Source organism: Polypterus senegalus, chromosome 11, assembly GCF_016835505.1.
Source record: "Polypterus senegalus isolate Bchr_013 chromosome 11, ASM1683550v1, whole genome shotgun sequence".
NCBI lineage: Eukaryota > Metazoa > Chordata > Cladistia > Polypteriformes > Polypteridae > Polypterus > Polypterus senegalus.
In genome coordinates this window covers 100,084,387-100,156,475 of record NC_053164.1, presented here as the reverse complement: position 1 = coordinate 100,156,475, position 72,089 = coordinate 100,084,387, and the positions used below count along the sequence as shown (strand labels likewise).

Below are 72,089 nucleotides of genomic sequence, written 5' to 3'. Positions count from 1 at the left end.
GTGCAAGACAGGGACTTATAGCATGACCATGATCTTTTAGGTTTTGCTTCTGTGGCGCCTCACTGCAGCGCTGTGAGCCTGCTGTTGCCCTGCTCCAGCAACAGGCAAACAATCTTCCACAGACAGTCGCACTTCGGGACACACTTCAGCGTGTCGTTTCCGTTGGGTGTGGGGTTGCGGGGATCCCAAAAGAGTCCAGAAACCTCACAATGTGAAGGAGAAGAAAAGGATGATTCAGCTTCTGATTGATAACTGTGCTGCCCACAACATGCTTCCACATTTAGATAATGTTCCCGTTGAATTCCTCTCTTCCAATTGCACAGCAGTGCTTCAGCCATTGGATTTGGGCATCATTCGCACCCTGAAAGTGTATGATCACAAGGAAATGCTGAGAAAAATTCTCGTCAGCATAACTTGTAGACAAGAGGAGATTAAAATTAACGCTATTGAAATGATTGCAAATGCCTGGATATACAATAAGTTAACGAAAGCACTATAGTGACAAATGCAGAATCTCATTACTACAAAATTTTCATTACAAGGAAGCATTTTTTAGGTCCCTGGCAGTTCGTTGTAATGGAATTTTACCTGTATATACAGTCAAGTTTGGGAACCCCTCTCATCCTGCATAATAATTTACTCTACTTTCAACAAAAAAGATAACAGTGGTATGTCTTTCATTTCCTAGGAACATCTGAGTACTGGGGTGTTTTCCGAACAAAGATTTTTAGTGAAGCAGTATTTAGTTGTATGAAATTAAATCAAATGTGAAAAACTATCTGTGCAAAAATGTGGGTACCCTTGTAATTTTGCTGATTTGTATTGATTATGTGCAACACCAAAGTGGTTGGATTAGCTCGTTAAATCTTGAACTTCATAGACAGGTGTGTCCAATAATGAGAAAAGGTATTTAAGGACGTAAATTGTAAGTTGTGCTTCCTCAAAGCAACTCTCAAAAGATCTGAAAACAGATTTAGGGGAAGGCTACAAAAAATCAGTTTCATCTGTAAGGGATGTAATCAGGAAATAGAAGGTCACAGGCACAGTTGCTGTTAAACCCAGGTCTGGCAGGCCAAGAAAAATACAGGAGCGGCATATGCGCAGGGTTGTGAGAATGGTTACAGACAACCCACAGATCACCTCCAAAGACCTGCAAGAACAGCTTGCTGCTGATGGCGTATCTGTACATCGTTCTACAATTCAGCGCAGTATGACAGGGTGATGAGAAAGAAGCCCATTCTGCACTCACGGCACAAACTTGTATACAAATGCTCATTTGATTCATTTTGGAACAAAGTGCTTTGGACTGATGAGACAAAAATTGAGTTATTTGGTCATAACAAAAAGCGCTTTGCATGGTGGAAGAAGAACACTGCATTCCAAGAAAAACACCTGCTACCTACCGTCAAATTTGCTGGTGGTTCCATCATGCTGTGGGGCTGTGTGTCTAGTTCAGGGACTGGGGCCCTCGTTAAAGTTGAGGGTCGGATGAATTCAACCCAATATCAACAAATTCTTCAGGATAATGTTCAAGCATCAGTCATAAACAAGACAATGACCCAAAACACAGTTCGAAATCTACAAAGGCATTCATGCAGAGGCAGAAGTACAATGTTCTGGAATTGCCGTCACAGCCCCCTGACTTTAAATATCATCGAAAATCTTTGGGATGATTTGAAGTAGGCTGTCCATGTTCAGCAGCTGTCAAAATTTAACTGAACTGGAGAGATTTTGTAAGAAGAATGGTCAAAAATACCTCAATCCAAAATTCAGACACTCATCAAAGGCTATAGGAGGTGTATAGAGGCTGTTATATTTGCAAAAGGAGGCTCAACTAAGTATTGATGTAATATCTCTGTTGGGGTGCTCAAATGTATGCACCTGTCTAATTTTGTTATGTTGCATATTGCATATTTTCTGTTAATCCAATAAACTTACTGTCACTGCTGAAATACTACTGTCTCCATAAGGCATGTCAAATATTAAAAGGATGTTGCTACTTTGAAAGCTCAGCCAATGATAAACAAAAATCCAAAGAATTAATAGGGGTTTCCAAACTTTTTCATATGACTATATATTAAAGTCGATGCATTTGAATGCAATGACCTTGTTGGTGTAATGGTCAGACGTCTCAATAATTTTGTCCATATAATATATATATTGTCAGGGATGCCAGGGGCCATGACCCGGCCGGGACGCCAGGAGGGACCGGAAGAGGGTCAGAGCCCTGCCTGGACCACGTGGTTTGCCTTCCGGTTGCTTTGGGGCCACGGGTCGAGGGCATGGAAGCCCTTCCCTGTAGGGGCCCGTGGTCACCGCCAGGAGGCCCAATGCCTTGGGACTTGTTTCCCCAGCACTCCCGCCACACCAGGAAGTGCTGGGGGGAAGATTTATGACGGCGCCCGGAGAGCAGCCGGAGGACAGCCGGCACTTCCGCCACACTTGGGCGCCAGACGATTGCCGGGAACACCTGGGGCTCATCCGGTCCTCCATAAAAGGGCCGTCTCCATTCATTCGGGGCTAGAGTCGGGTGGAAGAAGGACGAGGCAAGAGGAGTTGTGGAGGCGGCCCGAGAAGAAGGCATTGTGGCCAGGACTGAGTGACTGTTTTGGGGTTTGTGCACGTGACTGGGTCTGTGTGACCAAGGAACTGGGGTCTTTGTGACCTAATTGTTGTAAATTATTTGTATAATAAACGTGTGGTGGTTTGATAACAACATGTCCGCCTGTCTGTGCCCGGGTGCCGTTCACATCTGGCGTAGCCGGCAGGATGCTCCGCCTGTTCCAAGGCGGGGACCTGTTATCAACAAATTTGTTGTGGACGAGCCGGGCGCAGCAGGGGACCCCACCCACGCATCGGGGCTGCGTGCACACAGCCCCGCTGGGTAAAGGAACCCCACGGACCGCCAGGGGTCCGCAGGAGGGCCGTTATTCCCTGAAGCGGGCGGGCGGCGCGTATTGGAGGAGTGCAGCGGCTCCCACGATCGCGCCATTGCTGGAGGCGCCCGGGACGGCATGGCGCCCAGAGAGGCCACGCCGAGGACGCTTCCTCGGTTAGACGGGACCTGGGAAGTGAGTTCCCTGCCTATCGGCAGCGCCCTTGGGGCCGGGCGTGTGTTTTGTTTTCCAGGCAGGGACCTCCGGATCCGCTCCAGTGGCGGGCGATGCTGGTTTGCGGGCTCCGTAGGGCGGCGGCAGCCGCGAGGGCTGCGGAGGAAGAGACGCTGCAGCTCGAAAGGTGCTGGCAACAACAAGGCTGCCGGCAAGCACGTCGCCGCCGCAGAAGGGGAGCCAAGATGGCCGCGGCCCAGAAGTCCCTCCCCCTGACAGGCACGCGATTGGATGGTGTGTCTTGTGTGCCCGCCGATGACTGCAGAGAGGCGGGACCAAGGAATGTCCATCACGGGCAGGGGGGAGACCCGATTGGGCCGGAGGAAAAGGCCCACAGGAAGTGGCCGGCGTCGGAGGCTGACAGACAGGTAGGCTCCGCGTCGGTTAACTTCCTGTCTTTGCCGGCTACTCTGGCGGAGCTGGGGGTGTCTCTTCAGCCCGCCGAGCAGCGTGTGTTACAGATGCTATGTGCCCTCCGGCTGAGGTGCTGGAACTGGAGAGGAAGGCGCTCGCGGCGCTGAGAACGGTTCAATCAACAACGGGACGGCGCGACGCTGGGATCTCCAGCCGAGAGGTACGGCGGAGACGGTGAGTACAGCCGACTCCGTACAGCATGCGGGAGGGTCTGTTGAAAAGGCTGTGATGATAACGATCAGTTCGAGTAAGCAGCCCTCCGACAGGGGGTGCGGCGCCGCTGGCTGTATGCGCGGCGAGGGGGGAGTCCGTGAGGACGCTGAATGGACACGGGCTGCTAAGTGCCCGGGTCCTAGCGCCCGCCCCGAGTCGGCTGCGGTCTTGCGCCGCACTATAGGGACGCAGACGGGACAGAGGCGCCTTTTATTCCATAAGGAGTCTCAAACCGTCATGGCGTCCCAGAGTGAACGGAGGAATAAGAGGCTGGGTGCCGATTCCTCTGATATGTTGCGGACGCAGACGGGAAAGGGGCTCGTGTTGGTTAATACGGAGTCGCATATCGTCAAGGCGTCCGAAGTGAGGGAGGATTAAGCGGCTGGGTGCCGCTCCTCCAATACAGTGAGACGCTGCTGCTGGGTGCACGCAGCAGCTGGCCGCCTCTGAGGGAGCAGAGGGAATCCCTGAGGCCGGGCGGTGAGAGAGCAGGCGGTGCCGACAGTTCCACTATCGAGAGGGACACGGAAGCCGCGGAGAGGGTGCCGATCAGGCAAGTGCCGGTTGGAGGGGAATGCTGCCCGCGTGGCACGAGCTGGGTGCTTTGGCAGCGTTCTGCCCCTGTATTCTCTTTGTAGGGACGGACCCCGGCGAAGTTGAAGGAAACCTTCGTGGCGGAACAGCCCTCTGATGTCGGGCCGCCTGCAGAATGATCTCTCTGCCGTGCGCAGGTGCGCCACAGCTGGAGGAGCCAACGGGGAACCAGTGGCTCGGAACAAAGGGGCGGAGGTCCCGGAGGGGTGCCTACCGAGGAGGCCCCGGGGTGCCGGTAAAAGGGGGGAGCACAACCTGTGCGAGGCGCAGGGATGCACCATGGGTTGGTGCTCGGATTGTGTCTCCGCCCCTGTCCCTGCTAGGAGTGCGGGCCGGACCCCGGCTATCCTCGAGTGGGGCCCGCTTGGGCTCTGCTGCCCTCAGCGGACGGGTCGCCTTACCCACGAGTGGTCTTCGCTGGCTGTGGGCACTGTCAGGGATGCCAGGGGCCATGACCCGCCGGGACGCCAGGAGGGACCGGAAGAGGGTCAGAGCCCTGCCTGACCACGTGGGGTTTGCCTTCCGGTTGCTTTGGGGCCACGGGTCGAGGGCATGGAAGCCCTTCCCTGTAGGGGCCCGTGGTCACCGCCAGGAGGCCCCAATGCCTTGGGACTTGTTTCCCCAGCCCTCCCGCCACACCAGGAAGTGCTGGGGGGAAGATTTATGACGGCGCCCGGAGAGCAGCCGGGAGGACAGCCGGCACTTCCGCCACACTTGGGCGTGGCCAGACGATTGCCGGGAACACCTGGGGCTCATCCGGTCCTCCATAAAGGGGCCGTCTCCATTCATTCGGGGCTAGAGTCGGGTGGAAGAAGGACGAGGCAAGAGGAGTTGTGTAGGCGGCCCGAGAAGAAGGCATTGTGGCCAGGACTGAGTGACTGTTTTGGGGTTTGTGCACGTGACTGGGTCTGTGTGACCAAGGAACTGGGGTCTTTGTGACCTAATTGTTGTAAATAATTTGTATAATAAACGTGTGGTGGTTTGATAACAACATGTCCGCCTGTCTGTGCCCGGGTGCCGCTCACAATATATATATATATATATATATATATATATATATATATATAAAATCCTAATCCTAAAAGTTCTACAAGTTTATATCACGTTTTATGTCACCTTAATTGTCACGCTTTAATTCAGGCTAATTTTAAAACCTACATATATATGTTTGTTATCATTCTTTTCAGAATTTATCGAACTTTAATGTGATGTCGCTAGAACAAAGCCCACGATCCAATCACTTCTCATTCGTATGAATGCTATTGTCAGATACAGACAGTTCCTGCGTTCTCAGCTTCATGCGGGGTCGGAAATAAAAGACAGAGTAGAAGACAAAGCAGAATATCCTAAAAAGGTTCAAAAAAGTTGGCACGATACACACACAGAGCAGGTTAGAAATTATGAAAGTCCTAAAATTCGAAAGACTCAAAAAACTGATAATAAAGATCGCATTAGCGCTAACACATGGAAATTATTGCTTGGTGAAATAACAGAACAATGAAAAGAGATTGAATATATGGACATAAGTGATATGACAGAAGTACAGTATGTAGATATTGTTTGGCTTTAAACTTTAAGTCGGAGACTTGTAGATTGTCTAATTCATGTTTCCATCAGGGAATAATAGTGTTTCTTCCCAACGAAGAGGCATGTCTGCGAAAATTAAAAGATTTGTCGTTCGGTGATGGTGACATACATATGCGCGAGCAGCAGAGTTGCGAAGTGGCTGGAACAAAGCGCAGCTTGGGGGTTGGCGAGCGAGCAGAGGACAAAGCCCCGTAGTATATATACAGTAATATATATATATACAGTGGTGTGAAAAACTATTTGCCCCCTTCCTGATTTCTTATTCTTTTGCATGTTTGTCACACAAAATGTTTCTGATCATCAAACACATTTAACCATTAGTCAAATATAACACAAGTAAACACAAAATGCAGTTTTAAATGATGGTTTTATTATTTAGGAGAAAATAAAATCCAAACCTACATGGCCCTGTGTGAAAAAGTAATTGCCCCCTGAACCTAATAACTGGTTGGGCCACCCTTAGCAGCAATAACTGCAATCAAGCGCTTATGATAACTTGCAATGAGTCTTTACAGCCTGGAGGAATTTTGGCCCACTCATCTTTGCAGAATTGTTGTAATTCAGCTTTATTTGAGGGTTTTCTAGCATGAACCGCCTTTTTAAGGTCATGCCATAGCATCTCAATTGGATTCAGGTCAGGACTTTGACTAGGCCACTCCAAAGTCTTCATTTTGTTTTTCTTCAGCCATTCAGAGGTGGATTTGCTGGTGTGTTTTGGGTCATTGTCCTGTTGCAGCACCCAAGATCGCTTCAGCTTGAGTTGACGAACAGATGGCCGGACATTCTCCTTCAGGATTTTTTGGTAGACAGTAGAATTCATGGTTCCATCTATCACAGCAAGCCTTCCAGGTCCTGAAGCAGCAAAACAACCCCAGACCATCACACTACCACCACCATATTTTACTGTTGGTATGATGTTCTTTTCTGAAATGCTGTTTTCCTTTTACGCCAGATGTAACGGGACATTTGCCTTCCAAAAAGTTCAACTTTTGTCTCATCAGTCCACATGGTATTTTCCCAGAAGTCTTGGCAATCATTAAGATGTTTCTTAGCAAAATTGAGACAAGCCCTAATGTTCTTTTTGCTTAACAGTGGTTTGAGTCTTGGAAATCTGCCATGCAGGCCGTTTTTGCCCAGTCTCTTTCTTATGGTGGAGTCGTGAACACTGACCTTAATTGAGGCAAGTGAGGCCTGCAGTTCTTAGACGCTGTCCTGGGGTCTTTGTGACCTCTCGGATGAGTCGCTCTGCGCCTTGGGGTAATTTTGGTCGGCCGCCACTCTTGGGAAGGTTCACCACTGTTCCATGTTTTGCCATTTGTGGATAATAGCTCTCACTGTGGTTCGCTGGAGTCCCAAAGCTTTAGAAATGGCTTTATAACCTTTACCAGACTGATAGATCTCAATTACTTCTGTTCTCCTTTGTTCCTGAATTTCTTTGGCTCTTGGCATGATGTCTAGCTTTTGAGGTGCTTTTGGTCTACTTCTCTGTGTCAGGCAGCTCCTATTTAAGTGATTTCTTGATTGAAACAGGTGTGGCAGTAATCAGGCCTGGGGGTGGCTACGGAAATTGAACTCAGGTGTGATACACCACAGTTAGGTTATTTTTTAACAAGGGGCAATTACTTTTTCACACAGGGCCATGTAGGTTTGGATTTTTTCTCCCTAAATAATAAAACCATCATTTAAAACTGCATTTTGTGTTTACTTGTGTTATATTTGACTAATGGTTAAATGTGTTTGATGATCAGAAACATTTTGTGTGAGAAACATGCAAAAGAATAAGAAATCAGGAAGGGGGCAAATAGTTTTTCACACCACTGTATATATATATATATTGTGGAGGACTGCCGGCTTTGTGTTCCGGCCCTCAACCCCAGGCCGCCTGGAGGAGCTCTCCCGACAGCAGGATCGTGCCCCCAGTTCCAGCGGGCTTCATGAACTATGTAGTGTTTATACACAGCCCTGCTGGATAACTTGGGGCCACCGAGTCGCTGTAGGGGCTCGTGGGCTCTTGTGCCCTATAACCCGGGAGTACGTCACGGTCACGTGATAGGAAGGAACGATGTGCTCCCGGGTTGAAGAAAAGGACTGTTTACCCTGACCCAGAAGGAATAAGGGACTGTGGTCTGATTGGACAGGAACACCTCCGGGTCAGGGGCTATAAAAGGACGATGGGCCAGTCCAGACACTGAGCTGAGCTGGGAGGTAGAAGGGCGAAGTGTCTGGGCGAGGAGGAAAGAGGATTATTGTGTTTATTTAATTTGAGTAGTGTGGAGGATGCTTTGTGCACGTTATCATTTAATAAAGAAGTCTTGACTTTATCCGTGTCTAGCGTGGTACCTGAGGGTTCAAGGGAGCACTAGTGCTCCCTACTGCCACAATATGTATATGTGTATACACTCACCTAAAGGATTATTAGGAACACCTGTTCAATTTCTCATTAATGCAATTATCTAATCAACCAATCACATGGCTTCAATGCATTTAGGGGTGTGGTCCTGGTCAAGACAATCTCCTGAACTCCAAACTGAATGTCAGAATGGGAAGAAAGGTGATTTAAGCAATTTTGAGCGTGGCATGGTTGTTGGTGCCAGACAGGCCGGTCTGAGTATTTCACAATCTGCTCAGTTACTGGGATTTTCACGCACAACCATTTCTAGGGTTTACAAAGAATGGTGTGAAAAGGGAAAAACATCCAGTATGCGGCAGTCCTGTGGGTGAAATGCCTTGTTGATGCTAGAGGTCAGAGGAGAATGGGCCGACTGATTCAAGCTGATAGAAGAGCAACTTTGACTGAAATAACCACTCATTACAACCGAGGTATGCAGCAAAGCATTTGTGAAGCTGGATACCTTGGGGACCACCGGGAGTCGCTGTAGGGGGGCTCGTGGGCTCTTGTGTGCCCTATAACCCGGGAGTACGTCACGGTCATGTGACAGGAAGGAACGACGTGCTCCCGGGTTGAAGAAAAGGACTGTTTACCCTGACCCGAAAGTAATAAAGAACTGTGGACTAATTGGGCAGGAACACCTCCGGGTCAGGGGCTATAAAAGGACTACGGGCCAGTCCAGACACTGAGCTGAGCTTGGAGGTAGGAGGGCGAAGTGTCTGGGCGAGGAGTAGAGAAAATTGTAGTATTGTATTGGTTTAATTTATGAATAATGCTTTGTGCACGTTATTCTTATAAAATATAAAGTCTTGGACTTGTATCCGGTGTTTGGAGTGGTACCTGAGGGTTCAAGGGAGCACCAGCGCCCCCAACTGCCACTATATATATATATATATATATATATATATATATATATATATATATATATATATATATATATATATATATATATATATATATATATATATATATATATATATATATATGAAAGACAAAAGAAGGCAGAAAAAGAGTAGGGGAATTTACCCCATGTATTATACATACTATATTACTAGGCAAACAAAATAATAGCACCAGAGAACTGTCTCATTCAGCGTCCAAATAGGCACAAAAAAAGAAGGGAAGGTGTTAGGCTTTATAATCACGGGGGAGTAAGAGATGGGTCAGAAGTGAGGTCAATAGGAGGGAGCGCAGGAACTTGGAGTTTTAGGCAGTTTTCTGTTCAGGTGATCTGCAGAAGAGGAAGAAGATAGATTAGTGCACTTCGTCAATTCCCTTCCTTGTTTTCTGCCCTCGATTAAGCCCTTAACCTGCCTCCCAAGCACACGTGCTTTAAAAATAATGTAATGGATAGTTTTTATTAATCAGTAAACATCCTAGAAAATGCAGTAAACAGAATAATTAAACTTAAATCAACATTTGGTATGGAGACCATTTGCTTCAGAACCAGCAGCAATTCTTAGGCACATTTACATGTAGTTTCTGAAGGTACCATCACAGTGGGTTGTTTTAGGTTTCTTGGAGAACTTAAAACTATTCTGCTGCAGATCCGGGTTCTGTGAGTACCATTTCATCTGTTGCAGGATTCCCTATTACTTTCACTACAGATTGCTTTGTAATACTTTAGCCTTATGTTTGAGGTCATTGTTGTGCTGCAGAATGAATTTGGGACTGATCAAATGCCTCCCTAAAGGTACTGCATGATGGATAAGAGTCATTTTGTGCCTCTCAGCATTGGTCCTCAATTTTCATCAAATCATCAACTCCTTACGTGGTAATGCAGCCCCAAACCTGCTGGGAACTGCTGCTTGCTGCTATTCATCCATGTACTGTTTTCCAGTCCTTCAGTGGATAAACTGCTGTCCGTTAGATCCAAAAATTAAAAGTTTTGAATCATAAGTGCAAAGCACATACTGTAGCTTTTTTATTTTTATGCCTGGGTCATTTGATTTTATTTTGATCTCAGAGGAATGGCTTTTTGGCCCTAACTGGTCCATAAAAACTACTTTTAATAAGACTATTTCACACTGTATATGGGTATACCAATGTTCTTGTGGTTTCTGCTAGTTGTGAGCTAATGGTGGTGCTGGAGATCTGATTTCGAAAGGAAGTAAGCTTGATGCAGTTATTGTTTGCTTCATTGAGATTCAATGGTTTACCACATATGTCCTGCCTTCAGCCATGCCAATTTGTTTGTGCCACTGCAGAAGAGCTTGCACAAGCACACCTAGAAGCCCCAGTCTGACCACAAAATGTCTGCTTGGGGATACTTTGATGATTACCACCCTGTGTTCTGTCGCTATGCTCACTCTTGCCAATGTGTAAAATTTAAAAGTAAACCGCCATATCTACTGAAACCTCATCTGTTCAATGTGGTTCTTTCTTGGCCAATTTTAATTATCTCACAGCTGTTTCTGTTTCATTTAATCACTTTGATTCAACCTACATATTATGTCATTGATCATTAGAACCTGTTTGTTATATTTGATTAGTCAAGCATTAGGCCATATACCTATAAAGATCTAATGTCTTTAACTGGTAAGTAGTCTAGTACTATGTTAACTTATTTCATAAAGAGAATTCAAATAACTTATTGTATTGCTTCACTTTTTACAAAAGGAATGTTTGGAATGTAAAAATGCACTTTTTTCTACTGTCACATAAATTCAGAAGACATAAAATAATTGTCCAAGACAAATATTTTTGCATACTATATATAATGTTTATGTCTTTTGCACAATACTGTACACTTTCTATACTTCTGTCAGAATTAACAGAAAATGTCAGAAGTTTCTTGCTACTGCAGCACAAGGGAGCAATCTAAAAATATTAAAAATGTACGGCTATTGATTAAAGCACTGTTATTTAATGGGCTTCATAAATTGTAGGCAGAGAAAGGCTGACCTGAGTTTCAACTTCCTTCAATGTAATGATGAACAAGAGGACAAAAAGGAATTTGATCAGAAAGCTTGTAAGTGAACTTTTAGTACGCAATGGAAGTGTGAATAACTTTATTAAAGTCTCATGGTGTTCAAAAGTCCCCTCCTTGAACCGTCACTTTATCGTGGTGGAGGGGTTTGCGTGTCCCAATGATCCTAGGAGCTATGTTGTCCGGGGCTTTATGCCCCTGGTAGGGCCACCCAAGGCAAACTGGTCCTAGGTGAGGGATGAGATGAAGAACGGTTCAACAAACCTCTGATGAAGAATAAAAACCTTGGACGACGTTTTCCTTTGCCCGGACTCGGGTCACCGGGACCCCCCTCTGGAGCCAGGCTTGGAGGTGGGGTGCGATGGCGAGCGCCTGGTGGCCGTGCCTGCACCCATGGGGCTCGGTCGGGCACAGCCCGAAGAGGTAACGTGGGTCCTCCTCCCCATGGGCTCACCACCTATGGGAGGGGCCAAGGAGGTTGGGTGCAGTGTGAGTTGGGTGGTGGCGGGCGGGACCTTGGCGGTCTGATCCTCGGCTACAGAAACTGGCTCTTGGGACGTGGAATGTCACCTCTCTGAAGGGGAAGGAGCCTGAGCTAGTGCGCGAGGTCAAGAGGTTCCAGCTAGATATAGTCGGACTCACCTCGACGCACAGCTTGGACTCTGGAACCAATCTCCTTGAGAGTGGCTGGACTCTCTACCAGTCTGGAGTTGCCCCCAGTGAGAGGCGGCGAGCAGGTGTGGGCATACTTATTTCCCCCTGACTCGGAGCCTGTGCATTGGGGTTTACCCCGGTGGACGAGACGGTGGCCTCCCTCCGCCTTCGGGTGGGGGGAAGGGTCCTGACTGTTGTTTGTGCGTATGCACCGAACAGCAGTTTGGAGTATCCACCCTTTTTGGAGTCTCTGGAGGGGGTGCTAGAGGACATACCTTCTGGGGATTCCCTCGTTTTGCTGGGAGACTTCAATGCGGTGTTTTGTTATTGGACTTCTGTGCTCGTCACGGATTGTCCATAACGAACACCATGTTCAAGCATAAGGGTGTTCATATGTGCACCAGGACACCCTAGGCCTCAGGTCGATGATCGACTTTGTGGTCGTGTCGTCGGACTTGCGGCCATATGTCTTGGACACTCGGGTGAAGTGAGGGGCGGAGCTGTCAACTGATCACCACCTGGTGGTGAGTTGGCTTCGATGGTGGGGGAAGATGCCGGTCAGACCTGGTAGGCCCAAACGTGTTGTGAGGGTCTGCTGGGAACGGCTGGCAGAGTCCCCAGTCAGAAGTAGCTTCAACTCCCACCTCCGGCAGAACTTCAACCACGTCCCGAGGGAGGTGGGGGACATTGAGTCCGAATGGGCCATGTTCCGTGCCTCTATTGTTGAGGCAGCTGACTGGAGCTGTGGCCGCAAGGTGGTCTGTGCCTGTCGTGGCGGCAATCCTCGAACCCGTTGGTGGACACCGGCGGTGAGGGATGCCGTCAAGCTGAAGAAGGAGTCCTATAGGACTTTTTTGTCCTGTGGGTCTCTGGAGGCAGCTGATAGGTACCGGCAGGCCAAGCGGAACGCGGCTTTGGTTGTTGCTGAGGCAAAAACTCGGGCGTGGGAGGAGTTTGGAGAGGCCATGGAGAACGACTTTTGGACGGCTTCGAGGAGATTCTGGTCCACCGTCTGGCGTCTCAGGAGGGGGAAGCAGTGCAGTGTCAACACCGTATATGGTGGGGATGGTGCGCTGCTGACCTCGACTGACGCTAGGGTCGGTGGGAGCAGTACTTCGAAGACCTCCTCAATCCCACTAACATGCCTTCCAATGAGGAAGCAGAGCCTGGGGACTCTAAGGTGGGCTCTCCCATCTCTTGGTGGCAGGGCCCCGGGGGTGGATGAGATACGCCCGGAGTTCCTTAAGGCTCTGGATGTTGTAGGACTGTCTTGGTTGACACGTCACTGCAGCATCGCATGGTCATCGGGGACAGTGCCTCTGGATTGGCAGACCGGGTGGTGGTCCCCCTCTTTAAAAAGGGGGACCGGAGGGTGTGTTCCAACTATAGAGGGATCACACTCCTCAGCCTCCCTGGAAAAGTCTATTCGGGGGTTCTGGAGAGGAGGGTCCGTCGGATAGTCGATTCAGGAGGAACAGTGTGGTTTTTGTCCTGGTCGCGGAACAGTGGACCAGTTCTTCACCCTTAGCAGAGTCCTGGATGGTGCATGGGAGTTTGCCCGACCAGTCTACATGTGTTTTGTGGACTTGGAAAAGGCGTTCGACCATGTCCCTCGGGGAATCCTGTGGGGGGTGCCCCGGGAGTATGGGGTACCGGACCTCCTGATAAGAGCTGTTCGGTCTCTGTACAACCGGTGTCAGAGCCTGGTCCGCAGTAAGTCGAGCCCGTTTCCAGTGAGAGTTGGACTCCGCCAGGGCTTCCCTTTGTCACCGATTCTGTTCATAACTTTTATGGATAGAATTTCTAGGTGCAGCCAGGGTGTTGAAGGGGTCCTGTTTGGTGGACTCAGGATTGGGTCACTGCTTTTTGCAGATGATGTTGTCCTGTTTGCTTCATCAGGCTGTGATCGTCAGCTCTTTCTGGATCGGTTCGCAGCTGAGTGTGAAGCGGCTGGGATGAGAATCAGCACCTCCAAATCCGAGAGCATGGTCCTCAGCCGGAAAAGGGTGGAGTGCCCTCTCAGGGTTGGGGGAGAGATCCTGCCCCAAGTGGAGGAGTTCAAGTATCTCGGGGTCTTGTTCACGAGTGAGGGAAGAATGGAGTGTGAGATCGACAGGCGGATCGGTGCGGCATCCGCAGTGATGCGGGCTCTGCATCGGTCTGTCGTGGTGAAAAAGGAGCTGAGCCGTAAGGCAAAGCTCTCAATTTACCAGTCGATCTATGCTCCTACCCTCACCTATGGTCATGAGCTATGGGTAGTGACTGAAAGAACGAGATCGCGAATACAAGTGGCTGAAATGAGTTTCCTCCACAGGGTGTCTGGGCTTTCCCTTAAAGATAGGGTGAGAAGCTCAGTCATCCGGGAGGGGCTCAGAGTAGAGCCGCTACTCCTCCGCATCGAGAGGAGTCAGATGAGGTGGCTCGGGCATCTGATCAGGATGCCTCCTGGATGCCTCCCTGGTGAGGTGTTCCGGGCACATCCAACCGGGAGGAGGCCCCGGGGAAGACCCAGGACACGCTGGAGGGACTATGTCTCCGGCTGGCCTGGGAACGCCTTTGGGATTCTCCCAGAAGAGCTGGAAGAAGTGGCCGGGAGAGGGAAGTCTGGGCCTCTCTGCTTAAGCTGCTGCCCCCGCGACCCGACCTCGGATAAGCGGAAGAGGATGGATAGATGGATGGATGGTGTTCAAAAGTGTGCAAACATTGGGTTCCATATAGACTTGATTACATTACTTTGCTGAAAGAGACACGTGAGAGAGAGATGAAAGCTTTTTGTCATGACCATCACTGTGGTTAACACATAAAACCATCATTTTGAATCAGACCAAAAACAAATCAATGGAACTGCATTGTTCAACTTATCCCTAAAAAATGGAATTTCTGTTACCACTTCACCAGACAATGTTTTTTAGAATGTGGACATCTGTCTCGAATTGATGACCACCCAGATGTTTTTTAGTGGCTCAAAAAAGTGGAAATCACACTGTGCCAAATCTGGTGAATAAGGAGGATGTGGCAATACCTCAAACTTCAGTTTCTCCAGACATGCCTTACTGTTCTTAGCAGTGTGTGGACGGGCATTTTCTTGCAGCAAAAGGACTCCTTGAGACAGCAGTCCCCGCCACTTAGTTCGAATAGCAGGTTTCACATTGGTCTCCAGCAAGTCACAATAACTTGGACTAGTTACTGTAGTACCCCTCGGCATGTAGCATTCAACAATAACTCAGGTGCAAGAGAGGTTGTGAGGATAAGACAAAACCTTTCAGGCAGGTTGAGCAAGTGCATTGAGAAGGGTTGAGACTACATTAAGAAATGACATTATCAGTTGTGTTAAGGTTCGGCCCATTTTCTAATAAATCCCATTATTTAATTTTAGCTTGACTCCCCTTCATGTGTGTGTGTATATATATTGACCCAGCCTGGATGCCTGGAAGGACTAGGAGGCAGTCAATATGTCCCCTGGGCCATGAGGGGGCAACTGCCATGCATAAGCAGGGGATAAAGGGGAAGGAGCAAGGAGGCACAAACCCGTGGGGGCCCGTGGCCTGAGGGCACCCAAAGTCTCATAAAGCCCAGGACCTCTGCACTTCCACCACACCTGGGAAGGTGGGGGAAGGTCCTTCCAGCGACACCCGGAGTGCTTCCAGGTGCTTATGCGGCACTTCCGCCACACCGGAAGTGCAGCCGGAAGAACGTCATCAAGCACCTGGACCACATCCGGGTGAGAATTTTGTGTTGTGAGAACTTTATTACTTTAATAAACGTGTGTTTTTGTAAAGTGCTAATGTTTGTCTAATGGTGTTCGGATCCGCTATCACAATGGCATCCCGGATGGGACACTCCGCCTGTTCCAAGGCAGGGACCCATCATAAAAATAATTTTGTGAGTGGTCCGGCACCTCAGACCAATGCACACACAAGCTTTATGGAAGCAGCCCGCACACGCACCACGGATGGACTGTGACTCTCCTAGGGAACCACCGACGGTTCGCGGATATGCCATCTCCACCTGATGCGGAAAGAAAAGACCCGATGCAGCAGGAGTACAGCAGACTCCCACACCAAGGCCACGCCAAGGAAGTCCCCTCGGACAGACAAGATCTGGGAGGTGTTCCCTGCCCAATAGCAGTTGGCCCTGGGGGGCCGGACCTTGTTTGTATGTCGTAGGCATGGAGTTGCCGGATCCATGTCGGTGTCGGATGCGTGCTGATCCTTGGGGCTTTGTCAGCATGGCGGCCGCACAAAGAGCTGGGGAGGAAGGCTCACCACCGCATCAGGGATCGAAAGAAGATGGCAGAGAACCACAAGTCCCTACCTGAGGTGGGCAAGGGATTGGATGGTGTGTGTCGTGTTCCTGTCAAACATCCCAAGGAGGGGGGCACGAAGGCCACAGAGCGGGTGCCGAGGTTTTGGCTGCCGGGGTGACAGCCTAAGGGGAGAGCATTGGCCCTTTGGCTTGAAGGAGGATGCCAGGCAGTGGCATCAGGGCAAAGTCTCTGCCCCGTCTCTGCCCCGTCTCCGCTGGCGACGGGGCAGTATCACAGGAGGCTGGGGGCCAGACTCAGCCGGGATGCCTGGAAGAACTGGGAGCCAGTCAATATGTCCCCCGGGCCGCAAGGGGGCAACATGGATAAGCAGGGGACCACGGGGATGGAGAAAGGAGGCACAAACCCGTGGGGACCCGAGGCTACCGCCAGGGGGTGCCCCAAGTCTTATAAAGCCAGGGAGCTCTGCACTTCTGCCACACCTGGGACGGGGGGGGGAAGGTCCTTCCAGCGACACCTGGAGTGCTTCCGGGTGCTCATGCGGCACTTCCGCCACACCAGGAAGTGCCGCCGGAAGAACGTCATCAAGCACCTGCAGCACATCCGGGTGAAAATAAAAGGGGCCGCCATCCTACAGTCAGGAAGCTAGAGTCGGGAGCTGGAGCAGGACGAAGCTCCAGTGACAGGAGAGAGAAAGGCGACCCAAAGAAGACATTGGGAGAGGCCCGTGTTGGGAGTGATTGGTGCGGGAACACTGTGTGTTGTGAGGACTTTATTACTTTAATAAACATGTGTTTTTGTAAAGTGCTGCTGTTTGTCTGATGCTGTTCGGACCCACTCTCACAATATATATATGTACATATACAAATAGCTTGGACATGGAGTGTTTGGTGATATGTTCAAAATTACATTTTAAAGCTTTAAAATGTGACCCCCTAACCACTAACCCACACTGCTGACCTTTGTCCCCTGAGCAGGCAGTACCATTCAAACTGGGCATTTCTGACCAGAATGGTGGAACAAGGTTTGTATTGAGAGTGTAGCAAAGTGTAAAATGTTATCTATAATTTTATTTATTTTTTTGTTATGAACTTCCCCAAAAGTGTTGATCCCTGTAAATAGTTTATAGAATACCAACAATATAATCTGTTGTAGCATGAGCGTTAATTAGCGTCACACCTCACAACCTGCATGCACCACGTTTTTGGCTCTAACGCCAGAAGCACGGTGGACGCTGTAGGGGTAGGTTGTGGTTTCTTTTTCTTTCCCAATATTTTTTTTCTTTTTTTTTCTTTTACTTTGTGTTAATAATTTATAATCAATTTCATTTATTATTTAATAGGCAGAGGGAAGAAGACGTGTATGTGACACTCTGTCTATTTGTTTCCTTTTGTTTTGCAAAGGTATGCTATATAAATATATACATATATATTTTCTTTCCATTTGTTAAGAATATATAATTATAAAATTAGGATTTTTTTTTGTATAAAGCTATTTGTATTGTAAATAGTTTTCTTTGGAAAATTGGAGTAATTTTTTTGTAAATAATTTTTTTATGTAATGTGTTTGTATAAATAACGCGAGAAGCACGGTGGACGCTGTAGGAGCAGAGGGAAGAAGACGTGTATGTGACGCTCTATTTCTTTCCTTTTGTTTTGCAAAGATTTACTGGAAAAGGAAAATAAAACCTTGTGTTCTAACCCAACGTGCCTACGTGACAATCATTTACACAACGCAGGAAAAAGCAGAGTAGAGTTGGTTACAAGAGCACCCATACAACTATTGTAAAGGGATCTAAAAGCTACAGTCCTCATGGTAATTGTTTAGCAATAACATGGCTAGGGAAGGATGAAGGTTGCTAAAGAATAATGTACAAGAAGTAAGAATTCAAAGTAAAGTGTGCAAATTGGTGAAAAATTGATTTAAACACTAAAACAAATTGGACCTAACCTATAAAAACCTTCCAAATTATACAGATTGTAAAAAATATGGTCCCTCTGGGTTCAGGGTTGGGGCCAATACTTTTTCATTTTTACAAACAAGTTAAGTCTGCAGATGACCCTACACAATGTGTATCATGTAGATGCCTGAAGAATGAGTACAATTACACAAGCTGGTTATGAACCGTTTACAAGACAGATGTGATGCTATTTTTCAAAGGTGAAATTAATAGTCATTGGCAAGCCATGTTGATTTGAAAGGCCATAAACATTTCTTATGTTCTTGTATATTTCTCCCAAATGTTATGTAGTATGAAGTTAAGCAAAATGACACTTTTTATTGGCTAAATAGAAAGATTACAATATGCAGGCTTTCATGGCAACTCAGGATTCTTCTTCAGGCAATATATAATACAGAAACTGGAGTTCCATTTGCTTATGTAGACACTAGTACAGAAACAACATTGGAAAACCTTTAAGTGAGACATCTTAGATATAAAAAAATTAATAGACCACTCCAGACTAAGATTCATTTAGCAAGAGGGGAGAACAATGTATAGTCAAGATCTTTTGATAACTGTCCAACAAAGTCTTTTGAAGTTTCTGATGAGTTTTTCAAAACAATGTGGATCTGTAATCAGGTTGTCTGGGACAGTCAGAGGGATGCAAACAAATCTCATATCTGGCCATAAAACTTTATTTAAACCATGTTGTATTATGTTAAATTTTAGCCTGAGTTTAACTTCCCATTCTTTTCTCTCTTTCTGGGTTCTGAGGTTGTCTATAAGCATTGTGACTTTAAAGTTCCTCTCAAAGTGTCCATGGCTGTTGAACTGAGCTTCTACAGGAACATCTCTGTTGTCATGCTTGATGTGGAACCAGGGTAGGTTCATTCTTTGGCAGAGTGTTTGACCAGTTCCTTCCACATAAGCCGCTTTTCCACTGCATAGTACGGCACGACACGGTTCAGTGCAGCTCACCTTGGTTCGGCTCAGTTCAGCTCGGTTTGCGTTTCGACTGCAGTTTAGTACCGCTTTAGAGTGGGCGGGATCATTCACGTGTCGTTATAGTTCGCGCCTCTACTGCTCGCTCTTCATTTTTTAACTTGTCCCTACAGTGTTTGTAAGTCCTATGGTAGCCGTGTGCGGCCAAGAGCTGAGCGACCTCCTGGAAAAGTTTTTCATTCCGCGTCGCCCCATCCAGCTCTCGCTGGATCCGCTCCTCGGCTACCAATGAGAGGAACGTCTGTACTTCCTCAACAGACCACGGAACAGCCATTTTTGGTTAAAACCAGTTCGAACCTTCGCGGGTCTGTTGTGTCTCGTGTCGCAAGTTCAGTGACGCAGTAATGAGGATTTTCTCCGGCCAATCAGTGACCAGCAGAGTTTACACGTCACATTTTGGTAACGGTTCGGCACGCTTGGAACCTCGGCTGAGGTGGTACTAAAAAAAGGACCAGGTACCAGGTACTGTTCCCAGTGGAAAGCCCCGCAAAAGTGAGCTGTACTGAACCGTGTCGTGCCGTACTATGCAGTGGAAAAGCGGCTATAGAGTGCAGTGTCGGGTCATTTCATTAGGTAGACTGCATTAGATGATCTGCAGGAAGATGATCCCTTTATGCGATGTTCTAGTTGGCGGTGCAGTATAACTACACAATCTGTATCATAAATGTAAGGACATGTTTTACATCTTTTCTGTAGGCAAGGAGATGTGCCATTTTCTTTTGGTTCACTTAGGGAACTTCGAACAATTAGTTGCTGCAGGTTTGTTGGCTGTCTGTATGCCAGGAGGGGTGGTTCTGGAAATACATTTTTAAATGTTTTGTCATTGTTTAACATTGGCTGAAGTTCTTTTATAATTTTTCAAAGTGCTTCAAGATGTAGGTTATAGGTGACAACAAGGGCAATGCAGTTCTTGTTGGCTTTGTTTGTATACTCCAAAAGGTGGTCTCTGGGTATGACAGCAACTCTACTTATTTGAGTGTCTGTTGTTTTGGGGGCATAACCTTGACTGATGACATTTTGTCTAAGCTCCTGTAGTTGTTTATCATGTCTGAGTAAATACGGTTGTAACATATTGCTTGGCTGAAAATAATGGAGTTCTTTATATGCATGGGTTGGAAGCTATCACTTCTCAGGTAAGTCTGTCTGTCCATCTGTTTGTGAAAAACAGAGGTTTTAAGGGTGTTATCTTTCAGTTGAACAGTAGTGTCAAGGAAGCTGACTTTTGTTTTTGAGAAATTAAGCTTCAGCTTTATTTTGGTGTGGAAAGAATTATATTCATTATGAATATGGAGGAGGTCCTTCTCACTAGCAGTCCAGATTATGAAGATTTCATCTATGTAACGGAGATACAACATTGGATTTAAGACGCATGTTGACATAAAATCTTCCTCCAATTTTGCAGTAAATAGGTTTGCATAGTGAGGTGCAAAATGACAGCCCACTACAGTCCCCATTGTTGCAAGTAGAAGTCTTGTCCAAATGAGAATAAAATGAGTGAATTTTATCATTTGTATAACTGATTCTGTGGGTAAATCATGTTGTCTGAGGTATGGTTCACATGCCAATATGCTGTCATCATGGGGAATGTTTGTGTATCCATCCATTGTGGCCAGTAAGGTTCCCTCAGGTAAGGGGCCTATAGCAGACATTTTTTTAACAAATCAGTGGTGTCCTAGATATATCTGGTTGTATTGCGAGCGAAGGGTTTACGGATGTGTTCCACCCAACCTGAAACATTTCCTGTAAGGGAACCAATTCCTGAGATTATAGGTGTTCCTGAGTTCCCTTCTTTGTGGATCTTGGGAGGCATGTAGAAGTAACCCATTTTGGGGTTCTAAGGAAGTAAACTGCTTACATGATCCCTGATGTCAAGAGGAATGCTACTTACTATCTTTTTAGATAGTAAGGGGTCTGTAGGGTCTTCCCGTAGTTTGTAATAATGCATAGTTCTGGACAATTGTCTTTGTATCTCCTGTGTTCATGATAACTTATGCACCCCCTTTGTCTGCTGGTTTAATAATGACTCCTGTATTTGTGAATGTATGGCTCTTCGCTCATCAATAGTAATGTTTTCTGTGCGATTTTGCTGCCTGTTTATGATCCCTGTTTTGACTGTCTTGTGGAAAGCAGCAGCTTGTACAATTATTATAATTATTAGATATTTAAAATTTCATTTATTCATGCCATTCATTAAAGTACAGTATTTATTTTTGTGTTTTTTGTAAGTTGTATGTAGTCCCTGTTTAGAGTTTGCAGATGTGAATGTTTAGTTTATGCAAAGTAGTGCTTGAAGCGGATGTACATATTTATCTATATCCTACATGTTACATTGATGAATTAGCATCTAGAGCAAGGAGCATGGAGCAGTAGTTCTGAGCATTGTAAAACATTTTCTGTGGGTTCTTCATTAGAAATTTAAAAGCCATTATAATAATAATTCTTTGCATTTATATAGCACTTTTCTCACTACTCAAAGCGCTCAGCAATTGCAGGTTAAGGGCTTTGCTCAAGGGCCCAACAGAACAGAGTCCCTTTTGGCATTTACGTGATTCGAACCGGAAACCTTCCGATTGCCAGTGCAGATCCCTAGCCGCAGAGCCACCACTCCGCCTATCTAAGACTATCTAAGACTGATGCTGGGATTTTGCTTGATTTAAACTCCACAATTGTAGAGCTTCGTGGTGGCACTCTTAGTTCCCCTTGGAGTCTGTAGACCTTCAACCAAAGACCTGGTAAGATGTTTGAGTGGGAGTTGGGAATGTCGTGAAGTCGCTTTACTGCGGGGAGGGGGGAGTCAGGGGATGTTAGTCCCTCTTGTAGTTTTCAGCCGCACAAGTGGGGACTAGAGATTAATAGAGAGGAACAGATAATCAAGATGAGAGCCAGTGCACATCAAAGTGCACCAGTATACAACAGCAATAAAATAGTGGTTGTCAACCATTGTGCTTTGTGTCTACCTTTAGCTTTGCCAAAGTTTCTCTTTCCATTTCACAACATGATCACTTTTCTTTTTCCTGTCCCAAATACTGGCCCATCTACAGTGGTCCATATAAACTATTGGTTAGTGGGGCTATTTGCCTGGCCTGACAGTGACTTCTGCTGTGTGCTTCATTTACATAATGGCCCCTGTACGTTCATAGCATGTATGTTAGCATAATATTAATAAATTCTGCTAAGTAAACATTTAAAAAACATGTTTCACTTCATTTCTTTTTGTTTAAAGTCACCAAATTGCAATCAAATCAGTCAAAGTGTATTTGAAACTTTGAGGTATTCTTTTTTTATTTTAACCCTAAATATTGACATATTGAATTGTCTTTTCTTGGTGGATACCTACTCATCTAGATGTACTATCCTGCCAAATTTCAGCTTTTACCTAAACATGAAATGGTGTTTTTGTTGATGAGTGAGTGAGTAAGTGAGTCAGTCAGTCAGTCACCATTTTATTACATACTAGCTGTTCCCCACGGCTCTGAACACATAGTAGTGAAACAGGACATACTTTAAAAATCAATAAACAAAAAGGTATCGCTAGCTAAGCAGAGGTAAGTTTTGCTCCAAAACACATAGGTAGACTGACTCCCTACTCCTGACATCACGTTTCCCCTACCTCTCAGCCCACAGCCTCTGTCTCGTATTAATGTGAATATATCGCTGCTGCAAGCAAACTATGATTCTTAGCGTGATGAGAGGAATCACAAAATCAACTGGAATGTTGAAGCAAATTCTAGAAAAAATCTCAGTCTGAATCCGTTAAGTAGTTCTCTGTTTGCTAGCTAAGCAGATGTAAGATACACTCAGAGACTGGTGCGTGAATGAGGAGGGCCCCAACCCCTCCCCTTGGTCCGCTGCGTCTCTCTTGGATTTGCGCAAATAAGTTGGTACCACAAGCGAACTACGATACTTAGTGTAATGAGAGGGGTCACAAAATCAACCGGAATGTTGAAGCAAATCATAGAAAGAACCCAATCTAAATCCATTAAGTAGTTCTCTCGTGAAAAGTGGACAGACATACAGACGCTGGATTTTATATATATAGAGATACATATTCTATATATAGAGAGAGAAATTTCTAAACACACAGAAAATTGCAGGTAGAATAAGTTTTCTTTGTAAAAGTAGTATCTTGAGGATCTTCAGATCTAGACTTGATATTATTTTAAATACAAGAAATGAAATAAAAACATGCTGTGATGGTCCATATGTGTCAACGGTTCTTATTTTCTTCTTATTGCTGGAGACGTACATAATACAAGTGCCAGTATAACATCTGCACCATATTTTGTAATTCTGATACATTTCATTCTAAATTAAGAGACATTGTTTACCATAAACTATTGAAAAAATTAAAAAAAATGTATATATCCAACCTAAATTAGGTTTTTTAGAAAGAATGGGAAAGCACAGAATGAGCTACTGAATTGATCCCAAGGGCTGAGCAACACAGCGAAAATTGCCATTAGACAGTGAGGTAGCGTTTTGATATGCAGTTCCTGAATGAATGTATCTTTCTGAACGTATAATTTTTGGGGAACTGAATGTACTGAATCATTCAGAACAAAGTATCGCAATTATTAATTAAATATATTGGTCAAAACAAGCAAAAAGTGTTTAAACTATGAGAAGTCCTAAGTATAAAATCTTCCACCACAAGAAGTAACTTGAAAGCTTATGTTGTTCACTGAGGTAGTGAATAAAATGGTATGCCATATATCTGTGACAGATGTAGTAACTCAGTGATCAAATTTGACCCAGGAAGTCATGGCTCAGTAATTCATTCAATGAATTATGACTGACTCACTCCCTGACTTGCCAAAGCAAAGATTTGCTGATTCACTCACCAGTTAGCCAATATATGTTTTGGTCATAATGATGAAATTTAAAATTTTCAGGTCATATCAAATAAAGCTCATATACCCATAGATAGATAGATAGATACTTTGTTTTTGCATTCACCACCTCACCTCTGGATTAAATATTAAGTATTGGGCATTTTCAAATGTTATTGTTTTACTGTAATTAAACAGAAACAGTCTAACAATGAAAATATTGTGTCAGAATTAAACAGTGAGAAAATTACAGCAGCAGCTTCATGCAATTTTTCATCAAATGAAATAATGACCCTGTAAAAATCAATGGCCACAAACAGATGATGTAACTCAATATTGGTAACTATATATTGTGTAGTAGTTAGTGCTTGAATTTTTTTTTTATCTTTGAAATGTAACATGTTTTGTAATGCGCAATTGGGTCAAGTAGTCTGTATCAATGATTACATAGCTCACCACAAGTTATCTGTCATCATTTGTGGAGTTCCAATAATGTCTGAATTAAACTCAGTTGTTGGTACTCTTTTATAACTAATTCATTTTCATTTAAAATTTAAAATTAGTAACAGTTCAATCTAATGGAATCAGCTCAGAAAACACATTTAGAATTAATTTAGTTTCCACCTGTTTTGAAAACCAAAGTAACATTAAGGTCCACTTCAGATCTTCCTAAATTAATCTGACCACGTCTGGGTAGCACTAGATAATTGGATTACACTTAGAAGTAATCAGAAACAGAGAGTGAACACATTCAACAGAAGTGCAAGTGCAAATGCATTTTCTATCTGAATATCACAACCACATAAGCAGCAACTGGTGTAAATTTTGCCTGGGGAAGGAGATTTTTATCCCGACTTGACCTGGACTCTAGATTTGCATTTTAATGTTGGGTAAATATAATCTAGTTAAATTAGATCCAGATTAGGGCTGATTTGAAGGCCAATGATTTCATCCATCGACGAATGGCTGGGCATATTGTTGATCTAAATAAACATCATCGATTGACTCCAAACATTTGCACATTTTTTCTGAAAAAGAGCAAGACTGCAGCCGTTACTTTTTTTAATCTCGCGCGCCCGGCAAGAAAGCTGTCAGGCACTCATATATTTGCAGCTTCACTCTTTTGGAGTTTGTTTAGCAGGCGTCAAATCGTTTGTGAAGTTGAGGGTAGGCATCCTGATTACTACAATTAGCTCTCGCTGCGGGACGCGAGTAACGAACAGGGGCCTCATGTATAACGCCGTGCGTAGAACTCGCACTATAACATGGCGTAAGCACAAAAGCCGGAATGTGCTTACGCACAGAAAAATCCAGATGCAGGAATCTGTGCGTACTCCAACTTCCACGTTCTTCCGCTACATAAATCCCGATCAGCGTGAAAACTAAAGCTCGTGCACGCGCATTTTGTAACGCCCCAAATCCTCCCAGAATTACGCCTCTTTGAATATGCAAATCAATATAAATCGCCCTTAAGCGCAGCCTTCTGTGAAAAGACAATGGGAAAAGCACGGGGGGAAATATAAGAATTTCAACGAATACCAAGTAGAGGCAAATGAAAAACATACTATTTGTTCAAATAAACCGTGGTATAATCAACAAAATGAAGTTGATCGAGTGACATAGCGTGTTGGAGAAACTTGAAAGCTCATATTCACAAAATCGCACAGTGCCGGAAAAAAAAAAGTCATATATCAAAGTCGCCGTGAAAAGCCGAGTTGTAGCCCACTGTCTGAGTGTCATATGAAAGCTTATTAGGGTACAGAGAAAAAAGGCACACGGTGGGGAAAAAGCACGAAATGTCAACTTCAATCTCGACATTTCCATTTTAATCACGTAGTTTATTTTGTCATTTAGTAGAACATCATAAACTTCATCTTAAAATCGTTTAATTAACCAGTTTCTCAAATCACATCGTAATTAAAGTAGCACGATAAATGCTTTGTTTTGTATTTGATCTTCTACTCGTATGTGATCTATGTGTGTGAATCACTACTTGCTTCTTAAACTGGCTCTCTTCCTCCAACTGGACACAGAATCCATGACATTCGTGACAGCTCTCTGAATAACTAAAATACTGAGATGTATACGTGATATCATTTTCATGATGATAGGAGCTAAAGCACGTTATTAAACATGTGTTTCATGAGCCTCGTGCTCATGACAAGCATTTATCTTTTGTCGAAATTTGTCGCTGCGTTTTTAGCTGTGTTGTTATTTTCTTTCTGTTTTATATTCAATATATATTGGCGTGGCCGCCCCAAGAGTCCTTGCTTTTCTTTCCCCAAGTAACTGATCGCCATACAATCAGCTCTGCAATAGACGTTAAGCCATCTGTAAGCTTAGCGCCGATTCTTCAAAACGTTTAAAGAACATTGAAATATCTTCGTAGTACATGTTTAATTATTCTACCCTTCACGACACTCCCAGTGAAGAATATAGATTATTTAAATGAAGTTAAAGTTTTATGTGTATAATTTAACAAACATATTTTGCTGCATTTCACCTTAAAAATGATATCGTCATCATATGTAAATACGCGCTTTATAAAGTGGCTCAGGTTGTGAGATATTATAACTGTAGTGCAAGTTTACAGTGGGGTGATTGTACTTATAAGTCCTAACAGTTCTACAAGGTGCAATTGATTGAGTACATTTAAAGTTCTTGGGATTAAACTGTTTCTGAACCGCGAGGTCCGTACAGGAAAGGCTTTGAAACGTTTTGCCGTGGCTGAGACAGCGTGTGCTTAATGCCGTATACCGATAATTCTCTTTCCGATCAGCTGCTGCTGTGATTCACACTCAGATACAGTGATATAAATACTCCGAGTCGTGCAGTGAGAGTAATATGGAAAAAGATGATCCGCTGTGGCAACTCCTAACCGGAGGAGCTGAAAGAAGACGAAAAAGAAGAAGAAGGAGAAGTGAGAACAGTTATGGTATTTGGAATACTATGGCTGTTCCCTGGACCATTATATTGTTACGAGTTAATTACAATCAGATGTATTACACTAATAAACAATATGCGGTTAGTTTCTGTGTATTTATAAAGCCGCGTCATGAAAATAATGAGTAATCACTAAGAACAGTACCATTGCTTTAATGCTGGGTGCCGCCAGTTTGCAAAACCGAGCGGAGAACTTGCGTACGACAAGGCATGAGGTATCGTGGAAAAGTGCGTGGCTTTACGCCAAGTGTAGGTTTTATACATCGCGAATTGAACGTGGAAAAGTTCTTACGCAACATTTCTGTGCGTACGCACCGTTTATACATGAGGCCCCAGGACTGAAAAAAGCAAAAATGTGCAAGTGATTATAGTGAGACGGCGTACTTTTGGGGCCGAATGAAACCCCAGAGCAGCAGTCGGGGCCTTCTCCATGGCCATAGTAAAGTTCAACTTCTTTCCTTTTTTACTGTAACATCGCTTAAATACACCATTATTATTTTCTTTTTTATTGCACCCTTAAAGATAAATAAATATTTTAATTATTGTTATTATTTCTACAATCCATGTTGTCAATCTTTCTTTTTTTTTGGAGATCACTACAATTGGAATGTAATTGTACTGTCTACACGAGATAATAAATCTGAAATAAACCGATTGACACCGTATCAAAGTGTTGTACCCTGCGAGGAAAGAAATCATGCCAGACAACGTTTTCTTAATGCTAGCAAAAACTACTGACTGCTTATTGAACGTCATCAGTCAGTCAGTCATTGCCCAACCCGCTATATCCTAACACAATGTCACGGGGGTCTGCTGGAGCCAATCCCAGTCAGCACAGGACGCACGGCAGAAACAAATCCCGGGCAGGGCTCCAGCCCACAGCAGGAAACACACACCCACACACCAAGCACACACTAGGGACAATTTAGGATCGCCATTGCACCCAACCTGCATGTCTTTGGACTGTGGGGGGAAACCGGAGCACCCGTGTTTTAACTATACACAACTGTCGCCTATTCTCTCATCACCCCGTCTCTTCCCACACTACAGTGCATGTGAATTGTGTCAATAGATGAACAGCACTTCCAGCCGTTGCAAATGCAGTGCCTAACATTTTTTAAAACCAGTACCGTTGTACTCCTATGTGCCTATCGTGTATCGGGAGCTGGCAGTACCAATCATCACGCTATGCGTCATGTCTTTTGCATGCATAAGCTACACGTACAATTTTTTCTATAATAAAAAGGCGATTTGCTGTTTTGTTCAGAAGATGGTAGAAGGAGAAGAACTGTATTATGAGACAATCCTCTTTTGAGTTTGAGTGAGTAAAAGTAATTAGTAGTTCCCTGGATCATCCTAAAAACACTTTTCTGTTAGAAAGACATTTATTCAAATCCATTTAATGGTGTGGCAAATCAAATGTGAAAATTTCGTGCCAATACGCCGTCGTGCTTGTAGCACTTTTAAATGAACTTGGTGCAAGTCACTTTGAATCATTATACTGACGTTACCGAATACTGTTACGTCTACAGGTCTGCGAGAAAGTAATGGTGCATCCTGAGTTATAACACACACCCCACTAACCCCGTCGACCATCAAACCCACTATGGTATATCGTCGATGTTTTAGAACGGCGATATTAACGTTTAAGATATCGCACAGCCGTAATTAACATCCAAATTGCAATCCTAATGCCAGGTGTAAAAATGCAGTACAACTATTTTGAAATCTGAAACTCAGTTCACATTATCACAACATATGTTATTTGCATTTTAATATATCTGCTACTCATTCTCAAATAAATCTTGTGTTTTTTTTTTAAATAACTATTTCAAGAAAGTAACATAGCATACAATCAAGCAGATAAAATTTGCAGGACTTGAACAACAAATAACTTCAAAATCAATTCAGAAAAAACAACAGAATTTGAAAGACAAAAAGAGAACAGGAAAAAATAAAATCTAACAAAGAATTCAACCCCTTTACCCGAGGTAAAGACAGGAGTGTCAAGAGCATAGGGAAGCCATCCTCTTCCCACATATGAATGTTTATTCTAAATCTTTTAATTAATTCTTGTCACCAATCTTCTAAGCAAGAATTTAGATTTGTTTTGGATTTCAAATAATATAGAACATCAGTTACCCACTGACTTATATAAGGTGGATTGGGATTCTTCCAGTTAAGCAAGATAAATCTATATGCTAGTAGTGTGGAATAGGCAATTATAATCAATCAATCTGTTCTTTTCCACTTTAAATCATTCTGGGATTTTGCTATTAATGGGTTGCGAGTGATTGTGGTACCAGGACTGTCTGATAAGTACAGTATTCAAAGATTTTTGTCCAAAATTATGTTAATTTGGAGCACTCCCAGAACATGTGGCCCAGTGAGGATGGAGCTAGATTGCAGTGTTCGCAGGTTAGATCTTGCCCTGGACAGATTTTATTTAGATAAGTGTGATCGATGAAAGATTTTTTAAAAATTATTATTGAGCTAGAATGTATTCAACATATGGATGACTTCCACTATTTTTCTGAGATGTTAATTATTAAATGGTCCTTTTCCCATCAGACCATAGGATTGTTGAAGGGAAGATTCTTTGAGTTTTTTCTATATATTTTTGAGAAGATGTGAACCTCCAAGACTGATCTATATTTCCTCAAGAATTGAAATGTGTGGGAGGTGTGGAAAATTGTTTTAAGAAAATGTATAATTTAAAAATAGTGTGAAAATTGTGTTCCTGGGAAGTTAAAGTGTAATTGTTCATAAAATACAAATACATAATCTATATACAGTTCTCTAAGTATCTAAAACCCAAACATTCCTAAAATATTCCTAAACATTAAATGAAGGTTTGAGAGGGTTGAAAAAGGTGATCATCATGTAAAGGAGCAACAGATAAAAGCCTCTCTGCATGAAGCACATCAGGCATTAGTTCCTTATTCTGAGTGAGTAGTGGACTACTGGATTATTTGTATTTTGAGGAACATTAGTATTAACTGGGGCACAAAGCAGGGCATATAATGATGTACAGCAAGATTTAATTTCCATTGCTGATCAGGCTGGTGTAAATTTATTAATTTGAGTCAATTTCCAGGCCTTTATTGTGTGTTTATTTGCCACTAAGTAATAAAAATGAAAAGTAGTACCATGCCATCTTCTGCTTTAGGTCTTTGTAGAATCACCTTTTGAATATGTGAACATCTCAGATTTAAGATAAATGAGGTGTGGTTTATGGCCAGCCAGTTATCCTGGCCAATACCCCCAGACCGCCAGGTGGAGCCCTCCCTGCAGTGTGGAGGTGCCCCGAATACCAGCAGGGAGTTATGGACAATGGAGTTCTCATCCTCAGCCCTGTTGGATACCACAGGGGTCACTAGATGGAGCTGCAGGGAGGAACAAAGACTATTTGCCCTACGCCCCGGAAGTACGTTCGAGTCACATGGACAAGAGGAATGACGTGTTTCCGGGGTGAAGAAAAGTGAACTTTTTATCTGACCCAGAAGTGATAAGGAATCATGGACTGAAGGATGGGAAACACTTCCGGGTCAGGGAATATAAAAGGACTGTGGGAACTCCCAGATGGCAAGCTGAACTGGGTGGAAGGGTGGCAACGTGTCTGGGAGTGGAGGATTGATTTATTATTGTAGAGCATTGATTATAATTTATGAGTATTGTGAAGAGGAAGGTGCTTTGTGCACTGTGCAGTATAAATAAAGTCAATTATTGGACTTTTACCTTGTGTCTGGCATATAGTCTGAGGGTTCAAGGGAGCAATAGCGCCCTCTAACTGTCACAGAGGTTATAATTGAATCCAGTTTCTTAAAAAAATATTTATGTATATAGGGATGCTCTAAAATAAAAAAGCACTGGAAGGATGTTCACCTTGACAGTACTGATTCTTTCTTCTAATGTGAAATGGAGGGTAGACCATTTGTTAACATCTTGTTTGATTTTTTCAAAACTGTTAGCAAAATTGTGTTGAAAAGGATCTTTATATTGTAATGTTTACCCCTAGATATTTAAACTGTTTTGACAGAATGAACAGCCAGATGCCCAGTCTAGTATGGTGTGCTTGAACGTTCACCAGAAAAGGCACAAGTTTATTTAAATTAATTTTGAGTCCAGATATCTTTTGAAATTCTGCTAATGCATCAAGGACTAATGGTAAAGATGTTTGTGGGTCTGAAAGATACCATATCATTTGTGTACAGTAATATTTTCAGTTGAGGTCTTTCTCTGATAATCCCCTTTATTTCTGATGTGTTTCAAAAATGAATGGCTAATGGCAATGTTGTTAGAGGGTATCCTTGTCAAATACCATGTTCTAGTTTGAAATAGTTTGAGTTCATGTTGTTAATAATGAGGCTACTGGACTGGTATAAAGAAGTTTTATCCTTGCAGATTAATTTCTGTCAAATGCTTTTTCTCTATCCAAAAATAATAAGATCTCTGGTGCGTTACATTTTTGTGGTTGAGTATATTACATTAAATAGCTGGTGAAGGTTTCAAGCCAGTTGTCTGCCTTTAATAAATCCAATTTGGTCTTGTGATATTACAGAAGGAAACACTTTCTCTGCCCTTCTAGGTGAAACTTTGGAGAGTATTTTAACATCATTATTTAGAAGTGAAATAGGGTCTGTACAATGCATATTGTAGTAAGTCTTTATTTTTTTGAAAAAATGGTAATTAATGCTTAAAGAAAAGTTTGAAGTAAATTTTTGTTGTCTCTAGCTTCAATAAACATTGCTTATAATAGTGGATCAAAGTGTCATAGCCCACCGTCTGCGTGTCATATGGATGCTTATTAGGGTATAGAGAAAAGAAAAACAAATATTGATACTGTGGGAAAAAAATCTTGAAATGTCAACTTTAATCTCGAAATTTTCACTTTAAACACGTTAATTACATTTTGTAATTAAAGTAGCACATCATAAACTTCATCTTAAAATTGTTTAATTTACTACTTCCTCAAATCCCATCGTAACTATAGTAGCATTTTAAATGCTTTGTTTTGCATATGTTCTTCTGTGTGCTCTATGTGTATGAATCATACGTGCTTCTTAAATAGGCTTTCTCTTAAGCAGACAGGACACAGAATTCATTACATTTATATTGACATATGATATTACAGCTCTCTGAATAATTTAAATAGTGAGATGTATACTTAATATTATTTTCATAATGATAGGAAGTAAAGCATGTGTTAAACATGGGGACACAGTGGTACAGTGATAGTGAAAAGCTGGCGCCCAGGCCAGAGATTGTTCCAGCCTCCCGCAAAATGCTTGCTGCACCGTGCGCGACCTTCGGTGAAATGATCTATTGCAGTAGTACTGTCTCTCTCAAACGTACTAACCCCCAATTCCTGCCCTTCCTTTTCTTTCTCCAAGTAACTAATCGCCACACAATCAGCTCTGTAATAGATGTCAAGCATCTGTAAGCGTTGAACGCCGATTCTTCAAATCTTTTATGGAACATTGAAATATTTCTTAGTACATGTTTAATTATTCCATCCATCTATCCATCCGGGGTTGCACCAGCTCCAGCAAGAATACAGTGTGAGGCAGGAACAATCCCAGAAATCTGAAAATGCATTTTTGATGTCTTAAAATAGACATGCATTTAAAAATATCACTGTGCAACACTGTTGGGTGTTTCTTATAGATTTTTGGGTGCTGATCATGAATATCACATCAAAACCGTTTCAGAGAATTTTGAAATCAGTTTTGTCTTGATTTTTTCTTATATTTGTATCCAAACATTTTTGCTCCTGTAAGTGACTTATCAACAACGGTTTGTGCAGCCTGGGCATGTCCAGGCATGGAATCAGGTCAAGTTGGAAGCTGTTCTGTGGAAGCTGACATCCTGGGCAGGTCTGAATGAGCTTGACGCTGTCTCAGCATTCTATAAAGGTGGCTTGCATACATCGATTCTGCTCATTTGGTTTATTTAGATAGTCAGTGTGTATGTATAGTATCAGTATAGTATAGGATCTGTAGCAATATAACAGTAAGTAAGCTTGATGCTATAGACGTTTTGGTGTTGGGTGATATGTCTCGTCCATGTCATAACAGCCGTGATACATTCTGCTATATCTGTAGTGAATATACACTTGCTCCACAGAGACGTTGGATGACTGCTCTTGTGAAGAAAGCTTATCATCTGTATTTCGGCTGCAAAATTGGCGATCAAGACAAGGAATGGGCGCCTCACATTTGCTGTACAACATGTGCTGTCAGTCTGACAGCCTGGCTCAGAGGCACTCGAAAGACGATGCCGTTTGCAGTTCCGATGATATGGCGAGAACAGACCACGTGATAGACTGTTACTTCTGTTTGACTAATGGGTCTCTGCCAAAAACAAGAAGTCAATTGAATATCCTAATCTGCCTTCAGCAATGAGACTCGTGCCACATGACGACAGTCTTCCAATTCCGAAACAAACAGAGGACTGGAACTTAGACGAACCAGATGAAGAAACTGCAATGCAGGGTACTGACAGTGTCATTGGCCCGGATTTTGAACCGTGCTCATCAGGCGATCCACATTTGATAACACAGTCCGAATTGAACAATTTGGTCAGAGCCGAGCAGCTGGCTTCGAGACTGCAGGAATGGTGTTTGCTGCCACCAGGTACGAAAATTTCTGTGTTTCAAAGCCGACATCATGATATAACCACATTTTTTGCACAAGTCAACAGTTTCTGTTTCTGTTGTGACATTGAAGGATTGTTCTCTGCCTTGGGTTGTGATCACAACCCGGAAAGGTGGTGTCTCTTCATTGATTCGTCAATGTTAAGCCTGAAAGCTGTTCTGTTAAACAATGGCAGCGTTTATTCTTCAGTACCTGTTGGCTATGCAGCGCACATGAAAGAAACGTATGAGAATATGGAACTGTTGCTGAAGCAGTCCAGTATAGCAGGTACAACTAGAATATCTGTGGAGATCTTAAAGTCATTGCTCTGTTACTAGGACTGCAGCTCGGCTATACAAAGTACTGTTGTTTCATTTGTGAATGGGACAGCTGTGCCAAAGAGTCACACTATTCTCAACAGAACTGGCCACTACGTAAAAAGTTAGTTCCAGGACAGAAAAATGGGGCACATGAATCCCTTGTCGACCCGGCAAAGATATTTTTGCCTCCTCTTTACATAAAACTGGGACTCATGAAGAATTTTGTGAAAGCACTGAACAAGGAAGGCAAAGGTTTTCATTATTTAAGACATATTTTCCAAAGAATAACTGACGCCAAGATTAAAGAGGGTATTTATGTTGGCCCCCAGATCAGACAAGTTATGAGTGACGAGCGGTTTGAAGATCTGTTAGTTGGGCTGGAAATAATTGCCTGGAAAGCCTTCAAAGATGTTGCTGACAATTTTCTGGGCAATTACAGAGCCCCAAACTACATTCAGCTGGTAAACAAACTTCTCAAAGTATACAAGTCACTCAAGATTCATTTCCTCCACTCACACTTGAACTTCTTCCCCGCAAATCTTGGTGCTGTCAGTGACGAACACGGTAAAAGGTTTCACCAGGACATTGCTACGATGGAGAAACGATACCAGGGCAACTGGAATCCGTCAATGCTTGCGGATTACTGTTGGACACTGCAACGTGATGCACCAGACATTGAATACAAAAGAAAATCGGGAGCAAAAAACTTAATTCTGTTGAATTTAATAGCTTATGTGAAACATAAACGTGACTAAATACGTTATTGTCAGTAAAAATATAAATGTCTATTTCTCAGAGTTTCTATGTGATGCAGTTAAACCAAAACTATATTTGTGTGTACCTGTCACAATCAGCAAAAACTTTTCAGGAAGCACTTTTCAAAAAAGCTGTTGTGCAGTGTATGGTTAAGATGCATTTTAAGATATCTGTACATGGTCATTCACCTTGCTATAGGCACATCCACTTAAAAACCCAACTATTCAGTAAAGGCTTGCACATTATTATAAAATACACAATAATAATAAAAGTATAGCCATCTGGGAAGTGTATCTTTGCTTGGAATCCAGCAATTGAACAACACATATGTAGCTAAGAACAAGTGAGAAGTGAATTGATTTTCTGTTTGGCTAGTGCAACTACATATGTTATTTCAAGTTCAGCATTTACCTGAATCAGACATGTAAATGTAGATTCCAGATACCTTGCTAGTATAGCATAAAAATGAGGAATTACTTTTTACAAAATAGTAACTGAACATGTTTGCAGAAAGCTACTGGAACCAGATAGAAATGAGTTGTGGAAATATGTTCTGCATAAAATCAGATGTAGCATAATGCTGCTTCACGTCACAATGATGCAGTATCCTTTTGCAAATTGATCTGTGTTTATAAATTTATACATATCACTAAACGGTAAAATAATTATTTATGTTTATATTTTAATAACTTCAATGAGGAACACTATTGCAAACTGAGCAATTACACAGAGCTTTCTGAATTAAGAAGCTTCAGAACCACGCGATTGAACATCTGAAGGATGTTCAAACATCACAGTGTAAAGAAAGTGCGACATAAAAAGCAAACAAAGCTTCAAGGATGAAGGTCATAGCCACTGCATAGCCTAACAGCTCCACTAGAAGTAAATTGCTCTTCTGAGAATTAGACTGAAAGTGAGTAAAGTACCCCTTTAAGTATATACAGTAATCCCTCCTCGATCGCGGGGGTTGCGTTCCAGAATCCCCCGCGATAGATGAAAATCCGCAAAGTAGAAACCATATGTTTGTATGGTTATTTTTATATATTTTAAGCCCTTATAAACTCTCCCACACTGTTAACATTATTAGAGCCCTCTAGACATGAAATAACACCCTTTAGTCAAAAGTTTAAACTGTGCTCCATGACAAGACAGAGATGGCAGTTCTTTCTCACAATTAAAAGAATGCAAACATATCTTCTCTTCAAACAAGCGCCGTCAGGAGCAGAGAATGTCAGAGAGATAGAGAGAGAAAAGCAAACAATCAAAAAATCAATACATGCTTTTGGGTTTTAAGTATGCCGAAGCACCGCGATAAAGCGGCATTTTGTAGAGGAGCGTCCGTATCATCTAAGCAAACAGCCCCTCTGCTCACACCCCCTCCGTCAGGCGCAGAGAATGTCAGAGAGGGTGAGACAGAGAGAAAAGCAAACAATCAAGCACCACGCAGGAAGCATCTCTTATATCATTGAGGAGTTTTAGTTAATATGTAATACGTGCTCTGATTGGGTAGCTTCTAAGCCATCCGCCAATAGCGTCCCTTGTATGAAATCAACTGGGCAAACAAAGTGAGGAAGCGTGTAGCATAAATTAAAAGACCCATTGTCCGCAGAAATCCGCGAACCAGCGAAAAATCCATGATATATACACTCACCTAAAGGATTATTAGGAACACCATACTAATACGGTGTTTGACCCCCTTTCGCCTTCAAACCTGCCTTAATTCTACGTGGCATTGATTCAACAAGGTGCTGAAAGCATTCTTTAGAAATGTTGGCCCATATTGATAGGATAGCATCTTGCAGTTGATGGAGATTTGTGGGATGCACATCCAGGGCACGAAGCTCCCGTTCCACCACATCCCAAAGATGCTCTATTGGATTGAGATCTGGTGACTGTAGGGGCCATTTTAGTACAGTGAACTCATTGTCATGTTCAAGAAACCAATTTGAAATGATTCGAGCTTTGTGACATGGTGCATTATCCTGCTGGAAGTAGCCATCAGAGGATGGGTACATGGCGGTCATGAAGGGATGGACATGGTCAGAAACAATGCTCAGGTAGCCCGTGGCATTTAAACGATGCCCAATTGGCACTAAGGGGCCTAAAGTGTGCCAAGAAAACATCCCCCACACCATTACACCACCACCACCAGCCTGCACAGTGGTAACAAGGCATGATGGATCCATGTTCTCATTCTGTTTACGCCAAATACTGACTCATCAGACCAGGCAACATTTTTCCAGTCTTCAACTGTCCAATTTTGGTGAGCTCGTGCAAATTGTAGCCTCTTTTTCCTATTTGTAGTGGAGATGAGTGGTACCCGGTGGGGTCTTCTGCTGTTGTAGCCCATCCGCCTCAAGGTTGTGCGTGTTGTGGCTTCACAAATGCTTTGCTACATACCTCGGTTGTAACGAGTGGTAATTTCAGTCAAAGTTGCTCTTCTATCAGCTTGAATCAATCGGCCCATTCTCCTCTGACCTCTAGCATCAACAAGGCATTTTCGCTCACAGGACTGCCGCATACTGGATGTTTTTCCCTTTGCACACCATTCTTTGTAAACCCTAGAAATGGTTGTGCGTGAAAATCCCAGTAACTGAGCAGATTGTGAAATACTCAGACCGGCCCGTCTGGCACCAACAACCATGCCACGCTCAAAATTGCTTAAATCACCGTTCTTTCCCATTCTGACATTCAGTTTGGAGTTCAGGAGATTGTCTTGACCAGGACCACACCCCTAAATGTATTGAAGCAACTGCCATGTGATTGGTTGATTAGATAATTGCATTAATGAGAAATTGAACAGGTGTTCCTAATAATCCTTTAGGTGAGTGTATTTAGATATGCTTACATTTAAAATCCGGGATAGAGTGAAGCCGCGAAAGTCGAAGCGCGATATAGCAAGGGATTACTGTAATCTAATCATACAGTGCCCTCCATAAAGTTTGGGACAAAGACACATTTTCTCCATGATTTACCTCTCTGCTCCACCATTTAAAATTACAAATCAAACAATTCAGATGTTTGTAAAGTGTACATTGCAGATTTTAATTTAACGGTCTTTGCATACATGTAGAAACAACAATTCTTCTACACAGTCCCCCCATTTCAGGGCACCATAATGTCTGGGACATAGCAATGGCAGATATATTAAAGCAGTCATATTTACTACTTCATTGCATATCCCTTGCAAGCTATGGCTGCTTGAAGTCTGTGATTCATAGACATTACCAGGTACTGAGTATCTTCTCTGGTGATGCTTTGCCAAGCCTCTAATGTTTTTGGGGGTTGTCCCTTATGCTCATTTGCATTTAAATCAGGCGACTGGCTTGGCAATTCAAGAATTTTCCATTTTTTAACTTGGAAAAACTCCTGTGTTGCCTTAGCAGTATGTTTGGGTTCATTATCTTGTTGTACAATACAGCTCTGTCCTATGAGTTTGTAGGTATTTACTGTAACTTGAGCAGATAAGATGTTTCTGTACGCCTCAGAATTCACTGTGCAACTGCCATCAACGGTTACATCATCACTGCAGATAAGTGTGCCAGTACCTGTGGTAGCCGTACTTGCCCCAGCCATAGCACCCCCACCACTGTGTTTAACAGATGAGGTTTGATGCTTTGGATCATAGGCAGTTCCTTTTTGTCGTCAAACTTTGCTATTGCCATCATTATATACAATTTCATCTTTGCCTCGTCTGCCCACAAGAACTTTTTGTAGAATTCTGCAGGCTCTTTTAAGTACTTTTTCATAAACTGTAATCTGGCCATCCTGTTTTTGTGGCTAACTAGTGGTTTGCATCTTGCACTGTGGCCTCTGTATTTCTGTTCATGAAGTCTTCTGCAGATAGTAGTCTCTGATACATTCACATATGTCCTTAAGACTGTTTCTAATCTGTCACACAGGCATTAGGGACTCTTACTTTACCATAGTGAGGATTCTTCTGTCATCAACAGTGGAGGTCTAGCTTGGCTTATCAGTTCCTTTGCAATTACTGAGCTCTCTGGAGTTTTTCTAATTTTCTATATTCCAGACGGTTGATTTAGGTAATCCTAAGGTTTTATCAATTATCTGTAATGGTTTTATTCCTGTTTTTCAGCCTCATGATGACTTCTTTTTGACTTTCATTGGCACTTTTCTTATTGTCATGTCAAACAATGGCACCTACAGACTCTAAAGGTAGAATCAGGCCGAAGTATCTTATGTCAGCACTAATGAAACCTGTGATGCCAACTGTCCTAAACATTATAGTGCCCTGAAATGGGGAAGTTCCAGGTAGAAAAGTGTTGTGACCGACATCAATGCAAATACACTTTAATGAAATTCTGCAATGTGCACTTTAACCATGTCTGAATTATTTAATTTGTAATTTTAAACTGTGGAGCAGAGGGGTAAATCAGGGGATAAATGTGCCTTTGTTCCAAACAGTATGAAGGAGACTGTGTATCATGTTACTTACATACTTTTTTTTTTTAATGTGTTCTATTAGTAGGATAAAAATGGTGCTCTATATGCAGTGTAGCAATTAAAAGCTTGTGAATTTTTGCTAAATTACAGATGTAGGTGCTTTGCTTTTGAAACCATTTGTAAGTTAGCGCATACCTTTATATTGGGGTAACTGAATAAAGGACTCTAACCAAATGCACAGTGAGGACTACATTTAATCAGGCACCCCAGACTCTAAACGTTAGAAAACAAGACAGACAGGAAGCCAGCTCTCACATTGATGGTTTGAAGGAGTATTAAAATCGATGAACAAATAATAACAATTGAATACGAAGGCTTATTAGGGATTAATTTGCTGGCATGAAATAACCTCTTCTTAAGAGTGTTACTTTTGGGAATAGTATGATGCAGCATACCAACAGGTTTTCAGTCAAGTGAATCTGAAATCAACAGATTAACAGATCTAATCAATACAATTAGTGATTGACCAAAAGGGTTTCCTCTGTTGAAAACGTAAAAATGCCAAGACTAACCATCCTGCAATCGGTGTGAAAATGTATTCTGCTTTATGCAGTTGATGTATAAAGTATTAGCACAACGGATCATGCATCGATTTATTATTCCTCCCTTTAAGGACACATCTTGACTGTTGTAATATCAACTTAAAATGGAATCACACCTTTTATTTTTTTCAGTAGATCTACAGTATATTAAGAGTGTATACAATTTGTTATATAATGAGCTCTAAGAATCTGATGTATAAAAATGATCAATGAAAAATAACCTTTTTTTTTTTAACAGGTTTATTTAATTTTTTTAAGCTTACAATTTTTAAAAATTAAGTCTGCAGAACACATATCATGTTGTACAGTTCCCAGGAAACAAAGTATCTAGGACACTGCCAGTTTCATGGATATAGTAAAGAATTCCGTATTATATCAGTTGTTTAACCCTCAAATGAAGTACTGCGGAGTATATTATTTTTCCAACTGGAGAAAACTGATTTATGATCAAATGTAAAAATAAACCAACTGCCATAGCCTGGTTAAACCAGTGATAGAATGTTACTGGCCAAACTGCATGTAAGGCCAGTGCCATCTGGCTCAATGTTTAGCTTTTTGACGACACCATCTTCCACAAGCATTGCATACCTATAAAAAAAAAAACAAAAAACAGAAACACTTGTCAGCTGATATTTTTTTGCAATGGCAACATAATTGTGTCTTCCAAGCCTTATTTCTACTTTTGTGAAAAAAGAATATTTTGAAGCTATATGGAAAAGAAGTAAAAGTGGCCATCGATACAATTTCCATTGCCCTTTTAAATTAAATATTGAATTAAACAAAAACTGCTTGCACACTTTAGTTTGCTTCCTTTTATATGATATTTGTTTAGTTTTAAAAAGCATCAGGGTCCACATTTATCAAAAATCTCAGAATTATTCTTAGGAAATTGCAGTAAAAGTCACATTAGTATAAGAATTTATCATATTTCACAGTAGGACTTAGGAAGTGTTTATAAAGTGTCCTACACTTACTTCAAGCTAGAAGTGGGAGATTACTTTTGAGAATGAATGAATAACATCTGAAAGGCCTCCAGACACCTGGAGCCACATATTGGGACGATAGATAGATAGATAGATAGATAGATAGATAGATAGATAGATAGATAGATAGATAGATATGACTGGCACTATATCATTGATAGATAGATAGATAGATAGATAGATAGATAGATAGATAGATAGATAGATAGATAGAACACTCTATTGTATACAATATGATAGATAGATAGATAGATAGATAGATAGATAGATAGATAGTTTATTAATCCCAAATGGAAATTCACATAATGATGTTTTATAGTTTTCTGATGCTTACACTATGGCTGTATCACAAGGATAACAATAATAATGTTAATCAAAGTAGTAGAAGGAGGAAAACATAATGAGGTAGGATGTTATGGTAAGCTCAGTGTAATTGTTGCCAATTCGTCAAAACATCAAGAATAATACTGTATTGAAGACTGAGACAGAAAGAGTAAAGCCAGAAATCGGGCACATTTATTTAACACTGAATGCTCCAAGGCATGTCTTGTGCCCTTTGCATGCTAGGGTTGGCTCCAGCTTCCCTGCAATCCTCCTCAGGGTAAGGTTGTAATACTACATTTTTCTTTATGTCACTGTATCTGGACAGTACTGTTATGAGTTTTATTCACATGTGCATGTTAACTGTGGCACACAGAGGCTCAGCAGTTAGAATTGCTGACCAAGCATTGGATTAGATAGCCAAAGGCAACTGGAGGCTTGTATAGTCAGCTTAAACACAGGTTAGGGTATTTCTGTCCTCTATCAGCACAAACCTTCTTTCCTTCTTGGGAGAATGAGAATCGACATGTAAGCACTATGATATTTCTGTATTTTGTGGGAGAGGAATTCAGCCCTTGTTCGGAGACGGAGAAGACCAGCAGATGAAGCAAGAACCATATAAAAGGTCTGGACAGTGGCCAGACCCTTCGAGGCTGTGTCGACACCAGGTGTGTTGAAAAACCTCCCAGCGTAGGGACGGAAAAAATGGCTGACTGTGTTGATCCAGATTCCCACCTGGATAAAGTCTGTCCATATGCCTCCCCGTCTGTAACCGCGAAAACGTCAGTAAATGTAAGCTAAAAGATATTTTGTCTCATGTGATTCTTGTACCGCCGTAATCACTATGGGAGGGATATCGCCTTTTCTGGTATATTATGATATTGTTTAATTATTTAATAAGCCACAATATTAAAAGAACACATTTCCAAGAGAGCTAATGCCTCTGCAGGAAACAAAGGTGGGTTTAGATAATGGATGGATGGATAGATGGGTAATCCATGGCTGTTGTTTTAGAACAATCACCTTATCTCTGTCATGGCCACGGAATACTCTGTGTAAAATAACAGTTATTGAAACTAGCCACAGCTTACATGATACAAATAAATATCAACAAATTAAAAATTTACTAATAAATATAAAAAAAACAAATACATTTAGTTTTTTTCAATAATGTCACCAAATTTCAATCAAATCAGTCAAAGCATTTTTGAGATGTTGGGTATTTGGTTTTTCTATTGAGTTATTTTTACCACTAAATACTGGTATCTCAACATGTCCTTTCGTAGCAGATATCCACTGGCTTAGGTGTACATCTAACCAAATTACAGGGTTTTAATTAAATGGGAAATAGTGAGTGAACGTGTGAGTTAGTGACATTTACATTTATTTACATTAAAATATAAATATTTTTTATAAATTTAAATATAATGGAGGAATTTAAGGTGTTTTTCCCACTACTAACCTAAAAAGTGACTTTCAAACTGCACAAAGTTATAACTAGGGCTACAAAATGAAGGGTTAATACACAAACTGAAGTGCATGTTTGAGAGGGGTACTTGTGCTGGACAAGGTTTCATTTTAAGTTATCTTTCTAAAAGCTGTAGCTCATTAACCAAATAAACACCTTTCATAACACAGTTGTTTCATATTTACATTACAACCAAATGTTTATAACAGAAACTTTCCAGCTTCCCTGTAACTAAAGTTAATTAATTGGGTGAACAGGCACAATGTATATAGAACCACTAAGATGTAGTAAAACCTTGTCTGTCAGTAGGGATCTGACCACTGGCCTCTTGCAGTTAAACATTTTAGGAATGCTTATAACAGTTACAGTAAATTACATTAACGTTAGAAAACAACATAAAACTGTCTTCCTAAAATTGTATTTTTACAAGTATTATTTATATTCTTATATACAAAAATATTACATAAAAGATAGTATATAAAGTATTATAAAATACTACATAAAATATAATCACCTTTGACAGATATTTACTAATTCACTAAAGTGTTTTTTTTTAAACATGTATGCATTATAATGTGGCAAACGTTTCAAATGATATCAAGCTTAATAACAGACTAGGCACAAATTAAAATGGCCTAAAGGAAAATATAATCCTCCACTACATACACAGCAAGGGAATCAATCTTCCTTTATTAAAAAAAAAAACAAAAAAACAAAACAGGAAATAGTGTTATCAGAACATAACCAGCAGAGGGAGCTGCATGCACACATAGCGTAGCTTCTACAGAGTAATCTCAGCGGCCCGTCAGACTTGTAAGTCTGTATAGCACCAAAGGGCTTATGTCTTTTGTTTCCACTTTAAACTTGCTGTAAGTAACCATTTGCTTATTGTTTTTAATATATAAAAATGTGTTTCTTTATTCTAAACAACATGGTTATTTACTGAGAAACCTTTGAGTTTGGTTATTTCCAGGCTAAAACTTTGTATCGAGCAATTAACTACAGCTTTAATTAGAAGAAAATGAGAAACATCCATAATTAACAGGATTTAAGAGTGGATTTTTACAAGAATGCTGCAGAAACATCATTAGACCTAACTGAAGAATATAGAGAACAGCTTTTTGGAGCTTTCCCTCAATTTATCAAGAAGCCTCTCCACTTTGCACCATTACCTAGTTTAACAGCAGGAAAGGGGAGAGTGGGAAGAGAACTCTGGGACACGTTAATGAGCTCTGTCATGAGTAGACACAACTTATAGGCCCATAGGTATAGTTCTAGATCTGCATGGAAACACCACCACCAACCTTGCTGTGAATGAGAAATAAAAGTTTAAATAACAGGTCTTTTATGCCCCATAGAAGTCAAATGTAAGTGTCCTAAAATTAAGAGTGCTGCAAACAGAACCAGTAGGTGCCGATGGTCCCCATTTTCTCTTTTCTCTGTGTTTTTGTTTTCTTTTTACAGCTTACTACACAGTATTAGACAAATCGTGCTTTGCTTAATTGCACTTGAGCTACTTTTGAATGCAGGTAGATACACACAGATACATGCATATTTTCAACTACGTGTATTATATTCATTGTATTAAGGGATTTTTATGCAATGTATTGAGCACTTATTAGTTAGCAAACTTTCTGAACAAAGTGCAGCATTGCACTTCAAAGTGGCTCCCACTAGTAGAGGAGGAACTTTATTTCCTCAAACTGCAAGTCTTACAAGAATTCTTATTATTGCATTGCTAATTTTCTTATATCCTGTCATTTAACCGACAACAGCAAGAGAATATTTTGTTAAAGAAAACCAGACCAGTAACAAAGTCTCCAAAGTTAAGACCCTAAAGTGTATTTAAGCATGAAAATAAATCAGAGAACACAAAAACACCTTTTCAGATTCTCTTACCGTTGAGATCTCTTATTCCCTAAAACTTGTAAGAGATGTTCATTGTCTAACATCAGGTCTACTGCCTTTTAAAATAAACAAAAAAGAAAAGACATTTTTAATCACCATATGTGCAGTTTATAATGACAAGCTATGCAAAAATACACATTAAAGTACAGAAAGCAGAAAGTTCCAATTGAGAATTATTACACTGTGGATGCAAGATACACATATGATATACAAATCATATTTAATCTGACACAAAATTCACAGTCTTCTAAATATTATTGAAACAATATATTAAAAACCTTAATGTCTTTTTACTGTGTCTAACATCGGAATGCCTAAGTCATACTAGACAAAAGATTTTGCCATTTGAAACAGTGCACTATAATACTTCTTCAGCATATATACTGTAAATACTGTTTGTTCCAGAATATTCTAAATTACAATTTTAAACCCAATGATGTGACAGCAGACTTACCCAGATAAAAAAAAATTCTGGCTAAGATGTTCTCATATCAAGTATCACTCAAGACATCATTTGCAGGCTACTTTCTACCTTACATTTATTATTCTTGTTTCCTAGTGTCACATTTAATTAAGCTCTGAGTGAAAACGAGAAAGCAACAAACCTTGGTGAAGGCCCCAGTGGCATCAGCCAGCATTCTCACCTGAGCCAAAACAAAAATGAAAAGTAAGTAGATAAAAAAAAACAAGAAACTGAAACACATTAATATGATATATTATAGTTGGGTTTAAGAGGTATACTAGAAGTAGAGAGTTCTGTTTAGTCATATTAGTCACCTTCACCTGCTCTCATTAAATCATTTTTAAAAAATAAAAATCATGTTTAACAAAAATGGAACTCTGTGAAGAACCATATGAGAACTACATAATCAGATGTACAGTACAAGATGGTTGTGAAAAGTCAGGCTTCAATAGCAAAACAATTTTCTTTTATTACATTACCTATTTTGATACTATTTCAACTTCCACTCACCCCTCAAACAAACTTTTTTTCATTATAAAGTAGGAAAACATGCAAAATAGGAGCTAACCACACATGGCCTCCATTTATGTCAGCTTCCTGTGTTTTATTTTATACTCCCACTATGTGACTTTTAATCACTGTTGCTTTAACGGAGTCACTATCCAGAGGATCAGTGAGAAGAAGATAGTAACCAACCCTGGACAAGGAGCCTAGTCCATTGCTGAATACATTCTTATACAAACACCCAAACTGATTCAAACTGAGCCAGTTTAGAGTCATTCAATTAATTTTGGAATTTGAGAGGAAACCCTATGCAGATACAAGAAGAGCATGTAAACATCACATAAACAGGGACAGGTTTCAAATACAGGCCACTGAAGCTGCAAGGCAACAGTGCTAACCACTACAGCAGTGTAATGCCCTGAACCTTATCCTGTCTCCATAATAAGCATGACTTACTCCAAAAAAAAAAAAAAAAAATTATTACAGTTGTGCTTGAAAGTTTGTGAACCCTTTAGAATTTTCTATATTTCTGCATAAATATGACCTAAAACATCAGCAGATTTTCACTCAAGTACTAAAAGTAGATACTTGGTCATTTATTTATTGAGGGAAATGATTGAATATTACATATTTGTGAGTGGCAAAAGTATGTGAACCTCTAGGATTATCAGTTAGTTTGAAGGTGAAATTCGAGTCAGGTGTTATCAATCAATGGGATGACAATCAGGTGTGAGTGGGCATCCTGTGTTATTTAAAGAACAGGGATATATCAAAGTCCACTGTTCACAACACGTTTGTGGAAGTGTATCATGGCACGAACAAAGGAGATTTCTGAGGACCTCAGAAAAAGAGTTGTTGATGCTCATCAGGCTGGAAAAGGTTACAAAACCATCTCTAAGGAGTTTGGACTCCACCAATCCACAGTCAGACAGATTGTGTACAAATGGAGGAAATTCAAGACCATTGTTACCCTCCCCAGGAGTGGTCGACCAACAGAGATCACTCCAAGAGCAAGGCGTGTAATAGTCAGCGAGGTCACAAAGGTAACTTCTAAGCAACTGAAGGCCTCTCTCACATTGGCTAATGTTCATGTTCATGAGTTCACCATCAGGAGAACACTGAACAACAATGGTGTGCATGACAGGGTTGCAAGGAGAAAGCCACTGCTCTCCAAAAAAAACATTGCTGCTTGTCTGCCGTTTGCTAAAGATCACGTGGACAAACCAGAAGGCTATTGGAAGATTGTTTTGTGGACAGATGAGACCAAAATAGAACTTTTTGGTTTAAATGAAAAGCGTTATGTTTGGAGAAAGGAAAACATTGTATTCCAGCATAAGAACCTTATCCCATCTGTGAAACATGGTGGTGGTAGTATCAGGGTTTGGGCCTGTTTTGCTGCATATGGGCCAGGATGGCTTGCCTTCATTGATGGAACAATGAATTCTGAATTATATCAGAGAATTCTAAAGGAAAATATCAGGATATCTGTACATGAACTGAATCTCAAGAGAAGGTGAGTCATGCAGCAAGACAATGACCCTAAGCACACAAGTCGTTCTACCAAAGAATGGTTAAAGAAGAATAAAGTTAATGTTTTGGAATGGCCAAGTCAAAGTCCTGACCTTAATCCAATTGAAATGTTGTGGAAGGACCTGAAGCGAGCAGTTAATGTGAGGAAACTCACCAACATCCCAGAGTTGAAGCTGTTCTGTATGGAGGAATGGGCTAAAATCCCTCCAAGCTGGTGTGTAGGAATGTTCAAAAGTTACTGGAAACGTTTAGTTGCAGTTATTGCTGCAAAAGGGGGTCACACCAGATACTGAAAGCAAAGGTTCACATACTTTTTCCACTCACAAATATGTAATATTCGATCATTTTCCTTAATAAATAAATAACCAAGTATAATATTTTTGTCTCATTTGTTTAACAGGTTTCTGTCTACTTTTAGGACTTGGGTGAAAATCTGATGATGTTTTAGGTCATATTTATGCAGAAATAAAGAAAATTCTAAAGGGTTCACAAACTTTCAAGCACAACTGTATATTGTTATTGGATTAAGGGATTTAAAATGGGCTGGGCTAATTACACTCAATACTCTACAAAAAAAAAATCTATATAATGTCTAACACTGAGAAGCAATGAAAACCTATTCACACAGTACAAACAATGTACAGCATTATCCTGTATGTACTATAAAGACATTGATGCAAAGTCAAGGATCTATTAAAGTGAACAGTAGCATAGTGAAGCATAACAAAGTAATACAGTTACCCACACACCAAAAATCCAACCCTCCTAAATTATCCAAATGGTGATTAAAGTTGACGTGACGTGTTGGTACCTTACAGATTACAATCTGTGAAATTCCCCAGTTCCTACAAACTGGCATTCGCTTCACATTGGAATAAACCCAGTATGGATGGCTGGATTTGCCAGTGGACATTATTATCGTTTGACAAAGAACAGGTACAATTTGGAAAGTCTTATCTAAATAAATTATATGCACCTCCAGCTAGAGGGAACACTGGCACAAGCTACAGTGTAAGAGACTGAAATAATAAGCGTAACTGTCACACAAGTGATGAGTACTATTGGCTTTATTCCTTCTGGGTATCCTGCTGAACTAATGAAGGTGTGAGTTTGCACAGTGAGAAAATAGACACAAATCTGTACCTGAGAAAAAACTACAAAGAATAACTAGATAGTTACATTTCAGAAAATGACAATGTGCTATTGGTCATCAATAGCTAAGTAATTAATCCTGAAATAATCTTGTTAACCTTATGGTTAATTTGTGTACTATTCTAATTCAAGGAACTACTGTGAAGGTGCTTGTCAATATTTATTAATACTGCTTCCACATTCATCCATTATGTCAGCACTGCTTATCAGTTCAAAGTTATATCTTGCCATATTACCTACTACTTCTCTGCAGTAAGTATTTTTGTTTTTCTTTTAACATTTTGAGAACATGTGCTGCTGGAAGGAGGTTGCTAGGAGAAAGGGCACATCAGGATGGTACATGGCAGGGGTATGTCCGATAGGAGCCTTTATGAAACAGAAACAGAGAGTGAGACTGATAGAAGAAAATGCTATTGTGGAAATACATGGGCCGCTAGGTGGCAGTACATCTGCTGTGCTGCAGAATGGCATAAGGCTGCACCACCAGCACTAGTGTGTGACAGAAAGAGATGGTTTGAACAGAAGTAGGTAATGTGAAGCCTGGTTCGCAGGTATACCTAGCCCTCTCACCAAAGGAACAGAGTCTATGGAGGAAAATTTAGAGATGGCAAAACCTTCTAGAGCTTCACAGAGCACTCAGTGTTTTAAAGTCATCAGAAGTTTCAGGGATGCCAGAGTGTGGTAGAGGATGTCACCAGGAACACATGTAGGGCTAACCAAAACCTGGAAGTGATTTCTGTGCCAAAGAATGGCCATTGGCTTGTTGAGTGCAGTGATGGGAGGACAGTGGTGCAGACTGTTCCACAACAGTGGCTACGGTCTGAATAGAGAGAGAATAGGTGAGAAGGGAAGTGATCTAGCGAGGTACTGCAGTGGACAAGAATAGGCATGGTTTAGAAAGTTCCATGGAAGCAGCAGGGCTTTTTTCTCTTTTGTTAATTTATACTTTGTTATAATGCCTTCATAGGAGGGCTTTGCATTTAATCGTCATACTATGTGTTCATTCCTTCATGCCTAGAATTATTTATTAATGTCTTCATAAGACATCTGCATAGCACACGGTCATACTCAAAGTGTGCATTTAATTTTGGTCTTAACTTTCAATCATGATTATTACTAGTTTCTGATTGGATAGATCTGAATAATATGCCTCAAAACCAGGGTACATACATTTAAATTGAACAAACTAAACAAGTGATGAACTGCTGTACTTGAGAATACCACTATATATAACTTCTGTCTTCATCACATTTCCCCAGCTCCCCTTGATTGTGTGACAAGAATGCCAGGGACAAAAAAAGTAAGCATATGGTACTGTGGGGAGAGGATTCTGTAGTGTAGGAAGGTAGCCCCAAAAAAGCTATTCTAGAAGCTAATTTAATGGTAAAGTCGTAGTGGTTAGGTGGAAGGTCAGGAGTGTTCCTCACACTGTTAGTTGGCAACATAAAGTATCTCTGTTGGACAAGTATAGCCCTGTGCCCCACTTCTGTGAACATTCAGTAGCAAGCCAATCCAAAGTGTCTGGCCTTTTTAACTGCACATTGGTGATAAAGAGATGCAGGGAAATCTGCAACCACCAGAGGGGGCTCTGGAGAAAAGCCACTGAATTTTTTTGCTGTTTTTCCCAGACCACAGAAGAGGGTCCAGGGATTGCCTTGGAAGCTGCCTCCAAGAGAAGTTTAAAGTTGCCATTTGGTCTTAGGCCATTTCAGCTCAGAATCTGGAGGCAAGCAGTTTAAGTGCTTGCAATGGCAGGGGGTAGTATACCCAGAACTGCTGGAAAAATTGTAGTAAAGGAAGTTTGGGAGATGACCAGAAGAATAGTGTTCTATAGTGCTACTATATCTTGGATAGTAGACAAGCTGATCAGCCACTCACCCGATTAAATAGTTGTGTAATAAGACTAGAAGAGGCAAAAAGTTTTATAGTTTTCTACTGTATATGATATTATTCAACTTTTGTGTTCTCCCTTTGATTATACAAAATAAATGATTTATTAATGCAAAAGTCATGCAAGGGAGGAATAAAGGACTTATTTTTCCTACATTCTGCACTGGTAAATATGGTGCACAGATGTAATTTGCTAACTCACCCCCCTCAACCAAAACAGTAGTTTACCACAAAGTTTAAACATTAGAAGTTCTAGTTTTGAATGCAGTAGGTTTTAACATAATTTACAGCTGTCATTGAAACTGTTAATGAGCTAAGAAGGAATATGTCTACAGCTGCTATTTACCTTTCTCTACACTCTGTATTTTAGCATTATGACACACAATTGTTAACCTCAAGTCCACAGAAACAACGAATTTAGATGCCATTTCCAATCCTGACGCAAAATACAAGGAAGAACAAAAAAAAAAACCATCTACCTAACAACAATCCAACAGGCTTTGTCTAGTCATTAAATGCTTACAAAACACTGCTTGCTTGTGTATAGACACAGAATTCCCAACAAAGAATGTTATTAGTACAAACAGTCCATTCACAAATGTTGGTTAAAATTAAAAATGCTAGATGTTTCAGTCTTTTCCATTTATAAAAACAAATTACCTTTCCATCTGCACCATGCTCTTTGCCCCAAGCAGACATTACAAACACATCATTGACAGAGACGCAGGCAATTTCTTGAATGCCTTTAGCCTGAAGTTCAGAAGCCTTCTCCACAAATCCTGGGAGGTGAGTCTAAGGAAAAAGGGAATGTGCAACATTTCAAATGAATTGGGTTACAGTAGAGATAAGAAAACGCACACAGATAAGGCCCTGTCCACACGGGCATCCAAATCTTGCTTGAATGCGCTCGGAGTGTCATAGGAATATAAGTTGCTATTTTGAGGTGGTGCTTAATTGACTTCAATATGATGTTACATTCACGTTCGTTTGCCTCTGTTAAACGCCAACCTGCAGCCCAGATTGTACTTTTGTGTGTTTACCTGTGGGGAGCAGTTATCAGCAGTCCAGAGTGTTTTTAACCTGTGGTGTTTGTAGGTCATTCTTCATTGGATTCACGAAATATGGGTTTATTAGACCTGAACGTTGACCTTTTTGTGTTAAAATTCCTCCCAATATGGCGATGCAGGTGTAGAAAACATTGCCTTTGCTATTGGGTTCACCCTCTAACTGCACAGCATGTGAAGAAACGAAAGCTTTTGTGTAATTTATGGAGAAATTCAACAATTTCTTTAAATTATGTCGGATGTCAGTTTTGAGTTTTCATTGCCTGCTGCAGCTGGTACAGTACCTTTACATGCTGGTAAAACAATTGTGTCATCCCGGAAGAGAAGCTAAATATGCATATACATAGTATATATTTATATTGCATATTATTCACAATTTCTATTTTCTTCATAAGGTTTTTGGTAACTGGGAAACTCCTTTTCTTCCTTATATGTCCAGTACCTACTGGGAAAGTCCGCCATTCATAAAATTGTGCATGAAACGTTGTGTGCGATTCAAAGGTCTTCAGCCTCTTGTCATGCCAGAGCAAACAGAGCAGCTATGGACTGACATTGCTGAAGGACTGTGCTAGAGATCCCAGTTACCCCAATTGTCTTGGAGCCTTGGGTATCTGGTCCTCCAGAAAGTTAAATGAACGATATGTAAACGCAATAAAAATGTTTTCTTCATTCGCATTTGTATTTTGGCAGAAATTGCCAAAATGCTGTCTATCTAAACGAGGTCCAACGAGTTTGACAGTTCCTCCAATAACCATGCAACAGCCCAGTGTCCTGGCCAGCCTTACTCCTAGAGACACTGAGCTTCCTTGGAAATGACGTTTTGAAGCATTTGTTAAACATTTAGCTTTTCTGCACTGAAAACCAATCATGTCCTGAAGTGCCACAAAAGTCCAGTGAAGCTGCACTGTAATGGACTTTAATGGACCGTGCTGCCATGGGAATGCATGAGGAAAAAAAAAATCACATTAGATGACCTGCAAGAAATACAGGACAAAAAAATAGATGTGATCACGTTTTGAAATGGAAAGAGAAAACTTGATGAAGCTCAAAAAATACAAAGCTCTGGCACTCTTAGACTAACTACCAAAAGCTACCAAGACCTAACGCCAAACTGCTGTGCAAAAAGTATACCATATACTAATCTATGATATAATATGGTCTTATAAAAAAAGTTATTTTGTTTGATGCACAGTGTTCTGATCTACCCTCCCAACATGTAAAGCTGAAGGAAAAAAAAGTTTTGTCAAGTGCCTCTGTCAAGTGTCATCTCCCTAATGATATAAGCAACATACAAGGGACTTTCAAAAAGTTTCCGCACTTTTATATTTTTGTTGGAAATGGTGAAGCCGGGAGGAGTAGTAATTGGTCGTGTCCGAGAGTGCCATGTGGCTAGTTCTGTCTGGCAAGCTGGCTGCCCTTGCAGTTTAGTGTAAGAGTTGTCACCCTGCAACAGCTTCACAGCTAGCTGTAGGCACATGTTTCAAACCGCAGACTTGTCCCTGTATGTGTATAGTATGCACATTTTCACTGAAATAAACTGGGTTTTTCACCTGGTACTCCCATTTCTTTCCCACATTTCCAAGACATGTTTTTTAGGCTAACTGATGACTCTAAACTGAATGAAAGTAAGAGTGTATGTGGGGTTGTGGATTGTGGTGTATCAGGGCTGGTTATGTGTTGAACTCAGTGATGTTAAGATATGTTCTACCTTTATGCACCCTGGAATTTAGATTAAGCAGGTCAAGAAAGGGATGGATGGATGGATAGATGAATGCAATAGCACAGCAAAAGCAATAAGCTAATATATCATGCAGAAACAAGAGATTATTTGTCAAAAGCAGTACCTTTGAGCACCCAGGAGTGAAGGCTCCTGGAACAGCAAAAAGGATCCCTTTTTTACCCTTAAACAATTCTGTCATGCAAACCTCAGTACCAGGGTCCCCTTCACATACTTTAATTGCAGGTAACTTTTCTCCAACCTGTAAAGAAACAATAATGTGCAAAAAGTGATATGTTATCGCCATTCAATAACAACAGACGGAAAATGTTTTAATTATACAAGAAAATAACACACAGATACACACACAAAATATATTTAGCAGAACACCTTCAGACAAACTTCACAACTTCTTTTTTCACAATAAACAATCTTCTTTCTTTTTTTTTTTTTCTTTCTCCTCTACTTCTCCCCCGGCAAGTTTTGTCCTCCTCTCCTGACTACAACTCGCCAGGGTGAGACAAAGCTGATCTTTTTCAACCCTGACCCAAAAGTACTTCCAGTGCCACCAGGAAGCATTTCCGGGTCAGGGAAAATTTCCCTAGAACAAGAAAGCCTCCTACTGGCAGCTCCCCCTGGTATCACCCAACTATCCCGCCTGGACAAACTTGTTAAGAAGGCAGGCTCCATTGTAGGAATAAAGCTGGACAGTTTAACATCTGTAGCAGAGCGACGGGCACAAAGCAAACTCCTGTCAATCATGGAGAATCCACTGCATCCACTTAACAGTGTCATTTCCAGGCAGAGGAGTAGCTTCGGTGACAGACTTTTGTCCCTGTCCTGCTCCACTGACAGACTGAGGAGATCGTTCCTCCCCCACACTATGCGACTCTTCAATTCCACCCGGGGGAGTAAATGGTAACATTATTAATATAATTAATATTAATATCAATATTAAGTTATTGTCTGTTTTCACATGCATTTTTATTACTCTTTAGTTTAATATTGTTTTTTGTATCAGTATACTGCTGCTGGATTATGTGAATTTCCCCTGGGGATTAATAAAGTGTTTATCTATCTATCTATCTATCTATCCCAAAATGGCTGGCCATCCAGGCTACATATCCCAAGCTACTCTGCAAGAGTACAAACAGAACTCCCATGAAAAGAGATACTACCACTTGGCATACTATGGGAACAAATGGCCCCAGGTGACAGTGTCCCTCTGTCGTTCCAATATGACACCCTCCCAACATGGAAAGAAAACAGCACCTATCCTGGCTGGGACAATCATCAATCCCCTTGCACCACCCACTATAAAGACCTTGTAGCCGGGTAAGAGACCCATTATCCGCTTTGGATGGGATGCCAGTCCATTGCTTTCTTTTACGTGGTACATCTGGTTGAAACGGAGTTGTAACCTGATCAAGGTTAGCTCTGCCCTGCACCCAAAACAGTTGTGATAGGCTACAGTACCCACAACAATGAATTTGATTAAATCAGTTTGATTGAGATATACGGAAGGACATTCTTCATAAACGTATGGTGAAGGAACAAGGGTAGGCCAAGAAGAGTCCTAGACACTCTTTTAAATTAAGCTACCTACACATTTCTATGTTGTAAACCAGGATGTTTGCGTTTTATAAGGTGCAATAGTGCAGACCGACATTATTTTGTAGTGTATGAAGAATTATATCACAGAACCTCTCAGTATCTTTGTTGGACTTTGATCATTGGTGTCACTTTACAACTAAATTATATGTAATATTAAAAAAATAAAACTGCAAAAAGCAAATAAGCTTACATTCTTACTTGCACCAGATCATCCAAAACGTGTAACATCATCAAACTGAATTTAACTATACATTTTAAAAAGCTGGAAAACATGTAAAAAGATGGTAAACATTCGAATCAGTTATAAGCAATTTAAAATAAAACAAAAAGGCACACCCTGGAGCCATCTACAATATCTTCATGTTCCTTTAACCACTCGAAAGGCTGCTATAAAAATCAGGATCACAGTCACGCCACTTTCTAAAATATTCGAAAATAAAACTAAATGTCACAACACGGATGGCATATTATATATATATATATATATATATATATATATATATATATATACATATATATATATATATAACACACACACACACATACATTATATATATTATATAATATATATTTATATCATACTAATATACCGTATATATTTATACAGTGTATCTGGTACAAGTGACTGAAATAAGGTTCCTGTGCAGGGCTGCTCATTACTAATCAATTATGATAATAACTGTGGTATTTTGTTTATATTCTATGGCAAATGCCAATTGAGCTCCACTGTGCTGGGCAGTGAGCACAGGGCCCACTAAAGGACGGTGGGCCTTCAGGCCACCCTTATGAAGTCTGTTTCTGATTATCTGGTCAGAGACATTCACACCAGTGGCCTGCTGGAGGTCATTTTGTAGGGCTCTGGCAGTGCTCATCCTGTTCCTCCTTGCCCAAAGGAGCAGATACTGGTCCTGCTGATGGGTTATGGACCTTCTATGGCCCTCTCCAGCTCTTCTAGAGTAACTGCTTGTCTACTAGAATCTCCTCCATGCCCTTGAGACTGTGCAGGGAGACACAGCAAACCTTCTGGCAATGACACGTATTGATGTGCCATCCTGGAGAAGTTGGACTACCTGTGCAAACTCTGTAGGGTCCAGGTATCGCCTCATGCTACCAGTAGTGACACTGACTGTAGCCAAATGCAAAACTAGTGAAGAAACAGTCAGAAAAGATGAGGAGGGAAAAATGTCAGTGGCCTCCACCTGTTAAACCATTCCTGTTTTGGGGGTCGTCTCATTGTTGCCCCTCATTAACACCAAAGCAGCTGAAATTGATTAACAACACCCTCTGCTACTTAACTGACCAGATTAATATCCCAGAGGTTTCATTGACTTGATGCTATACTCTGATTAAAAACTGTTCCTTTAATTTTATTTGAGCAGTATAATTATAATACATTACACAAGCACTTCTCATGTCAGATCTACTAAAATCTCCTGTGCACATTACTAACCAGGAAATGTGGCAACTTATTCTTGTTAGAAGTTTTATTAAGGAGTTCATGACATGAAAACATATCTAGTATTATGTATTTAGGAATCTCTATACAATGACTGTTAAGTCATGAAAATAATTAATTGTTGTGATAATATCAAGGGAATTCCCTTTTTTTCTCTCACAAGGAAGAAGATGCTAAATTTGAAAAGAAAAAAAAAAGATTTATTAGAATTAGAATAGAATTTTCTTCCAGGGTGTAATCATCTTTCTTATGTTATGCTATTGAACACTTACTGCATATACAGTACATATAAGATGAAAAAGAAACACAGAATTTTATTAGTTCAGAGTGAGGATCAGACATTGTCCTGCTTTTCAACAGTTTGAATATACTCAGCAAAAAAAGAAACGTCCCTTTTTCAGGACTGTGTATTTCAACAATAATGTTTTAAAAATCCAAATAACTTTACAGATCTTCATTGTAAAGGGTTTAAACAATGTTTTCCATGCATGTTCAATTAACCATAATCAATTAATTAACATGCACCTGTGGAATGGTCGTTAAGACCTTAACAGCTTACAGAAACGCAGGACACTAAAGAGACTCGTCAACCAACTGTGAAAAACACCCAAAGAAAGATGCCCAGGGTCCCTGCTCATCTGCGTGAACGTGCATTAGGCATGCTGCAGGGAGGCATGAGGACTGCTGATGTGGCTAGGGCAATAAATTGCCATATCCGCACTGTGAGACGCCTAAGACAGCACTACAGGGAGACAGGAAGGACAGCTGATCATCCTCGCAGTGGAAGACCACGTGTAACAACACCTGCACAGGATCGGTACCTCCGAATATCACACCTGCGTGACAGATACAGGATGGCCACAACAACTGCCCGAGTCAAACCAGGAACACACAATCCCTCCATCAGTGCTCAGACTGTCCGCAATAGGCTGAGAGAGGCCGGACTGAGGGCTTGTAGGCCTGTTGTAAGGCAGGTCCTTACCAGACATCACCAGCAACAACGCCGCCTATGGGCACAAACCCACCTTTGCTGGACCAGACAGGAGTGGCAAAAAGTGCTCTTCACTGATGAGTCACGGTTTTGTCTCACCAGGGGTGATGGACGGATTTGTGTTTATCGTCGAAGGAATTGAGCACGTCTGGGACCTGTTGGATCGCAGGGTGAGGGCTAGGGCCATCCCCCCCAGAAATGTCCAGGAACTTGCAGGTGCCTTGGTGGAAGAGTGGGGTAACATCTCACAGCAAGAACTGACAAATCTGGTCCAGTCCATGAGGAGGAGATGCACTGCAGTACTTCAAGCAGCTGGTGGCCACACCAGATACTGACTGGTACTTTTGATTTTGAGCCTCCCTTCATTCAGGGACACATTGTGAAACATTTTTAGTTTATGTCTTATGGTGTTGACTCTTTTACTGTTCATACAAATATTTACACATTAAGTTTACTGAAAGTAAAAACAGTTGAAAGTCAGAGGACGTTTCTTTTTTTGCTGAGTATAGGTACTATCTATTCATTCAGTTGCTGAATCAACCCAATCCAGTTTCACGGTCACAGGGAGTCAAAAATGATCCCAGCAACACTGGCACAGAGTGGGAACCAGCCTTGGACTGGATGCCAGTTTATTGCTGGACCTGTCCATACATTCAGACTCACTCACCTACACACATCCAAACTAGTGTGACAGAGCTTCAAGTTTTGGGGAAATACCCCATTAGGATGGCACTGGGGAATCTTGTGAGACTAGGATAAAGCCAAAGCTGCTTGACTAAAACAGGAAATCAAAGGAGGAAATTACTAGGGGCCTGGTGTTTACTGGTAAGGGTCAGTAGTTCATGCCCCACCGCGAGTGCCTGGGGATTTAAACATGTTTCACATATCAGGGTTACAGGTTTACTAGAGTTTGCTGGATGGGGTAGGAACTTGTGGGTTCAGTATTTATTGGGCTATTCGTGACCAGAAATTATTCCTGACTGATCCAGTAACAAAACACCTGATGGGGTTTAAATGGTCATTCCTCCCAAAATTAAATTGGTTTTGATTGAATATGTGAGCTGTGGTAGTTGATCCTTTGCTCAGTGGTACAATGATCAGTTCTTTAAGAAAGAGAACTGAAGGTTAGAGTAACCACATTGACTTTGTGTGCTTTCAGGGAGGAGACAGGAAAGACATCTTAATACTGATCATTATTCAATAACTCACGGGCACAGGTAGCTTTGTGATCCAATAGAACACTTAATTCAAAAGACAGCTTTTTTTACATTTAGTAAGAACAAAAGCATTGCTTCATTTCCAGTTGCCAATCAAGTGCTCAAAGTATCAAAATATATTCACTCAATTTCAGAGTTGCTGCTACTGGACTGTTGCAGTCAAACCCTATTTCAGTTGGCACAAGAATAATCTTAAACCAGTCAATTAACAAACCTTTATTATAGATCACAATTTAATATTAGGAAATGTAAAAATGAGTCTAACAAATTGATCATCAAAATTACATTAAAAGGTAAATCAGGAAGGTGCTAAATAAACATTGGCACAGATAGCAAAGTCAACAGAATAGCAGTTAAAAACATTGAGAAATGCTAACATATATGTAAGTTTAACTGTAAAATTAATAGTAAAATATGACAAAGGAATGGTTTTGAATTATTTGTGATGTGTGAGCAAGACTAATAGAGCTTTATTTACATAGATTTTCAGATAGTGAATGCCACCTGTTGACACTGCTAATACTCCTTGGCTTGGGACTTCAGAATGGCTGAGAAGCTTGTGCTAATGACAAAAGTGTCATTTCAGGAAACTTCACCACATTGGGGTGTCATGTACTGTAGAACTCTCAGTGGGAGGAGGAGAGTCAGGGTTTGCACCAAATTGAATCTTGCCTGCTTTTTTCAGAAAACTATGTCTCTCCAGGAACGCTTAATTTTCAGTTATGTAAAAATTATCTTACAGTAGTAGACAACTAAAACTGTCTTTAATGTCTGCTACTGTGCATCCTGTTAAATAAACACAGCACACAGTAAAATACATTAACATTAATAGATGATTACAAATAATTGCTCCTGGTCCTTGAATTCTTGTTTATTTGATCTTTATTATTTTTGTTGTGTATTTTCCAATTATAAAATTGGATCTTAATGTTTGCACCAATATTTAGCATTCCATTTACAATTAGTAATGCTTTCGGTTCATTTAAAGTTGGTCACAAGTTGTAAAAGTTCATACACTGCTCTTTCCATACTACAGTGTCAACTACAAAACAGGTACTAATTCTAGTAAAGAATGGAAAAAATGAAACACTGGGAGTATGGAAACTGTATGTATAATTCCAGGGTTATACTAATATATAATGAGTTGATTAATATTTCATTTTGTCAATCCATCCATTTACGCTTTGGAATTTACTTTAATCCTGAGATATAAATACTTGGAAAATAAATGTTATATTTATTTCTGGCGTTGGACGGACAGACACGTTTAAAAATAATGCCTTATCATAAAGTTTGGCGGAAACATTCGTTGCTGACACAGAGTGATACTACTGTATGAAAACAGCATGCCAAGCCCCACTGATACTGCAACGGACTCTCACTGGTAATGATTCCACATTACATTAATTTAATCTGGGCTATGAAAATTGCAGGCAACGTCAAAATTATGGCAACAAAAATGGCCGGATAACTTGGATGCAGCTGTCAAAACATCACTGCGACCAATTTTGGCAGGCATCCTCAAAAAATACTTTTCAGCAATATGAATTATAGATTACATTGGTACTGAAAACATTAAAGAATAGTTGTCTTAAAGTATCTCCCTAAATATTAAAATACCAACTTTGCTTAATTATGAAAAATCAAAAGCTTGCCTTCTGTAACTAAGTCCTGCATTTCAGTGGATAGATCTGCAAATGTTATCTAATCAAAGCCCCAGAGGCTGGCTGCTTCCAACATTATTGTTTCCAGTGTTTATTTAACCCAAGCCCCGGTAATACGCCTTTTCCGAGAGCCAGAATGCGCTGCTGCGGAAAAATGCCAAACGGCCAAGGTCTTTCAAGGCAACAGGGCAGGGAGAAAGAAAGCTTGAAGTTTCGCGAAGGACAGAATCGCTAATCTTTACCTTAATGGGCATGCTTGCAAAAGCTGTGGTGTGCAGGAGCCTAGACGCAGACAGTATCCGCCCACCCTTGCTTGTCAATATCGAAAGCGTCATCTTTTCTACGATGTTTAAATACTGCAGACAGTCCGGGGTGGGGGATCGAGACGAACTGCGCCACAGATGGGCGTTCTGCAACCAAGCAAGCCCAACCGGCTGAAGTTCCTCCTACCTAGGAAGCACCGCCTTTCCGCGCTGAAACTTGAGCTGTTTCTGTTCCTGCATCGTTTAACACAGACAAAAAATACTTAAAAGTCGTAATGGTGCAGCCAGTAACGTCATTGAATTGCAGCCCCGCGTGTTGGGAGTGGTTTCGTATGAGGGCGGAGCTTCAACTTGGAGGTCGAATCTTTTATCCACGTGTTTTTCTGCAAGGATACGCTTTTACTCCCTTAAGGTTACTAAGACGCCGTAACACAAAAACAGGTAACTTAGTGCTGATCATATAACAGACCTGAAAGTGCGGTAAGCGTTACATGAAATAGCAGTGCCAGAATTTTCACGTCGTTGGCCTATATTTTACCTACAACCTAACGCCTGTAATTAATGCCTACCTTGTGAACTTTGTGCGACCTGCATATAAATCGAGAACATGAACGACAGTTGATGCCAAATTTCAACATAAAAAGTGGAAGTCAGAAAAGGGTGCCACTGTATGATATGCCAAATGATAAATCATTATTTAGCATTTTTTACCTTTTTTTGCTTTTTACCAGCCTCTATTTTTTTTTTTACTTTATCTGATTTCACATTATGAATTTCCTCCTGAACCCTTGTGATTGATATAACTGATCTCATGAAGAGTAAAATCTGATAAGTGCACTGACAGTGATTATCTGTTTCCTTGAATTATATCAAGTGTTGTGTTGAGGCCATAAGTGTATGGTGCAATTTCAGTAGATTTTTTCTCTTTGCTTTTATGGTTCTGTATTTCATTAACAATATCTAGTCAATGAGCCTGGCTAAATGCAAAAGGAAAGTAATTTTTTTCAGATAGCCAAGGCTCATTAAAATACATATACACAGACAACTACAAAATATCAGCTTTTTTTCCAGTTAGCTCATTGGAATAAAACAGATTTTCAAATCTGACAGTGACCATTCACTTTCTGACCCATATTAAAGTCCAGGACACAGGGAGCAGAATCTAGGCAAAGATCTCCATACATCCCTTTCGCCTGCCACCTTCTCTGACTCCTCTAGGGGGATTTTGAGAAGTTCCCGGGCCAGCAAAGAGATACAATATCTTCAGCATATCCTAGGTCTGCCCCAAAGTCTTCTCCCAGTTGGACATGCCCAAAACAGGAGGCCTCCTAATCAGATGCCCGGACCACATCAACTGACTCAATGTGAAAGAGCAATTGTCTCAACTTATCTCTAAGGCTGAGCCCTTACAATCTGCAGAGGAAATTCATTTCTTCCACTGGCATCTGTGATCTAGTTCTTGTGGTCACTACCCACTGTGCGTGACCAAAGATGAGGGTAGGAACGTAGATTGACCAGTAAATCAAGAGCTTTGTCTTTTCTCTCACTTCACCACGATTGACTTGTACAACGTCTATATGACTGTGGACCCCCTCTCCACCTGTGGATCTCCCACTACCTTCTTCCTTTGCACCTGAACAAGATGCTGAGATGTTTAAATTCCTCCGTTTGAGGCAACACCTCATCCCCAACTTGGAGAGGGCACTCCACCCTTTTCCACCTGAGAATCATGCCCTCAGAATTGAAGGTGCTGATCCTTATCGTGGTTGCTTCACACTAGGCTGCATACTGCCCTGGTACATGTCTAACATTACGGCCCAATGAAGCCAGCAGAAAAACATCATCCACAAAAAGCAGAGATGAGATTCTAAGGTCACCAAACTGGACATCCTTAACTCTTTGGTTGCACTTAGAAGTTCTGTCCATGTAAACTGAAATAATAACATAATCATGAGACAAAGGGCAGCCCTGTCTCATTCCCACCAAGAAAGAGTCAGACTTACTGACTTACAATGCAAACCAAACTTTCACTCCTGTTACACAAGGACTGAATAGCCCACAACAGCACACCTGATACCCCATACTCCAGACGTTTCCACTAAAGGACACCCCAAGTGAAGAGGTCATATTCCTTTTTCAAGTCCACAAAACATATGTAGACTGCTTGGGCCTACTTAATGGGCTTATTGAGTGCGTTTATATTTCTTGGGATGAAAGTTTCTGAACCGTGAGGAAAGGCTCTGAAGCGTTTGCCGTATGAGAGCAGTTCAATAGACAGCATGGCTGTGGCAGCGTGTGCTTGATGCTGTATACCGATAATTCTCTTTCTGATCAGCTATTGTACAGCTGTGATTCCCCACTCAGATACAGTGATATAAATACTCCGAGTGGTGCAGTGAGAGTAATATGGAAAAAGGTGATCCGCTGTGGCAACTCCTAACGGGAGCAGCTGAAAGAAGAAGAAAAAGGTGCAGTGAGAGTAACAACGCTAAAGCAGTTATGGTATTTAGAATAGCTTGACCATTCTGTGGACCATTATATTGTTACAGATTAATTACAATCAGATGCATTAAACTAATAAACAACATGTAGCACTGCTTTTATGCTGGGTGCCAGCAGTCTGCAAAACCAAGCGCAGAACTTGCGTACGCCAGGGTATGAGCTACCGTGGAAATGTGTATGGCTTTACGCCAAGTAAAACACGCAAGTTGCTGCCGCTCCTCCCTGTTAACAACACTTTTTGCAAAATTCGCCTTAATTCTACACTTCTCATGCTTGTTTTATTTCTTTTATTGTACGTATAGTTCATGCATACAGCCGACTTGAATTGCATGGATTTGGCTTAATATTTACAGATTTTATGGACTCTACTTTGACTGGGAAAAGCTGAGTCTGTCCGAACATTTCTTTGTACCTTGCAATCTATGAACTCGGGATGATCTGTCTCTGTGATTATATTCGCTATGCTGATCTGCTCCCGATTCATTTTATAGTACTCTACGACTGGGAACTGATCTGATGTTCATACTAACCTGGCTTATAGCTCCAGGGCAATCACACATGAAATTACCAAGCGTTACTGTTTGTGGCTGTGTATTGGAACCTCCAAATCCTGCTACCTCCTCCTGCTATGCTTTCTGCTGCTTTGCTATTGCCACTCATCTCATCTATGCTACCACACCTGCCTGCACCACACCTGCCTGCCCTACCGGTTCCGCTGTGCTGCTTCTCCACTGCTTTTCAGATAAGTATTGCCCAGTATCATGCTAAAATACTCTCATGACAAACTCCTTATTAAACAGTTTGTCCAGAGCAAATGGTCTGACTGGAACATCCTTAAAGACGCCGGTATTTTGCAGCGTCTGAAATATATTCATCGTGGGTCAGGTCGCCACCACTGCCGGGCTGCAAATGAAAAAACAACCGGCAGCATTTGCTCAGGAATAAGCCTTATTTCTCATGGCTCTGGAAATAGAAGTGTCAGTGTGCCAAATTTACATTGTGTGGAAATAAACCCTGCTCATGGCTCTGTGCAAAAAGAAGCCTTGTTTAACTTGAGATCTCTTAATGGCAAAGCTTTGGTGCTGTCAGAACTCATCACTGACACCAAACTTGATATACTGTGTTTAACGGAGACTTGGCAAAAACCAAACGAATTGACGTCTCTCACGGAGGCGACTTCACCTGGTTTCACTTTCCATACAGAACCTCACAGCTCTAGACAAAGAGGTGGGCTAGCGGTAATTATCAGAGCAGACTTAAATATCAAACAAATCCCAATTGACTGTCCACTGTCTTTTGAGTGCCTGGCTCTTAAACTAATAACGGAAACAGGTCCTGTCTCATTTGTTCTTTATCGTCCCCCAAAATACAATGCATCCTTCTTATCTGATCTGATTGAACTTTTAACCCACCTAAGCTCTTACTCTCAGAGAATTATCCTTCTTGGTGATTTCAACATCCATATTGACATTACTACATCTAAACTGAGAAATGAATTCCTATCCTTACTGGACTGTTTTGACTTGACACAACATGTTGATTTTCCCACCCACTCTGGTGGTCATATATTGGATCTGATCTGCACTTCTGGACTATCTGTTGCCAACATTTACAGCACTGATTTGGGACATCTCTGACCATAAAGCAGTATTTTCACTGTCTCACTACCTTTCCCTCTTACCTGTAAATGACAAATTTCTTACAGAAACCTTAAAAATATCTGTCCCTCTATCCTTTCTGGATCCATTTCTGATCTTTTACTGTCTGCACCTATTCCATCAACACTAGATAGTCTTGTTGACCACTATAACTCAGCCCTTCATTCAGCATTAGATAAAACAGCTCCTTTAAAACATAAGGAGGTTTCCTTTAAACGTTCAGCTCCTTGGTATAATTCAGAATTGCATCTATGAAAGCAGCTGGCGACGCCTTGAGAGAATGTCACGTAAGACTGGCCTCACTGTGCACATCCAGGCTTTCTCTGACCACCAAAGAGCTTACAGAGAAGCACTAACTGCTGCTAAGAACACCCACTATGGCAGAATAATAGAAAGTGGCCACGATAACCCAAGGGTTTTGTTTTCTGTAGTTAATAAACTACTCAACCTGCATCTGGCCCAACTACCTCTTCTACTGAAGTCTGTGAGGATTTCCTCCACTTTTCCGTAACAAAATTAAAGATCTAAATAATTCAACTAACATAAATACATCGTCTGTTTTTATCTCTCCCTGTTTTCCCACTCCATCCAGCTCCTTCTCTAAGTTCTCACCAGTCACATCTGCTTTGTTAATGACCTGCTTTGTAAGATGAGGCTGACTACTTGTGTACTGGACCCCATCCCCAGCACACTACTTAAATCCTGCCTTCATGCCATAATCCCGACTGTTACAACAATAATAAACTCATCCCTTGACACTGGCTCTGTGCGCTCACTTTTAAAATCGCTTCTGTAACCCCAATGTTAAAAAAGTCTGGTCTTGATGCTGACAATCTTAACAATTTCAGCCTATTTCCCACTTACCTTTCCTGTCAAAAGCTCTTGAGCGTGTTGTAGCCTCCCAGCTCACCAATTACTTAACCTCTAATAATTTGATGGAACCCTTTCAGTCTGGTTTCAGGGTGCAGCACAGCTGTGAAACTGCTCTGCTACGGGTAACCAATGATTTGCTTATGGCAGCAGACTCTGGACAAACCAGCATATTAATTCTGTTAGACCTCAGTGCAGCATTTGACACTGTCAGACATGACATTCTACTGTCCAGAATGGAGAACATGCTGGTTTTCTCTGGCACTGCCCTCCAGTGGTTCAAGTCCTATCTGACTGATAGGCAAGAGTTTGTTAGTCTTGGCAACAGCAGATCCAGCTCAGCCCAGTCACACAAGGAGTTCCTCAGGGCTCTGTCCTCGGCCCTCTTCTCTTCTGTATTTATATGCTTCCCTTGGCCATATTATTCGTAGCTATGGACTGGGCTATCATTTTATGCAGATGATACTCAACTCTACTTCAATGTTAAAAGTGGAACTTCATCAGAGCTTTCTCAGCTCACAACCTGCCTTAGTGAAATTAAAACCTGGATGGAGCAGAACTCTTTAAAATTAAATTGCAACAAAACTGAACTCCTGCAAATTGGGACTAAAATGCAACTTAATAAAATGAGCTCCTTCCCAGTCCATCTTGGTGGTGATCTCATCAGACCTGCCTCTACTGCAAAGAATCTTGGTGTCATTTTTGATTCCTCCCTTTCTTACTCCCCCACATAAATCACATTAAGAAACTTTCTTACTTTCACCTCCGTAACATATCCGTGTTGTTCTTCCTCTCCTTTTCTAATGCTGAGAAACTTGTCCATGCTTTTATCACATCCCGCATAGATTACTGTAACTCGCCTCTGGCAGGTGCCCTTTCTAATCTTGTATCACAGCTCCAGTTTATTCAAAACTCAGCTGCAAGAGTCCCTACCTCGAACCAGCAGCAGCGAGCACATCACACCCATCCTGCTCCATCTTCACTGGCTCCCTGTGTCTTACAGAATCGAATATAAAATCCAACTAATAATCTACAAAGCCTTAAATAACCTCGCACCAAACTACATCAGTGACCTTCTCCATCACTATGTGCCTGTCCGCCCACTAAGGTCCTCTGATTCTGGCAATCTTGTTGTGCCCCACACAAATCTACACTCTATGGGTGACAGGGCCTTCAGCTGTATAGTGCCCAGACTCTGGAATGACCTACCGAAATTAATCAGGTCAGCTGACTCCATGAATTCTTTTAAAAAACAACTCAAAACTCATCTGTTCAGGGAGGGCTCTACTTGACTTCATTCCTCTTCTCTCAGTTTACCTTTATGTCAAGATGGTCATGTAACCTGTATGTGTGTGCTAGACCATCAATTATGTTGTCTGTTAGGCTTTCTCTGAATTTACTGTCTTAATCTTCTTTATTTATTTATTTGGTTTGTACTATGCTATATACTGTATACCCTGCCGTTCTTTCTTATATTCTGTAAGTGCATTGAGCATGGGAAAGGCGCTATATAAATAAAATGTATTATTAAGTTTAGGTTTTATATATTGCGATTTCAGCGTGGAAATGTTCGTACGCAACATTTTTGTGCGTAAGCACTGTTTATACATGAGGCCCCAGGACTCAGAGCTTGTGCTGTGTGTTAAGGTGAGCCTAACTTTATCTAGATGGTACCCCTCTACCTCCTGTACTAGGTCAGGTTTCCTCCCCACCAGAGAGGTCATATTGCATGACTCTGGAGTCAGTTCTGGTAGCCTGATATCAGTCTGCTAAGGCACTTGCCTTTGACTACCACCCAAGCCACAAAGCAATTAATCTTTAAGGCTCCTCCTGCAGGTGGTGGGGCCATTGGAGGATGAACCCATGTTGCTTCTTTGTGCTGTTCCCAGCTGGGTCCCATGGGCAAAGGTCCGACCATCATGTGCTCCCCAACAAGCTATCCTCCTAGACTTGTTTCCAGGGTGGGGTCCCTGTTTCCCTTTTCCGTGTGAGGTTCCTAAGTTGTTGTTCATTTTTCTTATAATGATCATGTGAACTACACTTCTTCTAGTGCATTTCCCTGGACCAATTTTCCTCTCTATGAATTACCACCTTATTGTGGTGGAGGGGTTTATGTATTTGAGTAATCCTAGGAGCTATGTTGGCTGGGGAAATTGCCACTGGTAGGGCCAGCCAAGACCTACTTAAAGTACAGTCATGTGAAAAAGTAAGTACCCGATGAAATGTTTTTTTTCTCTTTTTAGCACTAGGGGGCTTTGCTCCCTGCTCGCTTCCCCTTTTGGTGAGCTGCCCAGGCCCTGATGCTGCAAAGCAGCCCCAAACCATAACATTTTCACCACCATGCTTTATGGATGGTATCACTAATCATGTCTTCTAGTACTGTTACCAAATAACTCTCTAAGATAAATATCGTTGCCGTGTTTGTCCAGAGCACATTATTCTAGAAGTCTTGGCCTTTGCCTAGGTGGTCATGGGAAAACTTTAGTCTTATCTTGATGTTCTTTCTGGACAGCAAACGTTTCCTCCTGGCACACCTCCCACTTAGATCTAACTTGTGCAGCCTCTTTCTAATGGTAGACTTATGCATTTAGACATAAATAATGGCAAGAGCTACCTGTAGGACCTGGCATCCCCTTTCTGGGCAAGGTTCTGTTTGAATTAATGTGAAAATTCATGAGAGCAAATTATGTATTGTTATGTATTGTCCTTTTTCTGGACTGTTGCAGGAGCACTTATGTCCAAGTAACATACTACTAAGAGGAGTTAAAGCAAATATAAGAACACAGTCCTAGGAGAATTATACACTTTGACAGTAATGTGATAGTAAGGGGAATAATAGTTGGAGAAGTTTTAATAATTCAGACTGTGCTGCTTTGTCACCCAAGAGTAGCAGTTATAAACAGCAACTATTGCACCCAAAAGCTCAAGCATTCAAAACAAAATATGAGAAGTGAATTGTAGATTAAATTTTCATTTGAGAATTTCCTTATTAAAACCTGAAAGAGAACCATTTAGTGTATTTCATTGCTCACTTTAAATAGAGTTAGCTGCCAATTTTCATTCAAAAACATCATTTTTCATTGTACGTTTCACTGTACTTTTACTTTATTTTTCAATTTGCACCTACTTTTCTGTTTAAAAATACAAAGTAAGTTTTAATTGAAGTGTTAATAGCTTATAAATATTATTAAAGACCAGTAATTACAATCTAATTAACTTATTGATAAGAAACAAATAACTCATAATAAAATAAAAGTCTTTTAAATAGTTTTTTCCTCTTGCAGTTTCATCAAACTGCATTGACCCACTAATTGTATGTTGGATTTATGAGATAGACTTAATAATATGGAGTATAGCAAAAACACAGAGTGGCCAAATATAAGTACTGTATTTTTTATAACATGCGTGGTAAACAGCTGGAAAACATTGCCTTCATGCGTCATCACAGCCAACTGGGAGCATTCAAGAAGATATTACAACTGTTTTGAAAGACTAATGAGGTGCCACCCGGGACAAATACTGTGTATGTAACCTTGAAGTCCCACTTATTTTTCTGCTAACAAACCAACATCAAAACTTTCTTATCTTTTCACGGTGCCAGCACCTCCAAATAGCTAGATTGTATGCCTTGTCAAGAATTTACATTTTTTAAATTTTATATTGATTAAAATAGTAGCAAAATGAAAGCCAAATTAAACAGTTTCAATTAATGTAGTCTTTTACCTGTGCAGTGTGTTAAAGTTTAAGTTTAAAAAAAGTGTATTAAAGAGACACCACAATGAAAACTCAGACAGTTGTAGCATATTTGATGTTACCAGTAATACAAATATGAAATGATACTTCCAAATATTTTTTTTTAGTTTACCATTCCCTTCAACAAATATCGTATTGATTATTTTTTTTAATCCAGGGTATTATTTTATGTATTACAAACACTGCTGCCTGACCAAGGATCCCTTTTCCAAACTATACTGTAGATCTGTAATGGGAGAGTCGAATTCAGAAAATGAGCAAAGTGCCAGCTTTTTAGGGGAAGTTCATAATATGGGGCACTGATATACATACTCAACACATGTGCCTTCAACACAGGTAATGCCAGGGCTTGCAATCAAAATAAGCTTTCTGTAATGGTGAGACAGCAGCATTACCGACTGCAATACCATGCTTTCCGCAGAGCATAAAAAAGTGCATCAATAGTAATAACAATAACAGAAATAAAAAATTGTCTTCAGCATTTTGCTGATAAAGGCTCCTCATTACGTAAATTACGTAATTCCATCTCTGCAAGTCCACGTTATAAAACAGATGAATAAACGCAACTTGTCTCCCAGGGTCCAGTGGTGAGTACTGCAAAAAAGATTCTTCAGAAGAAAATACGTTTTAAATAATAGTCCTATCGAAAGCGTTAACAGCGTTAACAGTAATCACGCCTTAAAGGTCTGAAATCACAGTACATAAACATTTACATTGAAAAGAGGCTTACAAATAAACAGAATCACTTGCACATTCTATAAAAAAATCATCAGGCTGTTGCAACCTGACTTAGACATACAAGTTATTTGGTTGCTTTTGACCAATTATGGAATCTTTCATCCAGACATCCATTTTCTGATGGAGATGGTTGTAAAGGAATGAGGCCTGCTTTGATAGCAGTGGATGAAAGACATTATAAAACCCTGATATCAGTTCATTATGAATTTATATTTCTTGATTTGCCAGTCCATGCATAGTCTTTATGTGTGACTGTGGTGGTGAAAACACATGGAAACCTGTCCACTTTTCGAAGACGGTGCCATAGCTAGGAATCAAATCAGTGTCTGAGTGCTCTGATCTGGCAGTGTTAACTATTTGGCCACTATTCCATCCATTAGACAGTCTTATCTATATTTTATGCAATGCTCTTCATATTAAATACATTAAAAATAAGTTTAAAGGTACAATATATAGTAAAAGTTCATAAATCAAATTCTGATTTTATGTACTGTAGATTCCAGTTCACAGATTCAGTACAGTTAATAAATTAAACTTGGGTTAAAGTTGGGTTCTTCACCTTTTTTGTAAAACTAAACAAGAATTTTTGCCTTCTGGATCAATTGTGTTTCTCATATTAACATAATGTTTGGTCCCCAATAATCCAGAGACCTTAGTTCAGTCAATTTTATTGCATTTTGAGGTTATTCTAAAAAATGGGGGTAATATTTTGGGGCCAGTGAACACTTCATTTTTGGTTAAAGTACTCAGGAAAAGATTAGTTAAGGAATCGGGGGAAACTTGGATTTTCTAGCTCTTCCAGCCCTGGATCTTTGGTAGATCACTTTAAAACTGAATGTCTAGAGTAGCATTATACCCCAGAGCCTTGTGAGAGCCACCCATATCACAACAGAAAGACTCACAAATATGATTTGTGTGTTACAAAAACAACTAACAAGGGATGACACAAAGTACTAAAAAGCAGCATGCCAAAATGGCTATTGAACTCCTGTCTGTTAGGTGGAAAGATAAGTCCATATGCTCGCTGTCAAATTACCTAAAACCACTTCATGTTTCACCTCCCTTTTATCACACTTTTACATGGTGAGGTAGACTGTTTTGAGAATCTGTACCTTTAAAGTTACCCAAAAAGAAGTGTAGTAAATGTAGCATAAACAAATTTTAATGTCCCAAAGGTTGTAGCAAGTAGTCTCAATTACCAGAAGACCTTGGGACATCAGTAAAAACACTTGTAAAATATTATGATATGAATTAGAGCTGTCAACAAGTTTTTTTTTTTTTTTATATCTTTAAGGAAGTTAGATTATTATTATGAAGCTGCTGAACTGTAAGACTGAGTCACTATCTTGTGCTTACATGTCTATTTGGAGATTACCAGGAATATGTTATAATCATGGTGATTTGCAAAAACAAAGAAACAAAGAGGAAAAAGGCCTCCTTACTTTTGGCATTTGTCAAAGAAGGAAGTTTTATGAATTCAAAGAACAGGTAATAATTATTGGAATAACTTTGCTGGCCACAAATATTCACTAGAGCACATCAGTGAATTTTAAAGGTGTGGCGTTTCATTTACTAATGTACATTAAACAGGTTTTAAATTACAGAACTGGAGAAAAATACAATCCATTTCCAGTAATAAAACTAGGGAGTGCTGGTAAGGTTAATGACGCAGGGCATGATGGATGGGCTGTAGTGTCAGGGAACAATGGGAACAAGAAGACATTTCTTTTGTTAAGCATACTCATTGTACACATTTTTAATTGAAATGAAAACCTAGCAAGTTGCAAGCTGCTACAGGTAACCTGATAGCTAACAGGTTTATAGAGCCATTGTCACATGTAAAGAGTACAGTGAAACCCTTACTTGAATGTGCGAATCATAATGCTACACATCACAACTCTCTATTGCCATTTTTATCACTGTAATGTACAAAACACCAGAAACAATTCATTTTATCCCTCACTCCCATTTTTTAAGTAATTTGCAGTGTGCAGCATTTTGCTTAAGCATTTTAATTTAATCATCTATTCATTTCCTAAACCCATTTATTATATTTAAACAGTTGGGGAGGCTTACCAGTAGTATTATTAAGTGTAAAGGAGGAGCTGACACAGGATGAGGTGCAGGATCATTGCAGGGCTCACATAAAGTATGGGCATAGAGGACCTCCAAAGTGGGCACCGCTGCCCCATCCCAGCACAGACAGATGCAGAGGTACAACTCCAAAGCACACAGGGCTTTTTATTTTCTCTTTCCTATGTGGGAAACACCTTCCCCGTTCCCCACAAATATAACAAGTTTCAAGCACAGCACAATACACAGTTTTTCTTCTTTCTCTTTCTCTCTTCTCTTTGTCTCCCTCCTCCCGACTCGGGTTCACAGAGTAGTGTCTGCTGGCCCCTTATATAAGGCACCCAGAAGTGCTTCAGGTGTTTGATGACTTACTTCCAGCAGTACTTCCAGGACTTCAGCAGTTCATGCAGCACCCCCTGGCGGCGACCATGTACCCAAACAAGGCTGTAACAAACTCCAACTCCCATGGAGCCCTGTGGGAGTCCTAGGCACCACTGCAACCCAGGGTGGCTGCCATCTAGCGCTCCGTGGGAGGTAACGCTCTGGCCACACTTGCTCGCCCGATCCTCCCAGAGTGGAGGTGTCCCAGCTGGGCAAGGGCCCTGGCCGTCTGCCACAGTATAAAAGTACAAAGTAAATCAAATCAAAAGAAGGCTGTATATAAAAGTAACAAAGTACACACAAAGCTTGTAAGATACTGTAC

The 72,089-nt window shown here is 41.1% G+C and overlaps 1 protein-coding gene across 1 annotated transcript; it reads right to left on the bottom strand.

Moving 5' to 3' along the window:
• Nucleotides 1-39,809: 39,809 nt before the first annotated feature.
• Nucleotides 39,810-60,026, bottom strand: prdx5 (peroxiredoxin 5). The gene is made up of 6 exons (XM_039769368.1): nt 59,772-60,026; nt 52,715-52,849; nt 50,467-50,598; nt 44,873-44,911; nt 44,259-44,323; nt 39,810-40,175 (listed from the first exon to the last, which is right to left on the bottom strand). Exons 1-6 carry the CDS (start codon nt 59,862-59,864, stop codon nt 40,070-40,072), a joined length of 570 nt encoding a protein of 189 aa, XP_039625302.1. The 5' UTR covers nt 59,865-60,026; the 3' UTR covers nt 39,810-40,069.
• Nucleotides 60,027-72,089: the final 12,063 nt, after the last annotated feature.

What these genes read in the sequence shown, in the direction of transcription:
- prdx5 (XM_039769368.1), bottom strand. Translation starts at nt 59,864, where the DNA reads ATGACGCTTTCGATATTGACAAGCAAGGGTGGGCGGATACTGTCTGCG. An exon ending in TTGCAAGCATGCCCATTAAG is followed by an intron (nt 52,850 to 59,771) that starts GTAAAGATTAGC and finishes GTTTCTTTACAG; the next exon opens with GTTGGAGAAAAGTTACCTGC. An exon ending in GGGAATAAGAGATCTCAACG is followed by an intron (nt 40,176 to 44,258) that starts GTAAGAGAATCT and finishes TTTTTTTTATAG; the next exon opens with GTATGCAATGCTTGTGGAAG.